This window comes from Balaenoptera acutorostrata, chromosome 3 (assembly GCF_949987535.1).
Source record: "Balaenoptera acutorostrata chromosome 3, mBalAcu1.1, whole genome shotgun sequence".
Lineage (NCBI taxonomy): Eukaryota > Metazoa > Chordata > Mammalia > Artiodactyla > Balaenopteridae > Balaenoptera > Balaenoptera acutorostrata.
Genome location: NC_080066.1, coordinates 75,853,597 through 75,925,685, shown reverse-complemented (window position 1 = coordinate 75,925,685; position 72,089 = coordinate 75,853,597). Strand labels below are relative to the sequence as shown.

At 44.0% G+C, this 72,089-nt stretch overlaps 1 protein-coding gene across 1 annotated transcript; it reads right to left on the bottom strand.

Annotated features, from left to right (window-relative positions):
• Positions 1-23,270: 23,270 nt before the first annotated feature.
• On the bottom strand, positions 23,271-70,420 carry LOC130707556 (nuclear receptor ROR-alpha-like). Its single transcript, XM_057542679.1, has 3 exons — positions 70,255-70,420; positions 49,575-49,634; positions 23,271-23,443 (listed from the first exon to the last, which is right to left on the bottom strand). Exons 1-3 carry the CDS (start codon positions 70,418-70,420, stop codon positions 23,430-23,432), a joined length of 240 nt encoding a protein of 79 aa, XP_057398662.1. The 3' UTR covers positions 23,271-23,429.
• Between the last annotated feature and the right edge of the window lie 1,669 nt (positions 70,421-72,089).

Sequence of the window (72,089 nt, the reverse complement as noted above, 5' to 3'; positions counted from 1 at the left end):
AAGCAAACAGGAAGCCTGAGACCCTAGGAGGTAGAGGCAGTTTGGGAAGGAGAAAAATGTTGGTAACTATGGCATTCTAAAAGCCATCCTCTAGGTTAGGGCCATGAAATACAGCCAAGGCTTGGAACTACACAGACCCTTGGAACTGGAGACTCCTCCAGACCCCTCCATTTTACAGATCATGTGAAAGCTGAGTGAGAAGAGGTCAAAAAACTTGTTCAAGATCACACTTCTGTGACTTAGTAGTAGCCCCTAATGAGGCTTTGCCTTTTAAAAGGATCTTCCAGAATGTAAACGATAGCCTATGCAGATTCAGCTCAACACCATCTATCTTCTATAACGAATGGGAAGAAGGATGTTCTTATTGAAGAACCTGGGGACTGCCAGAGCCCCGAGACCCTTCTCAATCACCCAAGCAATAATATGATTAATACATTAATACAGTAGAAATTAACACAACATTGTAAATCAACTATACTTCAGTAAAGTCAATTAAAAAAATTTTTTCAAGGTAGAATATAATTGATTCTTTTCCCACCTTCAGAAAACTGAAAAACCCCACATGGTCCATGGAGTAAATCTTAAACACAATACTTAAGTTAGCTCCTGGCCCGTGGTAGGTACTCAGTATGTTTGTGGGATTAATAGATGACCAAAACCAAGTACTTTGGCCAAACGAGAGCAGATGATATCACTGGAAGCATTAGGTTTTACCACCTCTGGGGGGTGAGGGGTGGGAATAGCCCTTTAGCATGACACAAGCGATGCCATGAATACAAAAATTGGCTTCAAACCAGACACAGTTCATGCTGGGCACAGAAACCAACACTGTCCGATGTTGGGGAGCTAAATTAGCTCCTCTGTGTTTCATCTACCAAGGAAAGAAAAACACCTTTTAATTTTCAAGAGTTATTTATGTAAAGCAAGGGATATAGTGAATATGAAATCAAATTGTAAAGTTAAATACTGGACAGAATCAGGTATTTGTGCTACACAAATACCATTTATTTGGTTCTCAGAGCACCTTGCATTCAGCTTGCTTATAACACTTATCCTATTGTTCTCGAATAGCCAAGATTTAAGGGACACACCCACCACCGTGAGCCGGGCGCTATGAAAAGTACTTGGCCTGCGCAGATGAAATAAAAATCCTTGTGATGGATTTTACGTAGATCTGTCCCACTAGTGTTTATAGTGACTAGCCCTAGACTAGGGACCGCCCCACACTAGGCCATTATTACATGACTGCTGAATAAATGGATGGATAAACGCACACGTGGAAGAATGAATGGATGAAAATGAAAGCAGCACCAGGCAATCACTGCATGCCTCAGACCTACATCAGGGTCTGAAAGAGAAACAACGTCGGGCCTCGGAGGCATGTGTATGTTCCTTGGTTGCAGCCAAATCCCACACCCTGGAGGGCATGAGAGCCACAGTTCAAACCATGGGAAAACATGCCAAAGCCCAATCCCAGCTGCACACTGATGCATAGGAAAACTCACCAAATTTCCTTCCAAGAGAGTCTGCAGGACCACTGTCCCAAACAGAGCGCTGATCACATGTCAGACTTGGAGACCAAGCCCTTATCCACAGAGTGTGGGATGAGCAATTCCATCCTGACAGATGTGATCTCCAGAGCGCCTGCAGTGACAGCGTGGAGTTTTCCATTCCTCCAGACAACAGGGAAATACGTGCTGATCTGCCTTGGCTTACAGGAAGGTCTGACAGTCTCCTCCCTGGAGGGGTCATCTCTACTGGAAGTCAGCCAGGATGTTTTTCTAAGTCCTGCGTTCTCAACTTTCTAGAACTGGTGGGGGATGGGCAATCTGGAACATGAATTGGACATTAACCTTCCATTCCTGCCCCAGGGTAGTTAATATTGCTCACAGGCACATTATTTTGACCTCCTCTACGTCTAAATAGGTAGGAAGCTCATTACTTTCCGGGGAGCAGTCAGTCTTTACCTTTATTGATTGAATCAACACTCTTTGAGCCCTTGCTATGTACTAACCACCTTTCTAGTGCTTTACAAGTATCCACTCATTCACTTCTCATGCAGTCCTTTGAGGTAGGTACCATTATCCCCCCTCCCCGCAGTTTGCAGATGTAGTAACTGAGGCCCCAAAGAAACAGCTCGTCATCCGGGTGGTTGCAAGAGCTGTCATGTTGGGTAAAACAATATTTGATGAAAGACTTGAGAATAAAAGAGCGCCATTCCTTTTTAGCGGTGAGTCATTCTGAAGCAAAGTCTCTCGCATTTAAAGGATGGTGGCATGGATGGAGTGGGGAGGACCGCAAGAAGAAAGTACATCGTTAATGTTGCACTCACATTTTTATCAGCACCTGTAGCTAAGGACAGAGGCCACAAAGGGGAAGCACATGACCCAAATGTCTGTAGGCTTTTCCCTTGGATTCAGCCTCAGTCATTTGAGGACTAGACTGCAGTAAACGGCAAGCATAGAGTAACTCACATATAAATATACAGACAGGAGAGATATATATAAATAGATATAAATAAATCACGGCCTCTGAGTAAATATATTAAGAACAACCTCCTATCCTTTGCTAATTAGAAAATTACCAGCTCTGGCAAGTTCTCCTACATGGAATGCGAGGGGGTAACTTAGCCCACATAAGAGAGTTTCAGTTATTAGCCTTTTTGAAGGAAAAGCCACACCCTTTGAGACACTTCTCATTAAGAAATGGCTTTGCCTTTCCTATGTATCCATCTACTCTGGCAAAACATCATTAAAACATTACGCCATCATCTAACCAAGGCGACAAAATTTAATTCTGAAGATCTACTCCCCATTTTTCTCTTACCATGTTATCACCTACAGCTATCCCTTTCTTCCATCATAAGTCCTTGTCAAAAACTGATGGTTTTGTTGTTGTTTCCGTTTGTTTTTTTTAACATCTTTATTGGAGTATAATTGCTTTACAATGGTGGGTTAGTTTCTGCTGTATAACAAAGTGAATCAGCTATACATAAACATATATCCCCATATCTCCTCCCTCTTGCGTCTGCCTCCCATCCTCCCCATCCCACCCCTCTAGGTGGACACAAAGCACCGAGCTGATCTCCCTGTGCTATGTGGCTGCTTCCCACTAGCTATCTATTTTATATTTGGTAAAAAACTGGTTTTTGCATGCTAATTTCACCACAAATACCTGATCTGAATTCAAAGTAATTAGCAAATCGGGTAACCTGTGAGATGCTGATCTTTTTTTGTAACCACAAAAAAGCTTTTCACTAAGGATATTTTAGTTCAAGGACATTTCCAATCAGGAAACCTCACATCATGTTCCAAAATACCAAATACCCCCTCCATGTTGCATTCATACATTCAGGCAACATACTGACTGAGGGTAATAATGTACCTTCACATCAATCACACTGCATTTTGAATGGGCAATGGTAACGAGGTGTATATTATGTATGTTTCACTAGTTTGGGCAGCTGTCCATAAAGAGTACCAGCTATTGCCAAATTCATTTCTTGACGTTCAGTTTTCTACTGTGAATGAAAAGCATTTGTTCATTTAAGTAGGAATATTTGTTTACTGAGATTTTCATTTGTGAGGCTCTGGGGATGAGTACACCCAAATGATAAAAAACACCATTCCTACCCAGTTCTGAAAAATATGGTGTAGTGGAATCTGGGAAAATGATTCGTTCCATTCCCTTCTCTGTTGATCACCAGCTAGGTGACCTCAGTTTCCTTGTCTATGAAGTGGGAACACTAATATGTACATACATCACAGGCTGTTGTGAAGAATTTTTTAAATGGGAGAGTGTTATACAAACTTAAAGCACTATACCACATAAGCTCTCACGGTACTGACAGGAATCACTAATCCAAGAATTGACAAGACGAAGTTCAAACAAACAAAAAATAGCAAAGTAGCATGAACCTGCCTCCAATTACTGATACTAGTAAAAAACCATTCCCTGTTTATAGGCATTAACTTGCTAGGTCTTTAGCCTAAGGTAACATATGTAAAGTAACTGAGGTGAGAAAGATAATTTTTTTTTTTTTTGTAATTTACAAGTTCATGTTACATTAAATTTATTTTCACAGCATTGTTATTTTAATGTTGAAACACATTTCACACTATAGCATCTTATTATTGAGCTTTAATATTCACTATATTAAGTAAGTACTAATAAGTAAGTAAGTTTATGCTTATTAGTACTTTCAATAAAGGTAGAAAATCCTTGAAAAGCTGCGTTCTACAAATGGTAAGAAAGGGACAGTGGTGAGGAGGCAGTAAGGCTCCGGGCCTGGTCCTGAGCTGGTCTTTAGTATCTGCTTGATGAATAAATGGATGAGTGAATACACTGCAGAGGTGATAAGAAACAGTGGCGAGTGAAGAATTTCAGAACTGCATGCTATTTTAGAGCTATCATAATTGATCATAGCAAAGACAGACAATTCTCTGAGCGGGAACTCTTAGGGGGTTATGAAGAGAACTGTCTTTATAAATGAAGACACAAAAGTCACAAATGCAGAGTTAGTACAAAGAAAAAAATTTTTTCACTGAGTCTCAAGCACTAATCTGTTCAATGAAGGAAGAGTTCCATTAGAAATCTGGGGAGGACGTTTCAGGCGGATGTACCACTCTAACATGCCCACTTTGTGCTGAGGGGAGCAAAGACCTGCTTCAAGCCAAGTTCCCATGAAAAGCCAATCGCATTCCTGTCCAACGCTCGGGCAGGAATTTTGCTACTCTGAGGAGGGGCTGCAAAAATGGAGGGAAACATCTCACTCAGAAGCCCAGTCTGTAATACTAGGAGAAGCTAGGTTGCTCTGGTTGAAGTTAAACGAGGGTAGATGCTGGAAACTGAGCATCAACTTGGATCCCACGTGAACCCCAACCTCCCAGGCCCGAGTAGCTCCAAGGAGCCAAGAATCCTCAAGAGCAGTGGCTGTCTTTCTGAATTTCTCCTACAGATTTATAGTGATGTGGGGCAGGGAAGCAGGTAGCAACTACCTTAAGCCAGGCTTTAATTGTATTTAGGCAGACTGGTAAAATATAGGAGGATTTGGGATTTTGGACTTGACAGACCTGGGTTCAAACGCTGGTTCTGCCATTTTCCAGCGGGATAAACCTGGGCCAGTGCAAAACCTCTCTGAGCTCAGTTTTGTCTTCTTTGAAATAAGGTACCATTTATCTCACTGCCTGGTCGTGAGAACAGAATGAGATAATATATGTGCATCCACATAGCCTGTGTTCCATAAATGTCTTCATCCCTTCCTATCTTTTCTGCATGTTTTATTGTTTTCACTGTTTTTATCTCTACTGTAGGGTTTAGTCACACTTAAGTATAAAAATAGAATCTCCAAAAGAAGTCCTTATGTATTATTTGAATTTTTAAACATTAAGCATCTTAGATTGTGGCTAGAAATTTTAAGATGTTAACTTAAGATGTTTCTTCTCCCAATTAACATAAACTTCAAATCTGTTAGTCTGAAGACCTATTTGTCTTCCTACCTACAAAGGCCACTTCAAAACGACCAAAAAGCTCACCAGGTCTAAATAAAAAAACACTGATACATTGTGGCAAAGATTAAATGAATTATGGTACAGCCATTATGGACTATACGCAGCCACTGAAAATTATGTTTTTGAACTACTTTTAATCACATAGGAAATGGATAAGCTCTAATATTTGACACAAGAGGCTGAACACATATATAAAATAGAAATGTATCTATATATACACAAATATGCTAAAAAGTGGTCATTTCTGGGATATTTTATTGTTTTCTATTCCAAAATAAGCAAATATTTTGCCTATAATCAGAAAGAAATTAAGGATGGCTTTCAAAAATATTCCACAGTTTAATAATAGGCTTCTGTAACTTGAATGAACTTGCTCTGAAACATACATGTAGCTTTCCCGTCATATGTATGTCATATGTACACATGTCAACGTGCCCTGAGTCATCAGCAGCCCCAGAGAAAGATGTGTTTAGTGACCACCTGGTGGAGTCTTTGATTCTAGGTCACATTACAATGGTGATAACTTCTAACAGCTAATTTTGCTCTTCATATCACAAAAAGTGAAAAAATGGTAAAGCAAAAAGAAACATCTTTGTAAGTGTGTATTTTTAAAGAAACCAGTCTTGGCAAAAGCCCTGTCAGGCCACACCCAGGAGACCAGCCACATGCTGTGGACTGTTCATGAAGCAGGTGCTGCCCAAGGAGGCGTTTCTGCTTCCACACCAGGCTCACAAGCAATGGTCTTGGTGAGGGGATCTACCAACTCTGAGTAATGTTAAGGGATAAGGTGAGAGCAATCCAGGGCTCTTTTAGCCCTGACATTTCAAATTAATTTCTGTAAATTAATAGAATTCAAGAGCTGGCTCACCTAGATCAGCTGCCTCATCGTATAGCTAAAGAAGCCAAAGTCCAAGACGAAAGTTAAGTGTTTTATCCACAGTCGCAGTTAGTCAAGAGCCGAGACCACAAACAAGGTCTCCAGACACACAATCCAGTCCTCCTTCAGCTGTATACAAGCTACTTTGTGAAGCAGGTTTCTGGGCTTTCTGTGACAGGTTCCAGCTACTCAATCCTCATCACAATTCTTCAACGTAAAACCAGACAAAAGCCCACGATCACTGGGGAATTTGGCAGAACGTAGAATTGTCTTATGCTCGATTTAATAGGGTCGGAACAGGTCTTCCAATCTGTGTGTCCCTCACTGCACTCAGAAGAATAGCTCATAAGGTGCACAGACCTGATACAGGCCCGGTAACTCAATGCATCAACGAATCAATGTCAATGGCTGCAGGCAGCCCAAGAATCACATTCAACGTAGTTACACATGATGACTTCTTTCCATCTATTCCAGGGGGGTTTACCAAATTCTATTTACTGTTCTCCAGTTATCTATTTCTCCATTTATTTGTGTGTCTATGTTTGTACACATCAGTTGCTTCAGTGGCAGTTTACCAAAGCACAGAAGGTTACATGGGAATTAAGCAGACAAGGGTCCTAGGTCCTGGAGGAGATACCAAGGGCATTCGTGTTCCAGTTCACACCCAGGTTAAGTCCAAGTCCACAGATCAGTGCCATAATGGGTCAGGGCATCTATGACTATCTGTTCATGGGCAAGTCATCATTCCAAAAACCAGAAAGACCTCAGAGGGCAGGGCACGTAGAAGTTTCTAGAAACTGACAAATTAGACAAGGCAAGAAAGCACCAGCGACCAACACTCAGACATGAGCCTAACCTTCAAGTAAGAACAATTCATGCTCAGTACTTCCTCCTGGAGGAGGGGGGATGTGGAGGGAAGTGAGAAAATTGAGACGGGATGTGTGGAGATCTGGGTACACAGGTGAGCCAGAAAGTCAGTGGTAGTTGGTTAGGGAGGAGAGAAATCACAACTGTGGGTTTGCTCTGGAGCATAGATGACTTACACAGAGTTCTCCCAGGAAATCTGGTGTCATCTTCTCATCCAAACCAATGCACAGCCTGTCTACCATCATACCTATCATTCTCCAGAGCACCTTTTACAGGCAAAGGATGGCACTGAGCTCTTTATTGTTTCTTTCCAAAAAGAGGCTATTATCTCCATAATTCACATGCAGAAGCTAAGGCTTGGCTGAAATCCTGTGACTTGCCCAAGGTAACACAGACTAATTTGATCTAAATTAGTCAGATTACTGAGGCTGGGCTCAATAGACTTCTAGATAATTTAATCACCTGTATGCTAAAAATAAACAACAATGGAAAACCCAGACAAGCTCTTACAATTGGAAACTTCATCTCTTGTGGGAGTGAGCCTATCACTGGAACAGCCAATGTGTTAGCCAGGTGGCTCAGTGACCTCTCAGATCAAAAACATGTGGGGAGGGCTTCCCTGGTGGCGCAGTGGTTGAGAATCTGCCTGCCAATGCAGGGCACACGGGTTCGAGCCCTGGTCTGGGAAGATCCCACATACCACGGAGCAACTGGGCCCGTGAGCCACAATTACTGAGCCTGCGCGTCTGGAGCCTGTGCTCCGCAACAAGAGAGGCTGTGATAGTGAGAAGCCCGCGCACCGCGATGAAGAGATGGCCCCCACTTGCCACAACTAGAGAAAGCCCTCGCACAGAAACGAAGACCCAACACAGCCATAAATAAATAAATAAATAAATAAAGACTTTCTATTTAAAAAAAAAAAAAAAAAACATGTGGGGAGTGCATTCTTAATTATGTATTAATGTGTGCTTTTTTCTGACTTTGAGGATAAGGTTTCATCAGCACTTTAAATGTATTTCCCATATTTGTTGTCTTTCTGCAGTCCCCAAACCCAAAAATGGCCAGCACTTGCTGGCAGGCTGATAATTTTCCTATGTGGTAAAGCCGCTCTCTTTCAGACTAATTAGGGAGAAGGGGGGATGGAGGATCATGAGAATTAAAGGAAAAAAGTTGGCTTTTTCCTGAACAATCAGGTGTCATTCTTTTTATCAAGAAGAGCAACAGAAGCGTAGATAACACAACCTTACTTTGAGAGGTCTGCTTTAATGAAAAGGCAAGGAGGATTTGTAATTAAGACATCACGTGGCACTCTCTTAAATACCTACCAGCACCTTGTTCCCATGAACTTGCTCTGGACAGCCCTTTCCTCCTGAGCAGAGCTAGGCCCACTTTTGCTCTACCTCTGACACAGCGATCACAAATTCTGAATCCATCAAGCCTAAATGAACACTTATTTTTCTGTACTAGATCTGCAGATTATAAAGAGGGTTCCTTTGTAAGGGCTCAAGAGATCTGGAAGCTGCAAATTTGATTTTTTTAATTATTAAAAGAAAGGTATGGAAGTATAACAGAAAAATAAGACTGTTGCAAGTAATTAGAGTACGTTTCAAGGAAGCCCCACTCAATTCCGAGTGCCCAGCCCCACTCAATTCCGAGTGCCCGTGTATACTAAAGAATACAGTGCTATTTTATAACAGAGAATCTTTCCCAAGCCAGACTAGGAGCCCTGCCCCCAGTCACCCTGCCTCCAGTACTACCTACTCCAGTGGAAGCTCCTACTTAGAGGTACACATCCTGTTTCTCTTCCCAGGCCCTCCTCTCAAACCCAAAGAATCAACTGCTATCATTGTGAACACAGCATCTGTGTCTTGTAGGAAGAATGCAGTTTCATTCTTTTTTTTTAAATTTATTTTTATTTATTTGGTTGAGCTGGGTCTTAGTTGTGGCATGCATGTGAGATCTAGTTCCCTGGCCAGGGATCAAACGCCCTCTGCATTGAGAGTGTGGAGTCTTAACCACTGCGCCACCAGGCAAGTCCCCAAAGTTTCATTCTTTTCACCTTCCTGCTGCTCCAACCTGGGGAGGAGCATCCCCAGGTCAATACCACACCAAGCACCCAGTGACAGAAGTCAGTTCTTCGCCAGCTTTAGGAAAATGCCATCAATTGAACAACTGATTGCACATGCAACTCCAGCTGTCATCCTTTGGGGTTATTTCTTACTGGAATGATAGCCCCATCTTCAACAGTTCAAAAGCAGCTACATCTATCTAGGTCTACTCTTTATTCCCAGAGCATTTCTATCATTTTATAGCTGTTCCACCTCTTCGGAGTCTTCTCCTTTATCTAACTCTTTTCTTTTGATCCAACGTCTTTATCCTAGACCAAGGCCAACACTGGCGTTTTCAAACTTTTTTCCAAAGAATCTTTACCCCAAAGAAATCCCATTCCAGTATGTAAGACAGATGGAAGGCAGGCTGCCTGATTAGAGCTGAGTGGGGCCTGGGGTCCCACCAACCTTTTTAAAGAACTGTTTCCTTAAGAAGTTACTGAGGAATCTAATGGAAAGAGACAAGATTGATACTGGCAGTATTCAGGACCTGTTAAACTGGCCATTTTTTACTGGATACCCACCACATGGTCAAGCACTGGTAGGTAACAGACGAATAAGCCAACCTGGAATGCCAGAATAATTTCCCCCTGTCCACCTTCTGAATCTGACTAGAGAAAATGGCCAGAGATAGGAATAAGAACAGACACAGATGGGAGCAGGAACAGTACAAAGGGAGAGGAATGGGGAGGGAATTAGATGTAAACTTTACACAGCATTTGGGCTTTTCATAGAAATTGCACATCCACTGATTAACTATTATATCACCTTATATTTACTCAGAGCTGTTTGACTGAATCTCACAGCACCACTATACTGTAGAAGGGGCAGATAAAAAACCAAGCTTTACAGCTAAGGAACATGTGGCCTCAGGTCATCTTACCCAAAGTCATAGAGCAAATTAGGGGCGGAGCCAGGTCTAGCACCCAGACCTCAGGACTCTTTACAAAGTGCTCATCCCAACACACACAGGGCTCCATGGGAAGCAGACAGATCCTGTATGTGTTTATCCATAGCTACTCTGCCTGCTAAAAGCTAACACAGTTTAAAAAAAAAAAAAAAAAAAAAAAGGACTCTTTTCCTCACTACATCTCCTTGATCATAGTTATTCCTCCCCAAGCACCTTCCCCAACATCCTTACCAAGGAACCATTATCTGAGCCCAGCTGTGCTCACTTCTTCAGCCCAGCCCTCCTTAGAATTACAACAGAGAATGAAAAAGTCCTGGTTGCCAGAAGATGGCTCAAATCAGTTGCAGTGATACAAAAAAAAAAAAAAAAAAAAAAATCACAGAATCGGCTACATCCTCAACTCTTCCTCCGTTCAAAATCCAGTCCTTGTTGTAATGACATCTAATCAGGCAGTGGAATCAGCTGAAATGAGGGCTTCCGTAAAAATCACTGCTCATTTGGTACTCAGTTAAGTCTCTTAAATGCCAACCTGGTAGGAATTAAAGTTTTTCCTTCTTCATTACAAGTCTCAAAACTATTGAGTGCTCTCAACTTCTAGCTGAACCCAGATACTCATATATTCCAGAGGATATAAATGTTCTTTTTCTATCTGCTGGGTGTGAACAATTTTGAGTTACTTGAAAAGTGTCCACACCAAAGATGCCCAGGTTAACACTAAAATATTCCTTTCCTTATACAGATATTTATAAACCTTTGGAAGTCTTTGGAGATGTAGATACCTTGACCAGGATTTTTGTCTTTGATGCAGTTTTTCTACAACCCAGGACTGTAAGACCACTAGCCCTACAATTTGGCTGTGTAACCGCTAGTTGGTGATCCTGTGCCACAACCCAGAACCAGCAGTGCTGGGATCAGGGGACTTTCCCCAGGTTTTCTCTATCAAAAAAGCAACCTCAGAAACAAAGCCCCCACTTAATGCCCCGCCACATTTCAACTGCTACTTTTAACAAAGCATTTCAACCACCACCTCTGGATTAGGTCCCTCATAACATGTTGAACTCTGCACCAAATCTTAACCTGGCATTCCAGGCCCTCCAAGGTGGCAACAGCTCCACAACCCATGCTCACCCCCTCTACTGTCCTACACGATCCTCGTATTGAATCCTTGTTTCCTGCACGTTCACAGGGACGCAAAAACAGTCAAAACATTTCCTGCTCCTACACATTTGCTCTTGCTCTTCTGATGTGTTTGGAAACCCCCCAATGGCACCCACTCTTTCAGGCACCTCTAAAATACTTGGAAATCTCTGCTCAGACCAAACTCTTCCAAATGGGTTTAGAAGCCCAGAGTTCTGTTAGCATTTATCAATATATTAAGTGTTGTTCCCTGTAGAAAATCTGTAAAATAGCAAGAAGAATTTTAACCAATCACCCCCAACTTCAACACTCTGAGTTAGCCACTTGATTTCATTAGGGCATTAGGGTGTATTATATATGCATCTTGATCTTTTAGGATAAATGTGTGTTAATAAGAGCTGGATCACATAACCTGCTTTATCCACTTAGCTGTATTTCTTGAACATCTTTCCACGTTATTAAACAACTCAGGAGGCATTTTATGATTCCCCCCAGGAGTCAACACAGTGTGACCGGGCTTGAAACCAAAACCAAGTTTCACTCCTGGTTCTGGCCTGGACTCGCTGTGTTTGGGCAAGTTATTTAACCTCTCTGAGCCTCATTCTACAAAACAGTGTAACGTTCACCTCAGCATCTCTGACTGCCTAAATGAGAGAATTTATGTGAATATGTCTAGCATGGAACCTGCCTCAGAGCGACCCTCCGTAACTAGTCCCTTCTCTCCCTTCTACCTCAGGCACTGATTTCTTTCTCCTCCCAACACCCACTATTCTCTGTGCCTCCCTGTGGCTCTATCCTCCTGTTTCTTACCTTAGAGCAATTTGTGCAAATGCTGTCTTCTTCCTACCAGGGCTTAAGGCCCTTGGAGGTAGAGCTGGCCTGACTTCTCCAACCAGCCCCTGTAGCTGCCAGCACAGTGCTGGCCCCCAGGTGTTCACTGCATTGGGCCTCCTTTTGCCTTAACCAGGGACATTCTGGCCCTTTCCCTCTTGCATCCCTGCACACAGCTTCAAACGAAGTCTGAGCTTCTTTCGAACCCTGGCCTGACTTTGATATTAAAAACATTCAGTCTGGAGCTTGGCTCTTGGGGGGATCCTGATGATATCGCTGTGCTTGGCATCCCCACCCCCCTGGAGTTCTCTCCGGGTGGGCAGTTTTGCTGCCTCTTCTCTAGGCTCCTAGACTCTTTGATCCCAGAGGATAAACTTCCTAAATAAGTGGAAATGCAGCCTCTCACCTCCAAGCCTCCTCCACGTGGGAAATGAACAACACACTTCAGCTGGGAGCTGGGCCACGCAGACTTTCTCCAGCCTTACAAGGCTTTCTTCACCCCGGTGTTTCTTAGTTGCTTAATTGTTCTCCCCCGTTTTCATGAGAAAGCACTTTGGGGGGCTCTGTTTTGAATCAGCTGACGGAGCTGCACTGGATGCTAAAGCCACTTCCTGTTTTCCTCTCATCACCACCCCCAGAAACTGCCTTCCTTACAAAATGCCTTAGAAAAGAGAGACGGCTCACATTAATGGTACAAAACCCTTGGGAAGAAAAACTCATCTCATTTCACCCCAGAGCTGAGTCTGCTGTCGACCTTCCTGCCGACTCTGCTAGGCAAGTAAAATAGAAAAGGGGGCCCAGAACTCAAGTCATACTATGCCAGACACCTTCTCCCGCAGAGGCAGGGTGTATCATGAGAGTTCCAAGTGTGGCTCTGGAGCTGGGTTTGGGCATGATTCCCTGTTGTACCACTTCCCGGCTGAGTGACCCAGGGGGAGCTGCCTTGTCTTTCTGATCCCCAGTTTCCTCATCTGTCAAATGGGGACAGTTGTAAGACTTCCTATATTATTTTCTTATGGCTGCTGGAACAAACTACCACAAGCTCAGTGGCTTAAATAACGGAAATGTATTACTTACAGTTCTGGAGGTCAGAAGTCCTCAAAGCAAGGTGTTGACAGGCTGTGTTCCTTCTGGAAGCACTGGGGAGAATTCGTTTATCTTCCCCTTTCCAGCTTCTAAGAGGCCACCTGCAGCGTGTGACTCATAGCCCCCCTTCCATCTTCCAAGCCAACAGCATAGCATCTTCCAACTTCTCTCCCTCCCTCCCTCCCTCCCTCCCTCCCTCCCTCTCCCGCGTGCAGGCATGCTCTCTCTCCTCACCCCTCTCCTCTACCTCTGACTTTCCGCCTCCCTCTTATAAGATCCCCGTGATCACACTGGGCCCACCCACATCATCTAGGAGAATTCCCCGGTCAAGGTCCTTAACTTACCACATCTGTGAAGTAATGTACTCACAGGTTCCAGGAACTGGGATGTGAACATCCTTAGGGGGTCATTATTGTGCCTCCCACCCTTCCCTACAGGATCATTATTTAAATGTGAGAAGAGAATACATGTCTAGTCCCCTGCACACTGCCTGGCCCCCTGAAAGGACTCCCAGGATGTCAGCCACGGTTACAGCAATAAAGCAATGCAAGCATCACAGGAGTGAGGGAATTGGTTGTTGGTGCTTCCTTAGGTAAAGTGGGGCCACGTGGTCAAATTTTAATGCGAGCCGCAGGAAGTGCTATTGTGGCCCAGAGACATCCCTTTAGTTTCATAGCCTCACCCTTCATTTTTTGTAAAAAAATGTTTCTTGGGCACCCACTAGACACCACTACTTCCCACTCCTCATAGTAAGACTTAGGCTACACAGTTTGTTTAGGTTATTCAGCTAGTGTCTGGCAAGGACAGGATTTGAACCCTCTTTTGTTCGACTCAAGAGCCCATTCTCTTTCCAGGCACCAGGATTGGCTCACACGCACTCTGGTCATCAGAACGATGCCAGGCTGGCCCCGCCGGCAGCCAGCACACTCTTTCAGGGCAGAAGGCAGGTCTGTGCTTCTCTCGTGTCCTCTCAGCCCTCCACCCATCGATGGACACAAGGGGATGTGGGCCACGACGCCCTGGTTATGTTTTGAGGAGCAGGAGATTCCGATGAGATGGATAAATGACTCTCAACTGGGAGCAGGCATCACAATCAGCTGCAGGGCCTGAGAAACCAGATCATAGGCCCCACCCCCAGACTTCAATAGGCCTTAATTTGCATTTCAAACAAACACCCAGGTGATGCTGCTGGTGGTGCTGGCTGACGCTTTGAGAAACACTGTTCTGGAGTGATCTGGGGATAAATTCATTAGAGGAGAATAAATGGCTCAGGTCTGTGGGATCCATGCTCCCTGGTCCCCACCCACTCTTTCCACTTTTTGATTTCCACAGAGCTGCTAGGGCAACCTGACTAATATATCCAGCAGAGGGGACGGGACCTACAGCACACTGCTCACTCCACCCCCCCGCCTCCCGACCCCGACTCCTCCAGGTGGCGCTTATTGGAAGCCTTAGCCTTGTATCGTCTTCAGAAGGAGGCCGGGGTCACAGGTCCTCCCAGTCTCTGCAGCTGGGCCAAACAATGAAATACAACGTAAGACACCAAACATCCTCTTTGGGAATGAGGCAGCAGGGCAGCGGGGTGATGCCTTTAAAAGGGCAAAGGTTCTTGGGTCCACGGATCCTCAACACCTCATCCACAGCTCAAGGTCATGAGCTTGCCAGGGTTCAAGGAATTCGGGAGCCAAGTTCTCCAGTGTGCTCCGTGGTGGTATTTATTTATTTATTTAAAAAAATTTTTTTAATGTTTATTGGAATATAGTTGCTTTACAATGTTGTTAGTTTCTGCTGTACAGCAAAGTGAATCAGTCATACATCTACATATATCCCCTCTTTTTTGGATTGCCTTCCCATTTAGGTCACCGCAGAGGACTGAGTAGAGTTTCCTGTGCTATGCAGTAGTTCTCATTAGTTACCTATTTTATACATAGTGGTGTATATATGTCCCATCCCAATCTCCCAATTCATCTCACTCCCTCCCCCCTCCTCAGTATTCATACGTCCCGTTCTCTACGTCTGTGTCTCTATTTCTGCTTTGAAAATACATGGTGGTATTTAGATGTGACCCTCCAGCCTGAAGGTCATGCACATCAGCCTATTTTGGAATAACTGTTGATGAAGATTTTTTTACACTTTGCTCAGGGGACCAGTTGCAAGGAGGAGCTTTTTATGAGAGCAATATATATTATAGACATCTGAATATATTTCCATGAGAAAATAAGGATGAAGGAAACAAAAAGATGGTGTAACGTTCTTACATGGCAGATGAATATTTAATACGCTGGGGCTTATCTTTAAGAGAAAAAAAAAGACCCTTTGCAATTTGACATGCTTCCTACAACAGCAATCCATATACAAAACGACAAACACCACAGCCACCCATATAAATACCATGTATTTCATTATTCCCTTATTACGGTGGCACAAAGACCAGCTGCTACATGAAGTATCATGAAAACATAAATTACTGGTTATAAATAGAGTATTTAAAGCATGAGGCCATCCAAAACGGGTTGGTTTAACATAGGCTGCTGAGAACAAGTCTGAGGAATTGATAGGACAGGCAGGGAAACTCGGGCAGGGTATGCAGATGGCAGGAGATCAGCCAACAGAAGCTGCAAGAGGGGTTCTCGAAACAGACTTAGAGGGGGATAGAGTGGAGCTCTCAGGGGCCCAGGGGAACAATTCTGCTTTCAGTTGACCCTTGCCACCCCAAGAGGGACCAATTCACAGACTGCTTATCACCACTATTTTTAACTTCCTGGCAGGCTAACCCAGTGCAATGGGAAAATCGCCCAAAGTAAATACACACTCTCCCTTGATTCTTCTCCTGGCAAGTAATCTTCTATTATTTTCCGTTAGAACCATTTCCAGGATAGATCACATTCCAGAGGCAGAGCTTAAGTGTGAGGGTCCTCTAAGGAGCATCCATCCTAGACCGGGGAGCTAAGAAAAGCCATGTCTTTGCTCTCCGCTCTAGAGGCTGTTTCCAAACAAGCCCTTTAAGAAGCTTCCCAGGCTCTTCACCTTCAAGCCTCCTTTGTTATTTTTATTTCCTCGGAGTTTTGCTACCAGACAAATTACACATAGTCATGTATGATTATTTTTCCATGAGACAGGTTAATATGAATAACGGGTTTTGAGCGTTTCTTCATGCCAGGCCCTGCACATGCATTCTCTCATGGAATCCTCTCCACAACTCTCTGAGCTGGGTACTACTGTTATCCCCATTTTACATACAGGAGCTACAGTCACACAGGTGAAGTAACTTGCTTGAGATCCTGCAGCTGGAAGGCGGTGGAACATGTCTGAAACTCAGATCTGTCTCCAAAATCTGTGCTTTTAACCACTGTACAGTGCTGCCTTACCTTACAAGTTGCCACACCATGTTAATACACTTCCAGACCAAAGAAAGGACTAGTTAAACTAGTTACAAACTTAGGAAGGATGAACACATAACTTGCATTAGATTTTTCAAAACAATTAACATAGCTTGAAGATCCCCAGTGAAGTCTCTGTGGAGCCCTAGCTCTCCCAGATCTCCCATGAGGAGCCCCTAACCTAGAACTACCGGAGTATCATTTGCAATGAGCATCTTCTAGGTCTGCACAAAAAGAGCTAGTTAAAAATACTGTCTGATGCCCTGGGATCTAAGGTCAAATCAAATCTAAACTCTGAATGACATTCAAGGCTCTTCTTAACTTGGCCCTCACTATCTCTTCAAATCCATCTTTCAGAACTGTGTTATGCACAGAGTCTGGAACAAGAGGTGAGAGGACTGAGAATCTGTAGCAGGCTCCCCAGGAGACCTTTATAGGCAGGTAAGATTGGGCAACATTTCCATCCTGACCATGACTCTTCACAGACATGGTAACTCTAATCTCCCAGGGCAACTCACCACGTAATAGGCACACTGCCTGCTCTCTCAGCTTTGTGCTTTGCTCTGGACCATTCCCCAGGCTGTCCTACCCTTTCCTCCCAGGCCCAGCTCCCAGGCCTCCTCTGGGAACCTTGCCTGCTGTCTCCTGTTAGCAGTTGTCAGGTCCCACCCGCCCCCACAGCACCCTGCTTACATTCTGCCTTCTATCATGGAGAGCTGTCCCTAGTCTGACCCAGTAGACAGTTAGCTCTTTAAGCATAGGACCGGTTCTCACTAACCTTCTTTGCTCCCCCTGCTCTCAGCACAGGCACTGGCCAAAGAAGGTTCTTAATAAGGATTAGCACGTCTAATTTGTCACCGGAGACCAGGAGTAGCTACTGTACTAGAAACAGGAGGGAGAGGGAAAGGGAAGGGAAGGGAGAGGGGCTCATACAGCAATTAAACAAAGAGAAAAAAAATGATGGTTCATTTTTTCCCTTAAGAATGTGATCCAGGATTAATAATGCACAAATGGTTCTCAGGAACTAGTATTTCACTGTGATCAAAACTTCCTGTAATAAACTGACATAAAGTTTTAATGTTTGCATTTGTCATCATTATCAACCACCTCATTCACACACAAAATAGAACAAATGTCTCCTGAGCCTGACTGCACCTTCCCAGACCCCAGGAAGCCTCAGCCATCCAACTCCACATTTTCACTTGGCATCTGTTCCCTGGGGGAACAGAATTTACTGATTACCAGCTAATGTTTATTGAGCACCTACTGTGTTCCAGGAACTGAAGCCTCTGTTTATATGCATGATATCTAATCCTCACCAGAGCCCTCTGGGATACTAGGATCACCATTTTCTAGATGAGAAAACTGAACTCAGGAGGTTGACTAACTTGCCCACAGCTGCACAGTTAGCAATGCTGAAAGTTGAACTCCAATCTGCCTGACTGCAAAGCCCATGTTCTTAACTACTCTGCTAATTTTTAAATAAGAACATCCTTATGATTTTCCAGAGTATAAGTAGTGACATCAAAATATCAGTGGAAGAAGAAAAGGCTCTAGATCGAGGCTGGAAAACACTCTTTCAAAGGACACAGCTTCATCACGGGAGCTCACCGGCCAGGGGCACAGAGCTCATCAGGCAAAGGTTCGAGCCTGCCCAGGGGCACCTCTAACTAAAGATGCCACAAGGGCTGTGCCCTTCAGTCCTGAGAACCCTGGGCTCAAGGGGACCTGGCACCTTGCCAGCACTGCGTCTCACAAAGTTTCACAAACGCAAGGGCTAGGGAGACTCCGGACATCCCCAGTCTCATCTTCTCATTTTGAAGATGGGAAACTGAGGCCCAGGGAAGTTTGGTGTTTGCCAAGGTCATACAGCTAATAAGCCCCTAAGCTAAGGCCCTAACCCATGTTTCTTGCTGTGAGTCAGACTTGTCTTTTTTTCCTTAATAATTTTTTTTTTTTTAATCACAAAGAAAATAGGATCACTGTAGCAGCAGAACAGGAAGAGCTGACATGAAGAAAAAAGCGTTCCCCGTCTCACTCTAACCCCAGGCTCCTACCTTCCAGAGATCAATAGCTTGATATGTACAAGTCATATACTGTCATACTATTTCCTAGACTCACGCTAACAAAAATGTAACACACACACACATCTATTCATTTCTGAACCTTAATCACTTAACGTATGTTGACTATATTCCCAGGTCAACTAGATCTAGTTCCTTCTTACTCAGTGCTGCACATCACTCAACAGCAAGGAGGGTGTACAGTGCATTCAAACAGCCTCTTACTTGTGGACAGTCCGATCGTGGGGTGCACCTTCTGCAGGCCACCCTACTGCCGTTTAAGTAATGAATCCCGCCAGTATGGGGTCGGGGGCGGGGGGGGGTGGTTCTAACGCATTTAGTTTCATGTGGATCAAAATGAAAACCTGGTGTCCTAAATGGAGTCTCTGGCCAATCTTGCCTAAATGGAGTGACTAGGGGAACCCTTAGTTTTCAGAGAGGTCCCGTTTCCTGGCACATCTGATGGCCAGCCCTTCAGTAAACCAGTCTACGAAAATACAATATTTTTACTGACTGCTTTAAAACTTACTTCCTAAGTGGCATGAACTTGGATGAGCCGATGTTTCTCCATCTGCAAAATGGGAAAATAATAGTACTTAGCTTAAAGAAGTTGTGCAATTCAAAATCAAATGAGATAATACATATAAAGTGCCCAACACGATGCCTGGCATACAATAAGCATTTAACAAAAATGGTTACCGCTCTTACGGTTGTTATTGAACTTCAGGCAGGCCTTCACACATGATCAAAAGAGGGACAAAGGTTATGATATGAATGTTCATGCTTTCTATGTCTTGACCTCTTATTAACATGTTATCGTGTGTTTGTGGAATGCCTGTTCCCATAGGTGGGGGGAAGCAGATGGTGAAAAAGAAGGGAGGAGGGTGGGTCGGCCTGAGATGGATGTTGGTGGTTGAAGATATCAAAGACACTGAAGAGATAATCCAATAATCCCCATACAGCCATTCAGTGTGTATAACAGGCCTGCCATGAAATGATAGAAGGAGCTCTCATGTTTAAGTCTAGAACATTTCAGCACCCACAAATAATGCTACCTCTAGCAGAAAGGAAGAGGATTCGCTGCTTTGGGTTAAGGTTAGAGAATCCAAGCGAGCACAGGGATTGAGGGGATGAGTGGGGACTTGTGTTTCCAGAAATCTGTTTTTAAAAATACTAATAGGCTTGGGTATTTCACTCTGGACATTTTACATCTTTGAAAATGTTTGTAATTTGTGTGGTCTGCACACTCCAGATTTCGTTTTGAAAGGGGAAATTTATAAATCACTGCATTTTTACTACAAATAATTGAACCAAAGACTAATTTGTGGTTGCACACATGTTCACAACCATGTGAAAAATACTGCTGTCAGCACCAGGGCCCAGTTTCCATCACATCGCTGTTTTTTACAATTTAATGGACCTCTGAATGTTGCAAATCTGAGGGAGAAAGAATAAAGAAATGTTTTTAAAGCAAAAACGAGGAAGAAAGAAGAAAGTGAAGAAAAAAGTGAAGAGGAAGGAAAGAGCAAGGGAGGGAAAAAAGTCTTCCTTCCATTTCTTTATTCTTAGCCTTAAGGAAAACTTCCAAGAGCTCCACCGGAAAGTGTGTTGGAATACTCTGATTCTCTGTTAATGGTATTAAAAAAAAAAAGAGCAATGGACCTAATGTGTGTTTTTCAAAATCCTTTGATTCTAAATCCATTCAACTATAAATCTGGGTTATTACTTCAAAAGCTAGATACATCCTGACTTTCCTAAAGTGACACAAAATATTCAATCCCAGGCCAAGAAAAATCCCAAACCAACCAACAGAAGTCAAGGAAAATTGAATACAGAAGCTTTCAACTTGAATTATTCAGATCCAAGGAAATTAAAAAGTCTTTCATCTTTTCTCCCTAGTTAACTTTTAAAACATTTTAAATACCCGGCACTAAATACTTCAAAATATAATCCAAAAGTGATCAAATTCCATTATGTGAGCTGAAGAGTACAGATAAATATATCAATTTTATCTAGAATATGCATACCCATTTCTTTCAAGGGTACTGAAAAATACTCATAGTACTGTGTCTATTAAAAATGCTTTTACAGTCGCATTGGAAAGCTTTTTGATATTTTGATTAATTTAACTCTAAAATAAACCATCACCCCAAAATGTTCCTTAAAGATGCCACCAGAAAACTACTAGAGCTAATCAATGAATTTGGTAAAGTTGCAGGATACAGAATTAATGCACAGAAATAAATCTCTTGCATTCTTATACACTAATGATGAAAAATCTGAAAGAGAAATTAAGGAAATACTCCCATTTACCATTGCAACAAAAAGAATAAAATACCTAGGAATAAACCTTCCTAGGGAGACAAAAGACCTTATGCAGAAAACTATAAGACACTGATGAAAGAAATTAAAGATGATACCAACAGATGGAGAGATATACCATGTTCTTGGATTGGAAGAATCAATATTGTGAAAATGACTATACTACTCAAAGCAATCTACAGATTCAATGCAATCCCTATCAAATTACCAATGGCATTTTTTACAGAACTAGAAGAAAAAATCTTAAAATTTGTATGGAGACACAAAAGACCCCGAATAGCCAAAGTGGTCTTGAGGGAAAAAAACAGAGCTGGAGGAATCAGACTCCCTGACTTCAGACTATACTACAAAGCTACAGTAATCAAGACAATATGGTACTGGCACAAAAACAGAAATATAGATCAATGGAACAGGATAGAAAGCCCAGAGATAAACCCACGCACCTATGGTCAACTAATCTATGACAAAGGAGGTAAGGATATATAATAGAGAAAAGACAGTCTCTTCAATAAGTGGTGCTGGGAAAACTGGACAGGTACATGTAAAAGAATGAAATTAGAACACTCCCTAATACCATTCACAAAAATAAGCTCAAAATGGATTCGAGACCTAAATGTAAGACTGGACACTATAAAACTCTTAGAGGAAAACATAGGAAGAACACTCTTTGACATAAATCACAGCAAGATCTTTTTTGATCCACCTCCTAGAGTAATGGAAATAAAAACAAAAATAAACAAATGGGACCTAATGAAACTTAAAAGCTTTTGCAAAGCAAAGGAAACTACAAACAAGACGAAAAGACAACCCTCAGAATGGGAGAAAATATTTGCAAACGAATCAACGGACAAAGGATTAATCTCCAAAATATATAAACAGCTCATGCAGCTCAATATTAAAAAAACAAACAACCCAATCAAAAAATGGGCAGAAGACCTAAGTAGACATTTCTCGAAAGAAGACACACAGATGGCCAAGAAGCACATGAAAAGCTGCTCAACATCACTAATTATTAGAGAAATGCAAATCAAAACTACAATGAGGTATCACCTCACACCAGTTAGAATGGGCATCATCAGAAAATCTACAAACAACAAATGCTGGAGAGGGTGTGGAGAAAAGGGAACCCTCTTGCACTGTTGGTGGGAATGTAAATTGATATAGCCACTATGGAGAACAGTATGGCGGTTCCTTAAAAAACTAAAAATAGAATTACCATATGACCCAGCAATCCCACTACTGGGCATATACCCAGAGAAAACCATAATTCAAAAAGACACATGCACCCCAATGTTCACTGCAGCACTATTTACAATAGCCAGGACGGGGAAGCAACCTCAATGCCCATGGACAGATGAATGGATAAAGAAGATGTGGTACATATATACAATGGAATATTACTCAGCCATAAAATGGAACGAAATTGGGTCATTTGTAGAGACGTGGATGGATCTAGAGACTGTCATACAGAGTGAAGTAAGTCAGAAAGAGAAAAACAATATTGTATATTAACGCATATATGAGGAACCTAGAAAAATGGTACAGATGAACTGGTTTGCACGGCAGAAATAGAGACACAGATGTAGAGAACAAACGTATGGACACCAAGGGGGGAAAGTGGCAGTGGGGGGGGGTGGTCGTGGTGTGATGAATTGGGAGATTGGGATTGACATGTATACACTAATATGTATAAAATGTATAACTAATAAGAACCTGCTGTATAAAAAAATAAATTAAATTAAATTAAAAAATTAAAAAAAATGCTTTTACAGTAGCATTGGAAAGCTTTTTGATATTTTGATTAATTTAACTCTAAAATAAACCATCACCCCAAAATGTTCCTTAAAGATATAAGATACTCTCTAAGAAGAAACTACCAATGATGACACCCCTTTTACCAATACGCACACACCACCAGACAGGAGAAAATGGTTTATGAGTTAGTTTAAACGGAAAACAACCCCACATACAACTGACAAACAGAAAACTGCCAAGAGACATCTGATAAACAGAAACATCACACCAATGGCACAGTCTTGAATAGCTAACTGCATAGAATACATGCAACTTCTGAAATATCTTTTGATGGGATGAAAACATTTTCGTATATCTGGTCTGGTCCATTATTTAATGTTTTTCCATGACCCTCCCTCATCCATATACTTTGGCACAAAGAAAACCTAAATACAGGAGGTCTCTTTTCTTTCGTGGACTTAAACCCAGAGAAACACAGTCTCCTGAAATATCCGTGGACTCCTCTTTTGACGTGTAGCGTAGGCTGGAGGCCACCAGTCTGCAGTCAGCTTCCTCTGGTTCCTTTCAAGCCACCTCCAGTGTTTCAGCATCTCCACTCTAGGCAGAGTAAGGGCATCATTTAGCACAGCAGTTCCCACAGATGTGGTCCTTGGACCCCTGAAGGTCCCCAAGACTGTTTCAAGGAAACCGATGAGGTCAAAACTGTTTTCATAATAATACTTATCACAAGAAGTAGAGTTTTCCAGAGGCTACATGATGTGTATGGCAACAGGTTGAATGCAGAGGCAGAGTTGAGAATCCAGCTATCTTCTGCTAAGCCAGACATAAAAGAGATTATTTACAAGAATACAAAAGAACGCCATTCTTCTGTTTTCGTTTTGGAAAATAGTTATTTTTATTATAATATGTTATTTATGGTAGGATGCAATGGGTTTGTTACTATTTTTAAATAAATATATTTTTAAAACTCTCTCTATTTTCAGTTCTAATATGGCAAATATCATTCACATAAACAAAAGCTCTTGAAGGTCCTCAATAATTTTTAAGAGTGTAAATGGATCCTGAAACCAAACAGTTTGACAACCAGTTATTAGCACAGTTCTTGACTTACAGTAAATGCTCAATACACAAATGTTTGGCAAATTGACTGATTAAAGGGCATTAATTATTTTTAAATGTACAAGAGACTCCAGAGTTCAATATATGGATATGGCCAGTAAAGACCCTGGGATGACCATGTTCAGGCCTCTGTACCCGCTCACAACATGATTTTTTTAAAAGATGGTAAGAACACAAAAGTGTAGAGCCAAAACAAAGACAGAAGATGCCTGGTAAGTACAGGCTAAAGACAGGTAAAGGCAAGTAAAGGAGGGTAGGTATTGGTGGCAATGGGTTCTCATTATCAGTGGATTTCCTTTATCCATCCTATCACCACGTTATTTTTCATTTCAGAGAAACAGTATGTTCTCTGAATTCAGAGAGCATGTCCTTCCAAAGGGGTTTATGAGGACTTTATACAAAGGCTAATTAAATTATGTAACATCCTGAATGATTCAAGTGCTAAGAAGACCACGAAGTCATAGGGTCATCTGTGTGGACCAATTAGTTAACTTTCTTGGGTTCCATGGTGTTCATGTGCTTCTTCCAATCTTTCTTCCTGGAAATGTCTTCTTTATCTTGTAAAATCCATTTTGGACAATACATCCTCCAAAAAGCTTTCCTTGCCTTCTTTCCCAGAAAAAATTAAAAATTCCTTCTTCTGACTTACCTCTGTACCTTGTACATATGTCTGTGGCAGCATGAAGCACATGCTATTGAAATTCTTCACTTCCACTATCTCCTTAGTAGACCCTGAGCCACTTGCAGGCAGGGCCCACGCACTGCCTACCTTTGTGTTCCAGTACCTATCAGCGCCAAAACACTGTAGACATTTTAAAAACCCACACAAACTCTAGTCAGTCACCTTACAGACGCATAAGACAACTACCAGAATTAAGTACAATGCAAAAGAATAATAAGGAAGTTTACTACTTGAAATTCTACTTGCTTCCAGCTGGCTAGAAATCCAGCATGTGTGTCTTAGTGATGATGAGTTAGTCTTGCCATGTTTGAGAATGAAGAGCAGCCCACTGAAAGAGAGCCATCTCCTAAAAACATATCTCCTGGAAGAAGCTTTAGCTTTTCATCCTTCTGAAAGGATACAAATTGCAAATGGTAGAGGCAAGTATTGCAAATGATAAATCAAACCAAGGTAAGAACTTCACAAGGCAAAAAACTGTAGTGAAGTGACAAACAGTCTATTAGCAGAAAAGGACTGGAGAAGAGGGAAAATCTAACTATCTGAATGCTTATATGACATCAAAGAAGGCTGGAAAGTCATGCTCTAAGATCAATCAGGCTTTGTTGCCACCTTTCAAGTGACATGCCCATCAGCAAAGAACACACATTTTCATTAGTACAGCAAAGGAAGAATTTGTATGCCTAGGGTTAGTGTTGGCAAAGAAATGGGTAAAGTAGGTCGTTTCCATGTTTACCTTTAAGAATGTGGCCATATGGTAAGAATTAAGATGCTGCCCAGAATCTAATATGGAAGAGATGTCCACATGCCTCCAAAAGATGACAGCAATACCAGTAGCACTCAAGTGGAAATTTGAGATTGGGTAACTAAAGGCCATCTAATCTTATGAAAAGCTACAGAGAGCATAGGTCTTGAAGCATAAAAGAGGTTTTCCATCCTCACAACCACCCTGTATAATTGGATGTGTATCCTTTTGTTAGACTTTGAAAATAGCAATTTATTTCTCATTCATTAGTCTGATTTCAAACCACCCTTATTGGATGTCTCAATTATCAGAGACTCCAAGGTCAACTAACACCCAGGCACGGTCCATATCTCTTTTCTTTACTCCATTATAACTCAGTTTTCCTCGTTAGAGCTAGAGTCTTAGCCCAGGGGGAAATCTCATTGCGGAACCACAGAGTGTTAAGAGGTGAAAGTCACCCCAGGAAGTGACTAATTTAACCCCATCCACTTTAGGAAAACTGAGGCCCAGAGAACTCAAATCCCTTACCTGGGGTCACACAGCTAAGGACTGTCAGAAACAGTCCTTTCCTGCAATACAGTGCTATTTCCATCATACCAAAGCAAAGAAGTACAGATACTCGTTTGGAAATGTGTGTTTGGACAAATCGCTAGCCCTGAGCACCACTTCCTCCCTACATAAATAAAAGCAATGCTTTCCACCTGCCACCGCTACCCTGGGAACATCCATAGCATGTGTGTTTATTCCCTCGAGCTGACTGAGGGATGATGGAAGACAGACTATCACCGTGAAGCAGCAGAGCTGATCCTACAAGGAGGCAGCAAGAGGGAGCTCAGGCCCAGGCTTGAGGAGCGGCCCACACTTCTGTATGTTTGAGAAGATGGGCCGTTTGCCTAGCCTCAAAGTGTCTCCCTGAAGTGTTCGTTGATTTCAAAGGGAAAGAGTGACTTTGCAGTGGAGAAGCCTATTACACACCACCTTCACTAAGGGATGGAGGTCTACATCTCCCAAAATGGGAAACAGTGGGGTCCTGTTCCCCTGACATGGTGTGCTGGGAAGGGCAGTGCACCACTGTGGGCTTCCCCAGCAGCCCTGGCCTCTACTTAGCCATGAGGAAACACCAGATCACCCAACCTGGGGGACATTCTAGAAGGTACCTGACTAAAGCTCTTCACAAGGCTCAATTGTGAAAAACAAGGAAAAACCAAGGAATTGTCCTTGTTGCGGGAGACTAAGGAGGCAAGACAACTCAATGCAATGTGGGATCCTGGATTAGATTTTGCAACAGAAAAAGGACACTGGTGGAAAGCCAGTGTGAAATCCAAATAAGGTCTGTAGTTTCGATGGCGGCGTCTTGCTAAGGCTCATTTCTCGGTTTTGGTAACTGCAGCGTGGGGATGCTGTGGAGAATGCTAACTCTGGGTGGGCTGGTTGAGGAGCGGGCAGGAGTTCTTTGTGCTATCTTTGCAACCGTTCTGCATATCTAACATTATTTCAAATTTTAAAAAAAGCCTCTCCTCCATCCTGAGGCAGGGTCTCAAATCCCAGCCTCTGTCATCTCTTGCTTAGTCTGGGACAAGGGCCTCACTGGTTTCCCTACAGACCAACCCGACCTTAGGCACAACAAAAATCTCAGCTCCTCCCATGGCTCTGGTGGCCCCACCAGAAGACGGTCTGCAGTCACCTTCTCCCTCTGGTCTCTTACCACACAAGCTCCGTGAAACGCCCAGAGACTGAGACCTGCTCTGCTACCCCTCGCCTTTCCTGGGATGCTCCACTCTCTTTCTCTAAGTAAAAAGCTCCTATACATCCTTCGCTGCCCAGCTCTAAAGTGCTCTGGTTAACCTTCGCCCCAGGGAAGACACAAACACACTGAATTACTCAGTACCCCATACTAAAGCTCTCTCTGTGGCCGGACCCACCACACTGTGAAGAATGGCGCGTCTATGAATTGTCTACAGAATACAATTTGTCTGTTGCATTTAATTGCTTAACTCTTTGTCACTGATGTTTTCATGTGCGTATGTGCTGTGTCTCTAACTAGACGGTGAGCTCCTCCCTCCCTCATATCTCCCAGCACAGCACTCAGCCTACGTGGGTCATTTAAAAAGATGTGTTGGGGCAGTGAGTGACTGAAAAACCATCCTGTACCAGGAGATGAAAGAATCTGGGATTATACCTGTGGTCCTCAGCCCCTGTGTGCATCAGAAGCATCCAGGAAGCTTGTTAAAAATGCAAATGCTTTAGCACAGCCTCTGCAGATTCTGACTCAGAGGACTGGGGAGGGTTCTAGAAATCGGTATTTTCCACTGGGTTCTCCACTCCTGCTAGTTGACTGTGCTGCTCCCCAAACATGAGAACCACTCACTCTTTCACAGTGTGGGTTTGATGAGCTCAGGTCACCCGCTTGCCCTTCAAACTCCCTCCCCCTGGGGTCCGAGGTCAGAGGTGAAGTCAGAAGGAGTCACCAGAGGAGAGAAAGTTCAGGGCCCTCCCGTGCCTGCTTCCCTCAGGAACTGGCTCCCCATCTCGGAGGCAGCCGAGAGGTGATTGTATCTAGAGAGCACACAAACTACTTCTCTGCTCTCTCCGAAATGCCAGCGAGTTTGAAAGGCACTTTGTCCAATTAGAAGTGTGGAGAAATATTCATCCTGTCCATGACAGAGATGAAGTGCTTCTTTCAAAAGCAGCGGTGGCAGCCTGCCAGGTTTAAGAAGTCCAACTCTTCCACACTGAGCCAGCAGTTATTAATTAGTTTTATTAGTGGCAGGTCTTTAATGCAAAATGACAGAGGGAGAGCACGAAGATCCCCGTTGCTACTAAAATACAAATTGTCCGGATTTAGGTTGTGTTGTTCCCCAACATGTATAGGCGGCCAGCCAGGCCCAAGTGGGGAATGGAGGATGCAGCCAAATGCCTTTCTGCAGAGTTCCGGACTATTAATGGCATGACAAAGAGGCTCAGATGCTTACCTCAGGTAGCTCTCTCGGGGAAAATCCACCCCTTTTAACGATCAAGGAGGAAGAGCCTCCTAGGAGAGGGTAGGGGCATCTGAGGGGAAAACCAGGAGCAGGAGGAGGGGACGGGGTGGGGACGGGCCGGGGGCCTGCGTCATCCACGCTGCTCAATGTGCCCCTGTAAGAAATGAGCATTTCCAGAGAACAGTGCGGGGAGACTTAGCGGAGAATTAGACTTACACTGTCAACCTGTTTTTTATGACCATTAATCACATTTGTATTTATAAGCGCTAAGACAGGATAATCAAATCTCATGCTTCAAAGCATATGTTTATCACCACAGGCATAAAAAGGAAGGAGAAAGAGTTTACAAGCCTGCACTGTTGGCAAGAGCTGCTGTTTATCTGGTCGCTTCCCCAGAAGCCCCCTGGGGGGCTCTGGAGAACATTCTGTGAGGGAGAAGACGGAAATGCCCAGTGTCTCGCTTTGTCAGTGTTTCTACTTCCCTCTGCGCTGGTCCTAAGGCAGGAATTTAAAGGCAGTCCCCTAACATCCTCTCCGGTGATTGATGCTCCCCTAATACAGCCCTGAGCTCTTTGCCTCAGGACTTCCAGACCTTCCTCCTTTGCCCCATGAGAGGGAGGGTCCTGACAGGCTCTGGGCAGTGCCCTTCTCTGCCACACCTTTTCTTTTAACGTCTTGTACATTCCCTGTGGTCCCCCCAACTACCCTCTAACCCAGCCTCGAGCTGCCTATGCTTTGAAGAGGTTTCACATACCACCTACCTCAGTAGCCTTCCTTTAGACCAGGCCAGAGATGGGAGAACTTTTTCTGTCAAGGGCCAGATAGTAAATATTTTAGTCTTTTTTTTTTTTTTTTAATTTAAGAAAGACATATATATATATATATATATATATATATATATATATATATATATATTTTTAAAGAAAGATTTTTTTTTTTTTTTTTATGGCTGTGTTGGGTCTTCGTTTCTGTGTGAGGGCTTTCTCTAGTTGTGGCAAGCGGGGGCCACTCTTCATCGCAGTGCGCGGGCCTCTCACTATCGCGGCCTCTGTTATTGCGGAGCACAGGCTCCAGACGCGCAGGCTCAGTAATTGTGGCTCACGGGCCCAGTTGCTCCGCGGCATGTGGGATCTTCCCAGACCAGGGCTCGAACCCGAGTCCCCTGCATTGGCAGGCAGATTCTCAACCACTGCACCACCAGGGAAGCCCAAGAAAGATATATTTTTTAAAATTTTATTGGAGTATAGTTGATTTACAATGTTGTGTGAGTTTCAGGTGTACAGCAAAGTGATTAAGTTATACATATACATATATTCGTTCTTTTTCAGATTCTTTGCCCATATAGATTATTGCAGAATACTGAGTAGAGTTCCCTGTGTAATACAGTAGGTCCTTGTTGGTTATCTATCTTATATATAGTAGTGGGGGCATGTTAATCCCAAGCTCCTAATTTATCCCTCCCCGCCAATATTTCAGTCTTTGCAGGCCCTACAGTGTCTGTGGCAACTACTCAACTTTGCCCTTGTAGTCTGAGAGCACACCCAGATGATATATATATAAATGGGTATGGCTATGTGCCAATAAAACTTTATTGCACAACTGAGCAGTACGTGGGCCGGGTTTGATCTGTGGATTGTAAGTTGGCTGGCTCTTACTCTAGAGCAGCAGTGCCCGATCCAGGGATCCAGGTGCTAATGAGTTATGCAAAACTGGATGGAATAGTTCCAAAATTCTGACAGAAAAGGTGTACCTGCGTTTGCAATACTAGCACAGACTAACCCAGATCTCCCGGCTGGAACTGTATTAGCTACTTACTTTGACAATACATGCCTCCCATTGTCTGACTAACGAAAATTGGGAAATAACCATTAAATAGTTAGGTGATCAAAATCTTTCAAAGCATGAGGTCCATGATTGGAAGAGGGCAGGTAATAAAAGTGGTCCTACTGCTTATACACAAACGGGGCATCTCAAAAGCATCTAAAGCCACATGTTTCTCTAGGAGATTCCCTCAGGTAGCTCAAAACACTTTTAATGAAGGAGGACATAGTCTCCTAACACATGAATAACACAAGTCAGTGTGAAAAAGCCTTACCACCGTTATCAATATTAAGAAAGAATATCTGGAGGACTCACTGAGAAAGGAAACATTTTACAAGCCTGTCAGAACCAAAGGCACTACAAACCCAGGCCCAGATTTTCTAGAACTGAATGGAAAATGAAAAAATACACAGCCCTGGGGAAAGAAAACAAGAGTAAAGAGACCTTGCTTCTCTTGATGACCTGGCTGGGTGATAAGTAGCAACTCACTGAGGATAAAAACCACGTCTTCATCTTTGACTCTTCAGTGTTAACACAGTACGTAAATGTTTCTTGAATGAATGAATTTTTACATCCATGCTTGATGTTATAAAAGATTCAGAACTGAATATGAGATGACCTTTGACTTCCCAAGGTTAATGGTCTAATAACAGAGAACATGAAAGGATGAAGACAATAAATAATACACAGCATCCATATGTAGGCACTGTGTTTGCAGGTTCCTACTCAGCATCCTTGGGCTCTTGTCTTAGAAAAGATCTACTAGCCTTCTTACCTAGCTTCCCAGCTCCTAGTAGATCCAGAGTAGATGATTTAAAAGATGGCAGAAGAAGGAGCCATATGAGGCCAGTACAATATCAATGTCCCAGCAAGAAGGAGAGCTACAGCCTAAAAGGGGCCCCAGATGCTAAAGATAGAACGAATATCTGTACTTATTCCAGCATTGTGTGAAATGAAAAAAAAAGAAAAAAAACAAAACAAAACCCACTGCAAACAATATACATATTCATCAACAGGGATGAATAAATTAACACGTGTCTACACTATGGGAAATTTTGCAATTCTTAATAAAAGGAATAAATTAGATTTATATACATTGACTTGAAGTCCACGATACATTTTGAAGTTTATCTGTTCCTCACTCCAAAAGCCTGTTGAAGCAAATTCTCATGTATATAAATAAGTTATTTTCTCCATCAGTTAGTACGTTGGCCAGAAAAAAAAAAATCAGTGCGTCCTGCATTAAGAAGATCAGTGTGCTCAGACCTAAAATGAGGAAACACACACAAAAAAGCTGTAACTCCTCAGTTTACAAAGGGTGGCCACTAACAAAAGGGACTCCAACAGGTTCCCTAAAATTGAGTATTTTACAGGGTGCATGGAAAGCATGATGTCTCGTGAAAATTAAACTGACTAAACTTTACAAAGACATCTTCTACATAAGGTAAAGCCTACCTTTAAATATCAGAAGATGCTTTTGCTAAAAAATAAAGCCATGAAAAATAGGTTACATAAAGAATTCAAGGAAGAACCTATATATCACCCACTGGATATATTAAAGAATGCTTGCGTATATGTATATGTGTATATATATATGTATAATTTCATACATTTTTCACATAAAGCATAAATACTTTTGTTTATATATAAGAATTCTATTTTCCTACTGGCTTCCTTTAAAAATAACAAACACCCAATTGATCTTCAACAGTTCATAACAGCATAGTTTTGAGATTCCTAGCCTTTCAGCTGAGAAATTAATGGTCTATAAACAAAGACTAAATGCATCAGGGAGATATTTTGTATATTTGGGTTTTCACTGGGGAAGCAGTGTTGTGTAGTAGAAGGAACATAATCTTTAGAGTCGAAGAGACCTTTGTCGAAAGGCTGGCCCCACTGCTGTGGCTTTGGGCAAAGCTCTGAACCTCTGTTTCCTCATCTAAAAATAGGAACAGCAGCCCTTCCCTTGCACTATCATCATGCAGGATGGAAGCACTACAAACGAAGCCTCTGGTACCACTCCCGGCCGAGAGCACGCACTCCGTAACTGTTACCTACATTATTATTTCACAAATTGCTATTTGTGGTATCATCATCAGAAAAAAAAAGAGAAATCCACTCTGATCAGGGCACACCTAACAGGTGAGAGTGAAAAGTGAAATGGGAAGTTGACACCACCACTCAGACCCTTTCAAGTTCATGTTGATGTGCACCAGGACACCAAAAGGCTGGCTACTGGGTTTCTCAGGCTGTGTCCAAACCACTTTAGTCAAAACCGGAGCTTTGCAGATGAACACACTGTCAAGCTTTAAAATATTCATCTTCCCCTTCTACCCTTCCTTCCAGTGGAATGGAGAGAGTGACTGCTGATCTAGGCTCTCTCTCTCTAAACAATAAACACAATAAAGTGGCACTCAGGCAACCACGACCCACGCACTAACCCAAGGACACACCCTCATAACCCCAAGTACAGTTCTGTCCATCAAGGCACCTTCAGCAAGACCCAAGCTGCCAATGGGCTCATCCGTGAATTCTGCTTCCCCGCATTCTGTAGTCTGGCTTCTGTTCTGAAAACCTGGTGGCAACAGGAATATTTAAAAATCAGGTCTGCAGAGTGCTATAAGGTCTGAATGCCAACGACTATTGCCATTCAAGCTTCACTTCTCACAGAAAAGGCTGCCTGGAATGAAGATGACAACTGCAGGCCAGGCTCAATCTCAACCTTGTTTAATGGTGCACAAGGTACTTAGGTGGACAGCCAAGGGAGATACGCAGCTTTTGGGGGGTAGCTCTCCATAAAGCATGTTGTGTGCAAACAGAGGTCATGTCGACACCAGGCGTCCCTAACCAACACATGGCTATTTAAGTTAAGTGCTAACCTGTGGTTTCGGCCATTGTGATTTATTGAGGAGGATGGTGTGAATAATGCAGAGGACTTGACCGTTGGCCCTTAATTTCCCTCATTTAGGCAGGCTGCTCTTCACCATAAAATAGTCATCCTGTAAATTAATGTGTTTTATTTCAAAAGTGACATGTTGTACTGGCTTGTGCTTCAAAGCAAATTACTCTGGATTGCCGGTTTTGCAACCAGGCTACAAGGGTTCCAGCCCACTCGACCCCCGGTCCAAGAGAAAATCTAAATGGGAGGGAAAGGATGACAGATCTACCATTCCTACCAGAGGCCTACAGACACTTCATTCACCAGCAAAGGCAGATGTGCTACAAAATATGGGGAGCCGTGCTCAGTAACCGGGCCTCATCTGCAGCTCTGTGCTGGGCCCAGTCTCAGCTACCTGGAAGCATCCCAAATACAGGAGCCTGCAGGACCCAAGGTGGCTCTTCACTTCGCTAAGACTCAAAGCCAGTTGGGCAGTGAGTCAATCTATTGCTTTTCCTTGCTTAGCACTCAACAGTGAGTCAGGGAATGAATGAATGATTGACACACGCGGCTCCCAGTTCACTTCCAAACGCACTGTGTCCCTCACCCGGCATATGTGATTTGGTGAGCAGAGCACCTCCCAGCTCTGAGCCTCTGGCTCTCAGAGAGCTCTAGCAAGTCCCTTAATATCTCAGAGTACTTACTTTCTCATCCGTAAAAGAAACCTAACACCTGCCTCCCAGGGCTGCTGTGAGGTCCAACAGACAAGGTATCTATGGCAGTGACTGGTAAATGCAGAAGTGTCTGCAAATATTAGTTGTTGCTATTACTATTATAACTCTTTAGTGTTGAAACCTTCAGCAACTCTCTTTCACCAAGAGAATAACAAAAACCCCAGCAGTCAAGACCCACTGCAGCCCATATTCCCTCTCCCACCTTACATCTCCCTCCCTTCCAGAATAAACCATCTATTCCAAACATAACGTCTTTTGATTAATCCTGCAACACATGATGTCAATTCCCATCCCTTTTACTTTTGTTCGTATCATCCTGAAATACTCCTGTCTTTCTCTCAGCTCAGCCTAGCTAAATTCTATCCTTTCATCAAACAATAATATATTTGTAGAATCCACTGTGCTCTCCACAAGGCCAGGCAAAAGATTTAGCGTGGCCGTGGAGGGTCATACAGGCCCCACTAGAGGTGGTTAAGGGTGCAGGGTGGGGTCACATGACCCAGCCTGAGCCAATGAGTATGTTTTTAAGGATTCACATAGCCCCAGGGAGAGAAGACAATTGTACTTTTTCCCTTGGATCTCTTACTGGAGAAGAAATGCCTGAGAACAGAGAAAGGCCAACTCAGAAACTCTTTGGCTGTCCTGGCCTTCCCCTTAAACTTTCTAGTTACGTGAGCCCGTTAATTTCCTCTTTTGGCTAGTCTGAGTTTGGTTTTTCTCATTTGAACTCAGAAGAATTGTGACCAATACCAATATCAATAGTAGCTCCATCTGAATGTGAAAAACGTTATGTAAGTTGCTTTACATGTATGATATCTTTTTAATTCTCCACTTTTACAGTGGTAGATCTGCTGAGAACCAGAGAGGTTTGATAATTTCCCCAAGATCACACAGTAGTGCCAGTATCAAAGGCCAAGACTCCCGGCTTAATGCTCCATTACCACCATAAGCCACCGGAGGCACTAACCTAAGTGGATGGCTCTGAGGCATAGGAAGGGTTACTGGTCTTCTAAGGCCCCATTTTCAAGAACTGCCCTAGTTGAAAGGGGCTCCATAGTGATTCTCTACAGCCCCGAGGAGGGCACTGTTACAAAGCTCACCTCCTGCTGCCCTTCACTCACCCTTGCAGCCAGGCCAGACTCATAATGAATGGCCAGTGAGAAGTACACTGAAGTCCAACATGAATCAATAAGCGCACTAATGAAATTGCTTCAAGTTCTAGAGCAGAAGGTAAGTTGAATGCCTTTCAGAGATGTACGACCCTGTGCCCTTCCAAGTTCCCAGAGAAGAAAAGAAATTGCACACGGTGGGGGCAGGGGGAATAGGCACAAAGCAACACATACTTCTTACCTTGACTTAAAATGTGTGATACTCTCTCAGACCATATTGTTGGAGAAAGCAACAGAACTGATTTCATAGATAACAGAAACTCAGTTTAGTTTTTCACTGTTCGTATTTTTGAATGAAACACTGGACATTTCAGTGTGCTATTAAAAGAGTTTCCTGAATATTATTTTAAAATGACTAAAGGTTTGGAGGTTATTAGGAAGTAGAGAGTCTTTGTTAAAAGCATAGGTAGAGCCTCACTGCCTGGGTTTGTATCCTAGTTATACAATTTTCCAACTGTTGTGACCTTGGGCAAGTTAATTAACCTCTCTAAGCTCCATTTTCCACATCTGTAACACAAGGATAATAACAGGACCATTCTCATTTAAGTGCCGTGAGAATTAAATAAGTAAAATGCTTAGCACTGTGCCAGTAAAAAGAAAATTAGCCCTTTTTTTGTCATTATAAGTAACATTGTTAAGGTTGTTATTTTATGTCATCAATTATTATTTTTTTGTAAAGCAGTGGTTTCTTTAGGATCAACAGTGGTACACAGGTGGGTTTGTGCCATCCCTAAATGATCCCAGGCTGTTTTATAATTTTTTTCTCTGCTTTCTGTAGTTCTTTTGACACTGTGAGATTTCAGACTGTGAGCCATTACTGCTGTCAGCCTGGAAATTATTTACATTCTGCTTCTAATTTACAATATAGCCAAGCTTGTGAAAATTACGCGTGAAGCAAGATTCGTATCGTTAGACTTTGCAGTAACTCTCTCAGCCACTAGAGGTCTACTCGCCATCCCCTGGTTCACTGCCCTGTTGGGCTTCCCAGAGGTCTGCTGGTCTATCCTGAGTTCCATGGTTAAACAAGCCAAACCACATTAGATAATGAAATGATTTCCTTGGTATTCAGAGCTCTCCACAGTGGGGTTCAGATCTACATTTCTTACCTCCTACTCCACTATTTACCATATACAAACCATCACTCCCAGACAAAGCATATTCTACTGTTTCCCATATCGACCTTGGGCCTCTTCATCTCTGTGCATTTTCACACACTATTTGCCCCTGCTGATAAGCAACTGAAACCCCCTACACACACACACACACACACACACACACACACACACAATCCCCAGTGAGCTTTCCATCTACCTAAATTCTTTTCGTCCCTCAAAGACTCATCAAGGGACACCTGCACTTCAACTTACTAGTGATCTAGCCCCTCCTTTAGGTGAACTTTAGGTCTATACCAATCCCTAGCCAATGAGTCCCAGACTATTTGTGATGGATCTCAAACGATTACTTTGAACCTTGATTTAACTCAGTACACATTGATGCTTTGCCTCTCCAATGAGACTATAATCTCCTGAGGCCACAGATGTCTTTCTATTCCACATGAGTGTCCAAGAGCAATAAAAGGAAGGTCTGAGCATTTAGTGAGCATCTCATATGCGCCAAGCACATTGCTGGCCGTTTTATAATCTTGATCGGTATGCTATTAGATGGATATTTCTATTGCCTTTGTAGAAACTGAGCCTTAAGGACATAAAATTACTTGTCCAAGGCCACACTGTAGGTAAGCCAAAAGCCAGAATTCAAAGCCAGATCTGACCCCGAAAGCCATGTATTTTTGCCCCATTAAATCATGTCTATTTACCATCATGAGCAGTACCTCCTCAATAAATATTTAGGGCTTGCTTGAATAGCTAAGGAGCAGCTTGTGCTGAATACCTGGCAGGATTAGACCATCAACCAACCAGTAACATGTGTCACCAGTCCTCAGACCCCCTGGGCCTCTGTGTGACAACTCAAGCAGCTCAGCAGTCCCCCAACAAGCCAAGGCTGCTTCAAGATGGAAAAGCCTCCTTTTCCGGCTGCAGCAGCTCTTAAGACACTATGCCTGGCCCACCAGCCCACTACAGGTTGCAAGGGATCTAATGATCTTCTCAGAGGAAAACTGGGGAGGTGAGAGCCACAGAGAAGTAACACAACAGCACACAAGGCTATGATCAAAGAGTACACGGGGGCTCACATGCACATTTTCCCTGCGAGGAGCTTTACAATTCCAGCAGCACTCCTATTCAGTTAGCCATAATATTATGAAAGACGCTGCAAACAACTGGATTTCATTTCAAACAGCATAAATTAACAAATTGCACATGTGCACACAGCATCTGCTAACCTAATAATTAAGATATTTTAAAAAGTCACCTAACGGCACCCGAGTCAGGATAATGGGATAATTGTTACAGTGTTTAAAAAAATTCAAAGACGTATAAGCCAGTCACCCATGGAGCGCACCAAACGGAAGCTTGCGTTTTCATGGTCTCTTTGAGCCCCATGTTTGGATTAGCACGATGTGAAAGGCAGCAACTGCTGTTATGTAACTAAACCCTGCATATACAGTTGTCAGTCGGGGTAAATTTAACTCTGCAGGTTTAAGGCAGAGCTGGCTTGCCAGAGCAGAACTCAGGAAACAACAAAAATTTAAAGCCACACTGCCCTGTGGACCCCAGGGGGCTGGTTCAGGAGCTGCTGGAGAAGGCCAGCCCGGCCAGCCTGTGCCATGCTAGGGCACTAGCCCCCTGTAATAGCTGCTTGGAAGACACCGAGGGCCGACAAGAGCACGGCTGTTCAACTACCAAGCTGTCTGCATTTTCTCTCTCCCCACATGGCAATAAAGGCACTTAGGGGGCCTAATGTAGTCCGGAAGGAAAGGCACTGAAACCTAGAATCAGGGCAAGGCTTTAATAACCAGCTGCTTTCCAGCGAGAACAAAGTGGATCCCCATCCCCAGGCGAGGGCTCCACCGTGGCCACGGCGTGGCGAAGGCCACCCAGGGAGGAATTGTGGGCTGGGTGCTAGGCCTGGCCCTGCACTGCCAGCCGCGGGGCTAAGGAGGAGCCCCATCACCTCCCTGTGCCTCAGGTTTGGCAACTGCAAAGTAAGGACGAGGGCTAACTCTCCAGGAGGCCCTTCCAAATCTATCATTTCTCCCTCTGGTTTTATTGGCAGATCTTTGTTCATTTCCGACAAGGAATAACTCTGCAGGGAACCTCTCATTCTAAACTGGGTTATGTCAGGTGAGGCCAAGAGAAGGACATTCACTGTCAAGATGTCAAAAGAGATAAATCCACTGGACCATGTTGCCAATCCTCTTCACTCCCCAGCAGAACTCATGATGAAGTGGGTTTGTCCTGGACCCCATCCAAAGAGCCTTGGTGAACTCAATCTCGACAAAGAGATGTCCACTGATAAGATGTTCTCCCCCTGCATATCTCAAAACCTGATGGGGAGGGGGGGTGGCCAGGAAAGAAGCCATCACCACTAGAGACCCCCAGGGAGTTCACGGAGGCTGGAGAGCTGTGTTGGTTTAGTTGTTGTTTGTTTCGTGTGGTGTGAGGGGCATATTTCACAAGGACAGAGCAGACTGGAAGAGATGCTGAAAAAAATTCACAGCATGGAGAAGATTTTCCACTCTGTTTTGTAAACTCAACGGGGCCAGACTAAGCAAGCAAGCGAGATACCTCAGGCACAAAATTTAAAGGGGACCAAAAAACTCAGCGATCAAGATAAATAAATATTTTAATACAACACTTTAAAAGTTAACATTCATGAAAAAAAATCATGGTGAGTAAAATAACACAATCTTGAACAGAAAGAGGAGCAGTCCAGGAATGACCAGACAGCCAGATTCTTCTAAAAGAGTAAGTCTAGTTTGTGTGAAATAAACCATCATAACGTCTTCCCATCCCGCTTTAAATTTAGATCTAAGAAAATAACCAGGGGAAATTACCGCTGATGACTGATCCACATTCTCATCCTTGTCACATCCACATCTGCATTTGCTAAACATTCTGATCATGGATATTTGGGAATGAGTACTATTCTGCAGAATCACGCTGGTGGGATATGCCAATGAGGGGGATCCAGCTTCTATGTGCTAAGACCAGACTGTGCAGAAATTCTCAAGGATGACTCCCAGGAAAGTTTGTGTCCTGGAAGGAAATATTCTCCAAAAAAGGTTTATTCTAGAATGACAGTTCTTTAAAATAATTACTATTCAAGCATTGCTAAAGCTTTGGCCTGCATTATATTTTCCTCTAAAAGGAAAAGACAACTCTGTATGCAGCTGTTATGTTTACTTTGCTGGAAGCATAATTCGGATGATGCCACCCCTCGCTCAAAAACCTTCCATGGCTCCCAAGTGCCCACAGACTTAAATTCAAACTCCAAAGCCCAAAGTAATCAAGAACCTTACTCTCTATGCTAATTCCCATGACTCAGCTTTATTCCCCCTTCCTCCACCCACATACCAAGAGGCCTGTCCCTTTCCCCACCCTGGCTTTCCAGCTTTCCTGCCTTTGCTGAGGGTGTGGCCCCCTAGAAGCAGAAACACCCTTCTCTCACCTGCCCAACCATCTGTCCTTCTCTAAATCTTATTCATTCTTCTAATCTCAATTCTACAACTACCTTCTCCATGAAGCCTTAGAGCTCTTCTGGGTGCTAAATTGTAGGACAAATTAATGTTAGTAAGAAAGAGTTCCAAGTAGCTTCTGTATTTCAGTTTAACCCAAAATTAACCAGAACACTTAACTGACCAAAAATGCCCCATTGTCAAAGCATACTGATTCCTCCTTCTTTGCCCTCAGGAGCAGTACCGCTGGTGGGGAGGGGAGAAAAGAAAAAGAAAAAAATGGAAAAAATAAAGCTCCTTTTCCTCATTGTTCCTCCTGGAACAAAAAAAAAAAAACCAAACACATCCAACTTCTATGAAAGATGAAGTATGGAAAAGAGGTCTGTCCAGTGGTCCCAGATACAGATACAACATGAATGTTCTCTGGATGCTGAAGAACACACGCACAGAAACACACACCACTGTTGGACCAAGCAGGGGAGGAAAGGAAAATTCCATTTCGAGTCCTGAAGCTTAACAGAAGCCCCCAGCTATCCCAGGCCTGTGCCGCCTGCCCCAGGTGATTTGCTTCTGCAGCTAAGGGCCTGGTGCTCGAAGCCTGATTTTCCCTGAGCAGAGCAATTCAAAACCATCTTAGTCACACAGATAGAAGGTGAAAGTATATTCCAAGCAAACTACTGGACTGAGGTTGAGTTTATCAAACCAATTACACCGAGACGTTATGGGAAGGGGGGCGGAATGTAATCACATATGACAGGGATGATCAAAACTGCTTACACAGTAAATCAGGAAACTGATAATGGGCTGACAACGGCATATACCTGACTGAGGAATTTCAGGCTCAGATTCCCCAGGCTTGTAAAACAGAAATAACAACACTGAACCAGCTGTGCGGCACTGCTGGGCACCTGGGCACCTCTGGGGTGAAGGATGGAGGGTGAGGAAGGCCTGGTACTGGGGGTGGGGATGGGCAAAGGAGGCCCTCTGATAGGCCCACCTCCAAGACCGTGGTTTGCAGGAAGCAATTTCTCGTTGCCCTGCTCAAAAACATCTTAATGGGTCCTGACCTTGGACACCACAGAAACACAGCACTAAGTCAGGGGACTCTTTGGGGAGCGGAAAGAGACAGAAAGAAGTCAAAGTTGTCCATTGCGGTGAGGACTGGAGACTGCCGAGCGCCACCCGGCAGAAGTCAGGGAGAAGAATCGCTCTGCACAGTTTCTGGCCTAAGCTGACTTGCTGAGGAATGGCCTAGAAAGCTATGTGGGCCTTCTCGACGATGTAAGGAAGCACCCCACCCGCTGGGAAGGTCTCTCTCCTTTTGGGACCCTGCCTCTCAGGTGTTTAGAGAGCCATCCAGGGTAGGCAGGGCATGGAGAGTGGGGTCATTGTGTATCCCAAATAAAATAGTAATAAATTAACTTTGGGGAACACAGAGTCACTGCAGGATCTGCGGGGCCCAGAGCAAAAGCCAACTGCAGGAGATACCTAATGAATCACTGACAGACAGGACACCAAAATAGAGGCCCTAAATAAAGCAACTGACCTGGAAAAGGAAATAAATACCTGCATTTTAAAGGAGGGGCCTCATATTCCTCTGTACATCACTGAGCTTTGCTTTCCGTTCACAACGTGGTGCCTTGAAACACCCTAACAAGTTTGGCTGACTCAGGGCACGGGCTTAAACTTGATCAACGCCTGCAACAGTCGTGATCTGCATCAAGTTCAATGCTGTCCTTTTGGCAGTTGTTGCACATAATTGAGTGAAAAAAGCTGTCAGTCTAAAGCCCCAATCCCAAGGTAAATTCACTCTGAACTAACCATCTGCCAGGGCTTCTCCCACGGTAGTCAACACGTATGATCCAGAGGACTGGATTCACTTCCTCATAATTAGATCATTCCTGAATTAAATTGACGGTCCCAGGGGAAACAAAAAAAAATGCAAAGTGTGTTTTGAGACCAGAAAGCAGAAGCCGGCTGGTTTTAACAAATGCAAGAAGCTACATATTTTTTCACAGCGATAGAGCAGCACAATAAACGATTTTTCTAAATCAGTCTTCATAACAATTATTATCTTCCATGCCACCCTCGTAATTTACATCTGGGTTTTTGATTTGGAAGTTGAGGCATTTCTTGGAGGTACCACGCACAAACCCAAAGGATGGGTAGCTATTGTTTTCAGACCCAGGTGCCCAAGCAAGGTTAGACCAGGTTGACCAATCTTATTAAATGCTGTGAATGTCAAAGTCTCTGTGAATTTGTTGCCACACCCATGAACCTGCTGCTTCTTCAAAATAAAGGGAAAGAATTACAGGCGGTTTCTTATATCACACAGTAGCCATGGGGGCTGGTAAGAGAGGCGGGTAGAATAACCCACTAAGAAATAAATCTGGAATCAGGTCTCCAAAACAATGCAATCATGCTGCGAGCCAAAAAAAAATGGTGAAGAGATGAAACACGGGCAGGTGGGATTCTGAAGGTTTCTCTGTAAACATGATTTCATTCCCTGCCAGTAATTGGGTGATTTGCCTCTAGTCAGATTCAGTCCTGTGGGTACTTAACTGCACAAGTATCTTCAAACCCTGCATATTAACTCAAATTTTTCCAGGAAATATTTCTGAATTAACTAAAGTATTTAGTAATTCTATTGTTCTTCAGAAGTTTGCACACCACTGGGTTATCATGACATTTCTGATGAGACAGAGACAGAAAATAGTAAACCACTGTCTCACAGGGCCTCCTCCAGCCATGGGCCAGGGAAGATTAATGTAACTCAAAATAGAATGAGACCAACTCATTTTTGCCTGAATATCCAGATTAGACATTTCAATGCCCACTTTTGTAGGGATGTGATATGAGAGGTAAGATAAAGGAGAATGGACAGAAATAGAGAAAGAAACATTAGGTCCTCGTAACATCACAGACTAAACAGAACCTAAGAGATTACCATATGTAACATGTCTCACACTTGCCTGATTTTAATAGCCACCTGGGGCATTTCCTAAACACACAGGGTTTTTACGTCCTCCTTCTAAAGATCTGGATTCAGGAGATCTGGGTGGGCCTCCATAATGTATTCTGTTATACAAGCTTACCAGAAGCAAAACTTAGGATGAAACACAGAGGCCAGAAACAAAGCAAAAATGTTAGAGCCAGAAAAGTAATGACGTCATGATGCAGTGATGGCCTGGGTTGGGGGCAGGGGGGACACATCCCTATATGTACACACACTGGGGAGGGCACATAGGGGCCGGGGTCCTAACACCCTCACAGTGATGGGAGACGTGACCTTGTACCCTTGCGAGGCCAAAAGCTAGAACTGAGATCTCTACTAAAACAGAGATCCATAAAAAATTTCCCCCTTCATGAAAGAAACACTACAAAAACTCTACCTCTGACCAAAGGAAGCGAAAAAGAAACTCGCCACCTACTGAGAATTCCAGGTGGGTAATAAAAAAAAAATCTCCTATAAGAAGTTGAAATCCTAATCCAATGTAATATGCAACTGTATCCAGGTTCTGAATTTATACTACCCTTGTGCTGTAAGATAGGAACACTTCTACAGCTCCATATATACAAGACTCCCTGATGAAAAATTCTGATTGAAGATGAATCCGCAATCAAAAACTACATAAGGAAAAGATCTGTTATACATCAGATACAAATAAAAAAATTAGCACCATAAGAACTTGATATAATAGAATATTATGGTAGGTTCTATAGAATAAGCTACTCTGAAATTATTAAAGAGGTTAAAAAAAAAGAAAGAGGATAAATAGTGAAGCGACAGAACACTATTGCAAAAAATAGACAAATTTGAAAAAAAATTTCTAGAAAGGACAAATATTAGTCATTTAAAATTAAGAACTCAAATAACGTGACACAAAAGAATATGTTTGGTATGTTTCCACTCATACGAAACTCAATACAAGCAAAACTAATCTATGACAATGGAAGTCGAAAGAACGTTTAGCTTTGGGAACGGGCAATGTCCTCTATCTTGATCTGGGTGACGATTACAGAAGAGTATTCACAGGTAATGCCATGATTATTTCTTTGTATGTATATTAAACAACCATGTAAAAAATTCAATGGGCAGTTTAGATGCAAATTAGACATAGAAGGTTAGTGAACTCAAAGAAAAAAGCAAGGAGATTGCCCAGAATGTTGAACAGAGAGAAACAGAGATAAAAGATATGAAAGAGAAGAGAAACAGAAGATGAAATGAGATCTCACATATATCTAAAAGGAGTTTCAGAAAGAGAGAGAAAAGAGACAAGGTCTGAGAATTTTCCAGAAGGAAAGCATTATCAGAATGAATAAGCACACCAAATCCTGAGCAGAATGAACACATAAATCCACACATAAACATATCATAGCGACCCTGCAGAACAGCAAAGACAGAGAAAATGTTAAAAGCAACCAGGAAGACAAATTACCTATAAAGAAGCAACAATTTGACTGACAGCCAACACATCATCTGCACAATTGGTTCCTCCTATTGGTCACTAAAGGCCACTGCCAAGTTGTTGACAACGTGGAGAACGCATTTTGTTTGAAATGACTGCAGGGAGAACATTTTTCTCACTAAGAGCCTTCCATGTTAAATGCATCCTTCATTCACTTCTTCAACAGGTTTTTACTGAGCACTTTTACTATGTGCCACCCTGGTCAAGGAACTTCCCCGCTCTCAAAGAGCTCAAAACTCTGGATTCAGATACTTTGACAGTAGAAATACAGGTGATCTAAAAGGCCAAGGAAATATATCTAACCCAGAGGAGAGAGGTCAGGGAAAGCTTCCAGGAACAAGCAAATCCAAGCTGAGATCCATCAGATGAACAGGATTAGCAAGGGAGGACTTCAATCTGTGAGAGCAAGGGAAGACTGTCTGCACTGCTGTATCCCTAGGATTCAGAACAGTACCTGGCACCGGGGAGGTGCTCTGTAATTGCCTACTGAATGAATGAGTGATGGGCAAATCAGTGGAGTGGCTAGAACACAGGTATAAGAGAAAGCAGGTGAAGGCGAGAAAGTATTGCATGTTTGAGCACCAAAGTTCAGTACGGCTAGAGAACAGAGTATGTATGTGAGTGTGGGGAAGATGGGGTGATGAGGAGACAGGTGCAGGATGAGGCTTGAAAGCTAGACAGGGACCAATTTAGGCTATGTTAAAGGGTGTGGATTTTATTTTAAGAGCAGTAGGAATTCAATGAAGGGTTTTAAGCAAGGGAGAGGTATATTAGATTTGCATTTGCAAAAATCACTTGGGTCCTAGTGTCAATGTCAGGGAAGTTAGCACTGTTCTATAAGGAGAAAGAATACTTCCTCACCAGTAACATGAGGAGTAGCTTTCAGATTTCACCCAAAAGAGCTTGAGAGAGAAGATGGGAGGGAGGGAGAGAAAGAGAAGAGGGAAGCAGGGGGAGAGGGGCCGCAGGGTGGAGGAGGGAGGGAAGGAGAGAGACCGAGAGACCGTGCATGAGCAGGTCTAAGAAATAAACATAAAATCCTGGCTATCCACATCCTGCGGCGGGTGTGTTTTCCAATCAGCCCCAAGGCTTATGGCAGAGATAAAATAGGAAAGGAATATGTCCCCAGCTCCAGCTGAACATTCTGTTCAGGCTTTTCAATCTAAAAACTTCAGTGTGTTTGTCAGCACCGTTGCTGTTCTCATGTTGTTTGCCCTGCACCAGGCCAAACCCTGCCTCGAAATACCAACGTGTCACATGTGGGCCCAAGCAAGTCTCACTAACTTTATGAAGTTTGGGTTTCCCCCCTTCTTGCGAAAGCAGTGAACCAGAGAAGGGTCCATGGTAATAATTATGACTTTTCTTGTACGGACGGCTTCCATACCAGGGGCGGCAAGCCCACAAGAGTCTGGCTGAATAAAACCGTGCCCCAGCCAATGCCAAGTTCAGCAGCTTCTCTGCTGGCAGCTCCTGTTAGGGCTGCAAAGCGCTGAAGGAGCTGGGGGAGGTTCTGAGGATATGTTCACGGGCCCTGGCACGTGGGAAACTCGGCATCTTTAACAGGCACAGTCGACGGCACATGCAGCTGCCAAGCCGCAATCACAGGTTGCTCTGAACAGTCGGTTAAAGTTACTTGTCAGGACTGCATGCAGGAATTCCTCCAGCAAGATCGGGGTTTCGCTTTGTCTAGTCAGCCGGAAGTCGGCCAGGGCAGTGAGGAAGAGTTAAATCTCTAGGAGTTCTCTGGCAGGACCACCTCCAGCCCGGGAAGGGCAACAGGATACCTAAGGAATGAAAGGAAAACCTGCAACCAGAATGATGAAGAAGCTGCCACAGGAACAGCCAGAGGGCAAGAGAGAGTAAAGAACCATCTCTAGGGGCGGCTGTGGTCAGCTGACTTGGCTGAACCCTGCACAACTCCAAGGGGCTCCACCCACCGAGACTGCAACCTCCCACCTCTGCAGATGGAGAGGAGCATAAACAGAGACAAAAAGGCCCCCGGGGCCCCAGGGCTGCTGTCTAGACACCCTTATCACAGTCAGGGGAAGGGGACGTGAGCTGTGGTAGGGGAGGTCCATGTCCTGGGCTCTGACTAAGCCACTCGCGAGAGGCCTCAGTCTTCTCATCTGCAAGATGGGGATCATAATACTTGCCTCATAGGGAGGTAGAGAGAATTTTAAGAGCTGAGCTCAGTGTGCTCAGAGCCTGGAGCAGAGTAAGTGACCAATAAGTAGGAGCTCGTAACTATTAGGAACTCTTATCAAATCACATATCAAGGTAACTGTTCTGGCAAACTCACTAAAGATACAGATAATATTTTATTTCATATCTGTAACCTAAATGCCTAGTACAGGGTAATATTTTATTTCATATCTATAACCTAAATGCCTAGTACAGGGCCTGGTAAGCATAGGAACTGAATACATGGTTGTGGAAGGAAGGAGAGAGGAGGAGGCAGGGAGGTGGAGAGGGAGAGAGCCGGGGACTGGGTCCTTTATTTCTCTATCTTTGGCTCCCAGCAACAGTAGCAGGCCCTACAGTGAATGCTAACATTGTCACAGATATCGTTTGTTGTATGGAAAGTATCTACTCATCATCTACTTATTCACAAAACGATAGTTGAGTGCCTGCTGTATGCAAAGCCCTGTGTTGGGATCACTGGAAAACACAGAGGTAACTCTACTGCATCCCTTTCCTCAAGGATCTCATGATATAGGCAGAGACTCATACATAAATACTTCTAGTAATGATCAACTGTGATAATACTGTAACATGGGTCCAAATAAGACAGGCCACCGGCCTTCCCTCCCTCGCCCCACCCACAAAGTGACATGACACTTTTCTCCTAACTGGTTCCTTCCTGCGTGAGAGGAGGAAATTTTTTCCCTCTTTAAAGCCATGGGAGAGAAGGGTAAGAATGTGATCATCCTTAGGAAGGCCTGGAAGCACCCAGCCCTGGGCAGGCTTCTCTGCCCACAGCTACCATAGCTCAGGCTCGGCACAAAGGAGGGTCTGAGGTTTCCTAAAGAATGTCCTGGTTTATCTTTCTCTACAGTAACCTACCATATGGATTCAACCAAGGCAAAGCTTTCCCAGGATCCAAGAGGCAGGGTGTGATGCTCTAAACATCACTTCCACCACTGGGAATAGTAAACAGTCTAACATCTAAATTCCAAAAGATATTACTGATGCTGTTTATAATTAGCATGCTAAATAAAACAGAGTCAAGCTGCTGGCTTTCAGAGGCCTAGCCGTATTATGCAGTTGGAAGAATATACATGTGTGTGAATCTATGTGTGTATATATACGTATGTACATACACACACATACACACATGCACGTGCACGCACACACATACACACACACTACTTGTGGGTCCAGTTTCTGAGATTTAGACTAGAGCATGGCTACAAAACATATTGACCCCATGGAGGTGAGAAAGGCAAAGGGAGTAGTCTTTCTCCTTCATCCTCCATGACACACTAGCCAAGAAAATTGAATGGACCTGGGAATAGATGAAGATAGAAACATATTGCAGATTAGCCACATTTCAAAAGGTAAACTTCAAACTGGAGAACCATTTGAGAAGCATCAAGAGTACTGAATTGCTACCCTCCATTAGCTAAGAGCCTACCAAATGGGCCTACACATCTCATTTTCACTCACAACACAAAAAGAACACCAAATATCGAAATCCCTAGAGTCTAGCCTATGGCATCTCTTTCAAGAAATCAACGGCCCGAATACTTAACTCAAGCTTCTCTCATTCTATCCACCTTTTCTTCACAATTATATTCAGTGGTCTTTGTGATTCATAGCTGAAAAATGAAGCATGAATTTCTCTGCAAGTATTTCCCTCTCTGGATTTGTTGTTGCTCATAATAATTCTGATGACTTTCAGAGGAAAATGCTGAAAAGTAACATTATTACGTCAGAGTAATGGCCAGTATCCTTAACACTTGCTTCCAAGTATTTCATCACCCAATGTGCAAAACAACAAGCAGGCTGTCATTGGGCAAGCTTTTGAGTCAAGTTCATTTATGGGGAAACCTCACATTTACATTAATTGCATATCATGGAGAAGGGTCCACAGCTAGTGTTTTCCCATTTACTGATAGTTACTACATGGTTGTTTGATCACATTTTCAATGACCCAGACAGCTCAGTCCACTAACTTGGAAGATTTTAAGTGGTTTAAAACACAAAATTCTGGCCTCTTCTACTAAAGAAGATATGAGATAAAGAATTAGCATTTCTCTAAGAGAGATCTGTTCTTTCCCCATATGGAGTAGGCTACAGTGAGAATAAGTGCCCCACAGGACAAAAAAGGAAGAAAAAGGAAACTATCAACTAATGAATGGATAAAGCAAATGCGGTATGTCCATACAATGGAATAGTATTCAGCAATAAAAAGGACCCAGATACCAATACCTGCTACAACATAGATGAACTCCAAAACCATGACACTAAGTAAAATAGGTCACACACAAAAGACCACATATTATATGATTACATTTAAATAAACATCCAGAAAAGGCAAATCTCCAGGGACAGAAAGTAGATGAATGACTCTTAGACTGGGCCATAGGAGGGTGTAGTGACAACAAATGGGCATGAGGGATCCTTTGGGGGTGACAGAAGGTGTTCTACAACTGGATCGTGGTGGTGGTTATACAACTGTATAAATTTACTAAAAATCATTAACTTGTATATTCAGAAGGGTGAATTTTATGATATGTAAATTATGCCTCTTTTTTTTAAAAAAGGGAGAAAAAAATAAGGAATGTATATTCATTGTTGCATTTAAAACTTGGGTCTTAGTCACGAGGTCACAGAACGTTAGAGCTGGCAGAACTTGTAGTTTAGTGCCTCCATAAGCTACACCTGGGACTCACCTGAAGAAGGTGGGGCTGGGGGGCTGGGGGAGGGTGGGAGGAGGTGGTGGTGGTGAAAGCCAGTTGCTCAAAGCCACTTCCATGATTAATGGTCAAGCTGGGATGAGAACCCAGGTCTCTTGATTACTGGTCTAGTGCACTACTCACAACTTATCTTTATTATTTTGCTTCATGCAAACTCCCAAGGCATTAACCATACAGATAACCATTCACAAACAGATGTGCTTGAGTCAAAGGTCAACGTTTTGGGGAATATAGAACATACTGGATAACCTATGAATTAGTTATTCTCTGCTTGCATTAGTGCTTGTATATTTCATTTTCTTGTCTTCTCAATATTTGTTTTTATGTGAAACCTATGCCTGTTTATGACCTTTAGATTGAAAACTCTTTCCTTACCCAAAAGAGTCACAGATGCGTTTTTTTTAGAAGCTGAATCAACTCTAAAAGGCTCACTGCTTCAGTACCACCAACAGCAAACATCCAAATTCAGACCTAGTCACAGGGGCTTGTCTTTCTAATAGAAATGTAAAATAGATCTTTATTTGCCACAAAATTAACATGTGATCCAATTATGCAGAATAGGAAGGAATTTGTCGTTGAATTACATTAAAAATATCACCCACACTAATTTAAAACAATGATACCACAGCCTTAATTACCTTGGGCTTTACTACTGTAGCTTTCAAACAGTACAGGAATATGATGAGACACAGCCATGCCTACGATAAAACATACACAGAAAAATCGGATTCTGTTTAAACAAACAAATGAGCAAGTTAAGAATTTTAATCAACTTTTTGGAGACAAATCGACCACCCTGAAAATTATTAGAAAGCGTTAAGTGTCCACCAACATTATAGACTATATGTATGTGTCCCTGCCCCCTCCCAAATTCATATGTTGAAGCCATAACCGCTGCCCCCTGTAATGATATTAGGAGGTGAGATCTTTGGGAGGTAAACAGGTTAAGATGAGGTCATGAGGGTGGGGTCCCCATTGGGAATAGTGCCCTTATAAGAAAAGGAAGAGACACCAGAACTTCTCTCCATCATGTGAGGATACAGTAAAAAGACGTCCATCTGTAAGCCAGGAAGAGGGCCCTCGTTAAGAACCAAATCTGCCAGCACCTGGGTCTGAACTTCCCAGGCTCCAGAACCATGAGAAAATAAACGTGGTTTAAGCCACCCAGTCTATGGTATTTTGTCACTGCAGCCTAAGCTAAGACAACCAAATACTTCCATTACAGTTGTGCAGACCGCTGTACAATTCATTACAGTGAACAAGGTTAAGTGGTTATACAACATCCCTTTCTCAGGAACTCAATCAGAGGTTAGTTATACATGTGCATTAAAGTATGTGAGAAAATATTTAGCCTTCCTAAATCTGCATTTTGCAAGGGGCTATTCTTGCAGTGACTTACTTATACATTTATAGCCTATCTACCAATGCTTTCGCCTTGGCATAAAGTGAAAATTAAAATAGAACTGCATATTTAGCTCAACTTCCCTGTCACAGAACCAGTCCTTAACTTTCTGAAATATATGACTTGAGCTTTAAAACAATGCCCATCTCCAAACCGCTTCACTTTTCAGTTGTCTGTATACACAGGGGCCAGCTGGATGGACACTCCCAGGATGCTGGGGTTCCCCAGACAGGCAGGTGTCTCCTCCTCTGGAAACACAGAGGAAAATATATAGTTAATGAGGAGGGACAGAGCTTCACTGACCAGTACGAGTGGAAGCTCAGAATTTAAATATACCAATGACCTCATGCTCAAGAAGGTTCCAAACTGCCCCGAGGGATCAAACTTGTCTAGCCAGTCTTTCTCTAACAAAGCCCAAAACTCTTCCCCTATTCCACTTGATTGACCCATGCGATACCTAAAGTGGAAAGAAAAATTCCAAAACTGAAGGCAGTACTTGTGCAATGAGGTCTGTGAGCCCTAAACCAGAGGATCTTTGGGGCAGGAATAAAGATTCTGTTTCAAATCACAGAGCCTAACCTCATACCTGTTATAACAGAAGCAAATAAAACAACCTCAAACTGCACAACCTCTAAACTATCAAATCCTATACATGGCCTAATTTTCTCAAATGACTTAGTTTACCTAATTTGTGAAAGAAAAAGGCAGAACTGGGAATAATAGAAATATGTGAGGTGGGCTAAAGCTATGGATACTTCTTTCTTTGAAAAAAAAAAAAGTAAGTAAATGGAATAAAATGAACTCACTGAAAGCTTGAGCGATAAAGGGAAAAAACTGCACCACTCTAAGACAACTAAGCTAATGATCATAAATATCTACTCCGAGCTATTTCCTCTCAGGATCCTTATAGAGCCTCAACCGTCTGCAAGCCGACACTGGACCCTTTAAAACATAACCCAACCTATGCTTCTTCACTAGGAGCCGGAACTCTCTTCCTGCATCTCTGCACAGAAAGGCCGTGACCCTCAGCTTTCCCTGGCTCTTGGGATGGTGGCCAAAGCAAGAAGTCAGGCTGGAGAACTCCCCAAGGTGGTTCTCAGGTAACCAGCTGGTTAGATTTCATCTTGTGTGGGTTAGCTTAGCCTCGCTAAGCAAAGGAGACATTTGGCCTGGGCTGAGAATGATTTCTGTTTAGATTTCTTCAGGCCTTGATTCTAAACAGCCCAAAGAAAGGCTCCGCTGTCCTAAAGGGCACCTTTCAAGAGCAACAAAAATAGGACGCTCACTGAACAAAAGGGGACTGTTTGGCCACCAATGTCCTGAACAGGGTCTGACCGTACAACTGGAAGGGCTTTCTGCAAAGTTAAAAAGACCGAGAAGAAAACAGCAGCAAGAAAAGAATCATCACAGAATCACCCACTCCAAACCTTCCTTCCCCTTCTCAGAAGTGCCAACGGATAAAATTTAAACCTCTTTGAAGAAAACTCCAGCCGGAGCTCAGCTTTCGGGTCTTAGAAGACACTGGCGTCCCAAGGCCTCCCCACTGTCAGATCAAACACACACAAAACTGTTCCCTGATATGTGCCTGGTTTCCCCCATACCACACAAAACAGGCTTTCGTGTTAATCTGCGTATCGCACTGTGGGGAGAGGCCTCTAAGTCACAGCACGGAGATAACACAAATAATTCATGTGACATATTAGCGGCGTACCTGCGGGGGAAGTGTTTAGTCAGGGTCCACTGAAAACAATAGGAGCTCGGCCACCACGTCAGAAGGCAAAGAGAGGGCCCTTCCAACAGGCTAAGCCCCTCCTGTCACACTCACTGGAGTTGTTTCAAGTCAACAGGTCTCCCTAATTACACAACACTTCTTTATTCTTTAGTCGCTCTGTGGCCTCCGACATTATCAACTTCCTTCCAGGGCCTCCAGAGGCTACTGAATACTGGAGAGCTCCTTGCAAACAGTAAGTGCTGCAAACATGCAGAATAGCGATCCCACTAGAATCATTATCAACATTATCACCACCAGCCCACCAACAAACACTTGTGCATTTCTTTGTCTCTTCCTGGTCAACTTAAAAAAAAAGTTTTTTCCCTTTAGTTTCCCATGGCTAGACCCATCCTTTGAAGATCTCACACCCTTTCTCAAGACCCTCTTTCAACCTTCTCTCCCACAAAGCCTTTCTCCCAGGGCAATGTGGCTCTCCACAGCTACTATGCATTCCACTTCTCCCAACCCTGAGGTTCTATCAAGTGTGAGGCAGATTCCCTTTATAGACAGGATAAATCAAAGCTGGACTGTGTAGAAAGTTTTTTAAAAAAGGGCAACAACTCTACAATCATCAATTAGACATGTTGGGAACAAGACCACCATCCAAGCAGATAAAACTCAAATGCAATCCGAAGCAGCAAAGTGCATTAAAACCTCACTCTGAATTTAAAGACATTCTTGGTTTGTTCTGTGTGTGTGTGTGTGTGTGTGTGCCTCTAGTAAATGTAAGATTTCCAGGTCCAAAGCCAGTTTTCCGAGATACTTTTCTCTGTCACTGCACCAATCCATCCTCTTAACTTTCTTAGCCACACCCACCTGGACCTTAGGCTTATTTTCTCCTGGTTTCACTTCAAAATCCAGGAACATGTCCTGTGTAAAAATTTCACCTGCCAGTCCCCTGTCATAAATGCTACTTCGTAATATCTCCAGCCCGGCGGTCCCTCCTGAGCTCCAGGCCCTGGTTAAAAGACTGGTTTTCCTAATCCCAAAGGTGCCACACCGTCACACGCTCCCTGCCAGACCTCCATTTCCAGATACTTCCCCGGCACCTCCAACTCAGCCCATCCAAAATGGAACCCCTGCCGTCTCCCCTCTTCATGTCACACCCCAAACCGTCCCAGCCAATAATTCCACCCAACTCTGGGACTGACTCCTGTCAGAACTTCTACCATGCACCTCCAATTCCGCCCCCTGGGAAATGCTCCCTCAGAGCCCACCTCCTCACAGCATTCCAGTCCCAGCCTACAGTAAGGCTCTCCAGAAGCACCCCAGAGATCTCCTAACTTGGCTCCTTATCACCGTCAATCCTCCACCCCAACCTCAACATACTTAGGCTTAAGTACTTTGCCAAAAAGAAATCAGATAGTTTTCACTTGCTCAAAATTTTGCCCTAGGAAAAGGTCCAAAATGCTTAGCCTGGCCCCTGTCTTCTTTCTCCAGCTTCATCTCCTAGTCCTGCCCACATAGTCTATGCTTAGGCCAGGCTCCACCTCGTTCACCCTACCTGAATGTGCCATGAACTTGCACTTCATGAACCCTGGCCCAGAATGCCCTCTCACTTTTTGCCCTCTAAGCAAACCACTCCCCAATTTTCCAAAAATTAGGCAGAGATACCCACTCAGTGAGCTTTCCCTGACTCCTCGTGAAATGTTTCCTCCCTCTTCTGTGCACTATACATTTTGTAAATATCTCTATTATAGCACGCTCCATATTTTTTTTTTTGAAATTTACTAGTTAATGTGTCTTTCCTGCCTATCAATTCTTCCCTTAATTTAACTCTGTACCTCCACTGACCAACAGGGGATGTGGCACATAGTAAGTGCTCAATTAATACCTAATGTATCAATGAAAGGAGGCAATATATTGCATCACCTTTAAACATCTGAAGCTTTCGAAGAATATTAGATTTTCTTGCCTCATCCCAGTTTTCCCTCAGCTGGCTCATCTTTCACATATTGATTCTAAACTGTACCGTCACTGGCATCCTGAGGGCATTCACTGAAGGACAAAGTAAGAGGCAGAGATGTGGGACAGAAAACTCAAGACAATCTACAACGCTGCCCTCCAGGAACTGAGACCAATAAGAAGATAAACAGAGCTGAAGCAGCAAAATGTGACTTCAATAAAGACTATAACTAATGAGTGATAAAACCAGAGTGTGTTTGCTACTAAGAAATAATAATGGACAAGACCAATTAATACCAGGATGTTGTCAAACACCATGGTAATTTTCATTATAATGTTTTATTGGGCACAATGTGATATTGATATTTTTTCATCGAGGTTTGCAATAAAATTTCTCCACTAAATATATTCTTAATCCAGATGCCAGGCATGGATGCTGTGTACTCTTTCCTCAAATGCTCACGGAGTTTAAAACATCAACACTGTTGACCTGAGATACAGAAAGCGCACAGTTGTTTATGAAGAAAATTTGCTTTTGATATTCTGGTCATCGGAGCCAGCATTGTATATATATGAAAATTAGATATATTCTAAAGTACATAAAATCTCAACTCTTTGGACGAGGTCTTTCTGGGGTTTCAGATTATCAGGTGGTGGTAATGACTGACAATGCTGCAGAAGCAAGATCCTGGAGTGAGGGCAGGTGAGAGGTGGAGACGACCAACAAAATCCCTTCCAGATGGCCTCTGCACGGAAACATGGAGAGGAGGTCTTGGAGGCGGCAATCCAGCCTGGAGATTAACCAGGTAAGTCTTCAGGACCTCCCCGGAAATGGCTGCAAATCCATGCACATTTACTGCCAAACTATCCCACTGATGCCAATTCTCCTGAAGGTTCAGGGATAAAGTCACTGGAACCAAAGCAAAGTGTAATGCATCCTGGGACTTTTTAGTTCACGTGCCCCACTGGGAGCAGCCACACCTGATGCCGCCTTCTCAGATCCTGTTTCTGCTCTAGGGTTAGCTTATGACTTAAGGCGTAAAAATACGCCTCTCTCTTTCTGCTGTGGTAGAAGTTGTTTGGCCAATGTCCTTCCTTGGGAGACAAATGACAAAATAAAATGACCACAGTTCCTGGGCCATTAATGCTTCTTTCCCAACTTGAGACATGTCAATTAATAGAGGCGCCCAGACATAATAAGGATGAAAAGGTTGAAACAAATACACGAAGCCTTGTTTTCAAACCCTACCCTTGATACTATTATTGACTTGGCCTGCCGTAACTGATACCTGTCCCCAGGCGGGCCAGCCAATTTGTTAAAAAGGCAACACAGGCAAGCACTTTAATGCTAGTCATATATCTTCTTCTTGATCTGCCTGACTGGTACAATATTTGTGTGCCTGTGTGTGTTTGTACTTGTATATATGTGTGTATACATATATACATTTATATTTAAATACATAAAAATTCACTTTTTCACTGAACAACGGTTTATTTTCATTCACTGACTGTTCAATATTATAGGATTGGGGCTTCTCAGCTAGAGTCTGTTTCTTAAAGACCAGCTACTCTAAGTCTGCGTGTGTGTGTATCACTCACACCATCACAATACAAGTTAGACATAATAGATGTTTAATGGTGTAATTCACTTTACAATGGCACTATTATTACAGCATTACTCTATTTTCATTACTACTGCATATTAGGCTCGGCTTCCAACATGTTTGAGTGAAGAAATAAAACAACCTAATCACAGTGCCAATTAATTCTGTAAAAGTCATACAGTATATCAAAACGAAAACATTTTCACAGCATCCCAGGAAGATGGGATTCCACGCCTAGCTCACTTCCTCTAGCTTCCTATGCTTCTATCCCTACAATACGTTGACCGAGCCTGGTCCAATTACAAGCCAAAAATCAATCAAAGACCCTTAGCAAGCTTAAATGATTCTCTAAGGAAGGATATTATAATCCATCGGCACACCCTCACCTTGTGCTAACATTATTTACCCAGATTTACCCAATACCATTGTAGTACCAATAACTACTCTTTCTCGTGCTGCTCTCTCATCAGCTCAAATACTGTAACAGCAGAGTGATTTCAAGCAGGTTGTGAGTCTCTGAGAGTATTGCTTGCAAAGTGCATGTAAATTATTAGATTACATTACAAGTGAAAGACTCAGCGGTGGGTCACCATAGTGGAGCATTAATGTAGAGCAAGTTGAATGGAACCCTCGAAGACAAGCTTCTCCACTGTGATTTTTTTTGGCAGGGAGGAGAAAGTGACTAAGGGGGGGGAGAGGGCAAGCAAAGATGGGTTGCTGAGAAATGAGGCATGAGAGAGCACCCAGCAGAGTGGGAAGGAGGGCACTCCCCCAGCCTAGATGGCTGGAGGGGGCAGCCAGCGGTACTACAGGAATAGTGAGGGCGGGGGAAGGGAGCCGGCAGACATGAGGCCCTCCTCTGGTTCAGTTGAAGGTGTGGGGTGTAACCTCAGGGAAGCCCAACAAGGGGCTGATGGGGTTGAACTTAAGTGATTCGCCTGCACTTGGCAGGATCTAGCCTGTGGCAGCGGAGCTGAGGGACTGGGATAGGATCCAGTTCAGGAAAGAGAACTGGTGGTTAAACGGAAAGACTCAGATGCCCTAGGACTCCTGCTTATTTCACAGAGCAACCAGTCAGAACCAGGGAGGAATGCTGGAAGCAAAGGGAGCTGCAGACCTGAAGAGGCCACAGGGGAGAAGTGGCCAGAGGGCCCCCTGCTCCTGGGCGTGCTCCGCCGTCACCACCAACGCTCGAGCGACACCGAATGTGTGCTGGGCATCCCGCCAGCTGCTGCACAGGCATCCTCGCAGGTGAGCTTCTCAAGTACCGTGGGAAGCCGGCATCATAAACATCCCCGGTTTTCAGGTGACGTAAGAAACAGACTGAGTGGTGAATGAACTTACCTAAGGTCACACAGCTAGCACACGGCACACCTGGGCCTCACTCCCAGCAGGCTTGTACCAGCCACGTATGCTGTTTCCCAACACGTCTAGCCTTGGTCTGAGTTGCTCAAGACTGGAGCAGGCCTGAACCTGCTACGGAGCGGAGGATTGGTGGATCCAAGAGAGACAGAAGTGGGACAAACAAGGGTGGCTGGGTCCAAACCCAAGGCCCAGTTGGAAGTAGAAGCAACTAGAAGCTGCACTTGCAGAGTTGGGAGGTGCAGAGCTGAATCTTTTGAGACAGCTAACAGCTCTGCAGGGCAACGTGGGAGAGACGATCTGCACAGTTAATGAGCACCAACTTTTTGCAAGGCGCTGTGCAGGGGTGAAAGAATAAACCACGGAGCTCGTCTTCTTGCAGGGACTAGGCTCCTGCCCAGGAAATAACACTAGAAGATAGTGTAAGGGAACCTGGCGAAGGAAGAGGCCACATGCTGATTGAATGAGTAAGGCCCATGTGACTGACCACTGTAAAAGACACGGGGCTTGAGAACTGCAGGAAGGACGGGATGAGTCTTATCTGAAGCTAAAACGATGGTAGGATCTCAAGAAGCAAAGAGACTGAACATAAGATGGGAGATTGGATGGGGAAAAAGAGAAGGGGAAGGGGCAGGGTCCATACAAGGAATAGAGGTAAAAAGAGGCTAAGTTCAAGACACATGTGGAGAAGAACCCTCAGGAGTGTCTGGTCAAAGGCGACCCAGACAACGGGCTACACTGAGATGCCACCATGAGAATGTAGGATGCAGGAAGTCAGGGATCTGACTTCTCTTGTCTGCTGCTTTATCCCCAGAGCCTAGCACAGTGCCCAGCACAGAGAAGGTGCTCAGTAAATATTTGTTGACTGAAACAATGCCACCCTTGTGCCTGTACACAGTGATGACAGCTCCAAGCAAAGGGGATCCCGGAATTTACATGCTAAGCCAAACTAGGCAGATGCATGTCTAAATGGAACAGGATATTAATGAGCATGTGCTATAAGTGGCATAAAGACACCGAATGATTACAAATAATAAGCATTTACCTTATTCTCCCTCCCCCAACTCTTCCTTGAAACTATAATGAGTAACACCTGGAGTCCGACATGAGTTACTGTGGAAACCCTCCCTCCCTCCCTCCCTCCTTCCCTCCTGCTCTCCCTCCTCTCCTCCCACCTCCAGGCCACAGCCCACAGAAAGGCTGCTTCTACCTCATGCCCAGGACAGTGGTTTTCAACTTCGAGGAGCAGCCCATAAATAGATCATGAAACCAATTTGGTGGCTCATGACTTGTATTTTGTCTTTAAATAATAGAGCAAAAATAACAGTGCATTGCAGGTAATGGATACTTAATGTGAAAAGTTTACTGTGTGTGTGTACACTGGCTTACAATATATTATGTTTTTCTCATAATAAACCCTTGAAAGACACTGCACTAGAGGGAAAAGAAATTCCAATATTAGGACACTTGTTTTCATATCCAAGCTGAATGACCCTTGTTTTCCTGGCTAAATATCACTGTCAAAGGTACTGCTCTTTGGGCCAGTAAACTTGGCCCATCCTGAAACATCAAGAAATTCTGTGTAACATACTAAGTTCAGATCAGTTCCTTCAAAGTGGCCTCAGTTTCACAACACACAAACAATCTCTTTCGGAAAAAAAAAAAAAAAGATTTATTTTTTCGAGTTATAAAAATAATACATGCATAATGCAGGAAACTCAGAAAATACAGAAGGGCACAGAGAAAGAGAAACTCATAGATAATCCCATCATCCAGAGTTGACCACTTTATCATTTCATCATTTAGGTACACGTGGGCCCATGTTAATATATACATACACATGCACACACACACACTATAGTTTTTATAAAAATGATCCCATTCCGTGCACACTACTATGAAAGCCATGACTTTTCACTAAGTGGTAGAGCCCAAGCATCTTCCACTACAACATGATTTTTACTGGCTACATACTATTCCATTCACTGACTTGCTCAGGAGCATCCCTAGAAAAGACAGAGCCTTAAACCCTCCGCCTTGATGAAAGAGGACAGCTGCTGAGAGATAACCCTCCCCCCCTGCACAGCTAGAGCTGGCTGCCTCTAGCTCCAGCAAACATAAGGGCTCCAAGTACTGGATGCCCCACCCTATGTCCTGTATTTTACTTTCTACCAAGTCAGAGCGGGAGACACAGGCACAATTTTCACTATTCTTTTGAATGGCTTTACTGGCAGAGCCGCAAGCTCACCGGCTAATTTTTTTTTTAATTAATTTATTTATTTTATTTATGGCTGTGTTGGGTCTTCGTTTCTGTGCGAGGGCTTTCTCTAGTTGTGGCAAGCGGGGGCCACTCTTCATCGCGGTGCACGGGCCTCTCACTATCGCGGCCTCTCTTGTTGTGGAGCACAGGCTCCAGACACGCAGGCTCAGTAGCTGTGGCTCACGGGCCCAGTTGCTCCGCGGCATGTGGGATCTTCCCAGACCAGGGCTCGAACCCGTGTCCCCTGCATTGGCAGGCAGATTCTCAACCACTGCGCCACCAGGGAAGCCCCTAATTTTTAATGAATAATAAAAATGCCCAGTGGGATTAAAATATAGTAATACTGATAATGTTCTACTGTTGATGCACAGCCAAAACGAAGTTACTTTCATACATATCTACCACCTAAGGCTGGGTTAACCTTCGTACATAACGTAATAGCCTCAGGGTGGGGCGGGGGCGCGTCTCCTGGTGGACAAGAACTTGCTGGAACTTCTGAGCATCCTGACATAGCACACAAGTGGAAGGAACATTGTTAGGGAGGGAGAAGACCTGTGTTCTGGTCACAGCCTTGCTACCTACTAGGAATGGGACCTCAGGCACATTCTGATCTCTGTGGGTACCAGTCCAAATGGGGGGTGGGGTGTAGGCTAGATGGTTCTTAAGGCCTCTTCTGGCTCTAACAGGCTTTAGTCTAATAAAACATGACCCATGGCAGCCTCATGAGTGAGCCCTACATATCTAATGTACACCCCCAAGCTCAAGTTGAGAGAGCGAGCTTTTGCATTTTCTAGAGCCCTTTCAAGGGTACATTCAGTTCTCCTACTGATTCTTCTGGGGGGCCTCGAGAAAGTTCAGCAGCTCACCACGCTTCATGCACTTTCTGTAGCAATGTGCTCATCCAAAGTGGGTCACAGTGCCAGAAACGGTAAAATACAACTCCAGCAATTTCATCCTTCTCATCATCAGTCAACTAATACAATCACTAGAAGAAGCATCGTCTTTGATTATCAAAGTATTTCATTTGCCTTTGCTTTCCCCCTGCTTCATTACCTTCACAATTGAGAGTTATGGGCAGTTCACCCTAGCAGGTGCTCTGTACTTCCAGATATAATATCCCTAGCACACAAACGTTCCTGGGAGTACATGCTCTATTGTTACCGTGGCCTTTTTACCATCCACCGGCTTTATAAGTGTACAGTGAAAATGAAAAGCAATGCAGTTTATTGAAGAGAATTGCAAAATGTACCCGTTTCTTCTGTGATTTGTCTGTTGAAAATCCATTAACTTCTAAGCAATCACTCTTCCCCATGACTGGCGTCGATCATATGGGATGATATAGGCCTCTTTGCTTCTGGAAGGGCAGAATCATATCGGGTTGTCTTTTCTCCGTCTTTGTCCATTTCTTCGGGTTTCTTTAAAACTAATTGGAAGAGTCAATAAACACGCCCGCCAATTCCCTTAACACACTAGGCAGCAGATCCGCCTGCCCTTCAGACCTGTTCTTCTTCTGTTTCTCCAAATATTCCCTTACCTGCCTTTGTCAATTGGCATTCTCAACAAGTTTGTCATAACTTCTCAAAGTGTCAACTTTTCCTCTGTTCATCGTCCTTGTTAAAGATAATTTAAAATTAGAAAGGCACAGTCCCAGCCATTTCAGAGTCAATGCTAATTTCATCCTCTTTTGCATGGAAATCTCCTTCCCTCTAGAGATTCCCTTCCTTCACTCACAGCCCCCACTCCCCAGCCCCCCACAGGCAGCATCCTTAATCTCTGTATGCACGACCCCCTTCCCCTATTTCACCACTCTTATCTTTCCCCCCAAATACTTCACCCAATGAAACACACTTTAGCATGTGGCTCTCCTTCCTTCACTCCACTTCTGAGAGAAATGTCTGTGTCTGGAGATTGTAAAGTCACCTTCAGGAAAGAGGCATACAGTTGGCTGTCAATTAATCAGGATAAGACAGAAAAAATTACGTGTGCAGCTCTGCTTCTCAGCACATGCCTTTATGCTTTGGGGATCAAGAGGATTTCTCCCACACAACCTAAAATTCATAGTGATGTCTTTTGTTTGGCTATAACGAATTCTCTACCTAGCAGCACAGCTGTTAATAGTCTGGATTATTTAAAACAGTGATTACCATACCTCATTATAAATTCAAGTGTTGGTCCCTCCTGTTTTCCCCCCATTCCGTTTCACCTCTCTTCTTTGCAACCTGCCTGTTTATCCTTGGTAGCAGTCTTCGCTTATAAAATAAGTCAAATGACTCTATATGCTGTAATTTTTAGTCCCACATTGAGAGTCTGACATATAGATTTTAAGCCAGTTGACTCTCCCCCATTAGGCACAGACCCGAACGTCACCATTCTTGTCACGTATACAAGTCCATCAAGTTTCAGAGTGTCATTTATACACCATTTTATTGCTTTTTACTTCTTTCACACACGCCTACCACTTACGTACAGCAACTTCACAACATTCATATTTCATAAACTTCATCAGTATTCAGCCAAATCCTCCCCCGAAGTAAGCTAGGTATTTTTAACAGTGCACTGTCTCCTTCACAGGCGTGAGAATCCTGTACCAAGTGGTACCCTTCCTGGTACCCAGGAAGAGTTTCATCTATTATGGTCTGTTCACAGATGTAGGAACTTCCTAATTGTTTCAAAAAACTTTACGATAGTTCATGATCAAAACTCAAATGCCCAACCACACTGTTAGAGATCATTGGAGGCTGGGTGACCGTAAATCCTCTACACCTTGATTATTCCTCTCCGTTTCCAGCCTCTGATTGAGCTCCAGGGAAAGCAGCAAGGGTGTAGAAACTACCTGGGACAGCCTGGAGGCCTCCAGCACCTTCCAGGGTGTGGGAAAACCTGTCCCCTCCACTGTGGTGGGTCCTGCAGACAGGGCCACGAAGGGCACATTCTGTGGACAAGACAATCACTGGAAAACCACAGGGCCGTGCCATTGTCAACGTGCCACAGCATGTAATGTGATAAGACAGTTTGTAATAATGATGTGTCAGTGGAGGCCATAAACATGTTAGGAAAAAAAAGATTGTTCTTCCACCATCACAAGGGAATTGTTACCTGTAATTCCTTTTCACATTAGCATGTAAAAGCCAGAGCCGAAATGGAGCCTGCCTAACCCACCGGCTATGGTACGTTTATTCCTCATCATGCCCTACTCCACTCTTCTAAGGATTTCTTTAGACAATCTCCTTTATGTCTTTACTCCAAAAGTAAAATAATGATGATGATAATAATAATAATAAGGCTGTCACAAAAGAACACCAAGACTCCCAAGTTGAATTTCCAACACTAGGATATCAAAGATATCATAAGATAACTCAGTTGAGTTATTTGTAGTGAGGTGGATGGACCTAGAGTCTGTCATACAGAGTGAAGTAAGTCAGAAAGAGAAAAACACATAACCGTACGCTAACACACATATATGGAGTCTAAAAAAAAAATGGTTCTGAAGAACCTAGGGGCAGGACAAGAATAAAGACGCAGATGTAGAGAATAGACTTGAGGACACAGGGAGGGGGAAGGGTAAGCTGGGACGAAGGGAGAGAGTGGCATGGACATATATACACTACCAAATGTAAAACAGATAGCTAGTGGGAAGCAGCCGCATAGCACAGGGAGATCAGCTCCGTGCTTTGTGACCACCTAGAGGGGTGAGATAGGGAGGGTGGGAGGGAGATGCAAGAGCGAGGAGATATGGGGATATATGTATATGTATAGCTGATTCACTTTGTTATACAGCAGAAACTAACACACCATTGTAAAGCAATTATACTCCAATAAAGATGTTAAAAAAAAAAAAGATATCGTAAGATAACCGCAGACTACCATTAAATCAGGTAGGATGGTCTTGAGAAAGTCAGCCTCTGATTGTAGTACCTGGGATGCTTTCCACACTGGTCCAGCGAACAAGGGCCTAAGCTTGGAGAGAGAGTCTCCTCTGGAGAAATCTAACTGTTCTTTATTGACATCCTTGTAAGTCTTCCTTCTAACCCTAGAATTTCCTAACTTTCAGGATTGATGAAACCCCTTCAACTCATCTAAAGGAGAGGCAAAAATAGCTGACATTTCTATCTACCACTACACAGGGGAGAAGTTACATAATGCTACGGTAATACAGCACGCAACTTATCTGTAAATACAATAGCCTTCCTAAATTCTTAAGGATGATTTTACATCCTCTACACCACTAGAGAAAGAATTAAGGTCTAGACTCAGGTCGAAATTTTCCTCTAAAGTAAAAATATCAACTAATCAGAATCAACTAACTGATGTGAATTTCTATTCTGCAACTTGCAACTCAGAGAACAAAGGAGGCAAGTAACAAAACATACTGATATTGAAGATTTAACCAAAAACAGAAAACAATTTCCAAGCAGGGATCAGGACAGATTAGCCCAATTTCTGATACTGTCTCCATTTACAGTTGTATAACGTACAATCAGAATTCATCCTCAGAACAGTGACCCTGTGGTACCCTAAGATCCTTGAACCTCCAAGAAAGATTCAATTACATCCTCAATGTTCTTTCCAGGGCAGGAAAGGGGACCAGCACACTTTAAAAACACATTCAGGGGCTTCCCTGGTGGCGCAGTGGTTAGTCTGCCTGCCAATACAGGGGACATGGGTTCGAGTCCTGGTCTGGGAAGATCCCACATGCCGCGGAGCAACTAGGCCCGTGAGCCACAGCTACTGAGCCTGCGTGTCTGGAGCCTGTGCTCTGCAACAAGAGAGGCCGCGATAGTGAGAGGCCCGTGCACGGCGATTAAGAGTGGCCCCCACTTGCCGCAATTAGAGAAAGCCCTCGCACAGAAACGAAGACCCAACACAGCCATAAATAAATAAATAAATAAATAAAATAAAATAAAATAAATTAATAAAAAAAAAAACACATTCAGTAAGGAAAAGACAAAAAATATTTCTGCTCAATCTCCTGTTAGCCAGAAAAACTAATTCATCAGTGACACCTTGGTAGTACTCTTATAGAAAAATCATGGTTTATTGTATATTAATCAATGCTCCAACACTGTCTACCTGTAGAGTTTTGGGGAGGTGTTAATTCACAATACTCAATTGTATTTTTCTTAATGTACAGCTTAATAAGATGGATGAACATTTTAACAGCTCATTTCAAACCAACACTTTCCATTCTGAATGAGATACCAAAAAAAAAAACACCCTCGTAAAAAAAATTTTTTTTAAATGATGGAAGAGAGAACACCTCAGAGAGGCAGAGAAAGAAGTAGATAGGAGGCTGTTCTTAAATTCTCAGCGAGGAAGACGGTCTTCATTTTCAGAAAGGTATTGCACATTCTAGGTTGGTGCTCACTCTGGCACCTCAAGGCCTTTCAAAGCAGACTCTTCGGGGCTTCCCTGGTGGCGCAGTGGTTGAGAATCTGCCTGCTAATGCAGGGGACACGGGTTCGAGCCCTGGTCTGGGAAGATCCCACATGCCACGGAGCAGCTGGGCCCGTGAGCCACAACTACTGAGCCTGCGCATCTGGAGCCTGTGCCCCGCAACGGGAGGGGCTGCGATAGTGAGAGGCCCGCGCACCGCGATGAAGAGCGGTCCCCGCACCGCGATGAGAGTGGCCCCCGCTTGCCGTAACCAGAGAAAGCCCTTGCACGAACCAAAGACCCAACACAGCCAAAAATAAATAAATAAATAAATAAAGTAGCTATAAAAAATTAAAAAAAAAAAAGAAAAGCAGACTCTTCTTGCTCTGGAAGAACCTATTACTAGTCTGGGATGAATGGGTCAGGAATCTCCTTGAGGAGGGGAAGGATGATGTCCACCTCAGAGTCCCAGCACACTAGCTCGTGAAAGACAAAGAGGGCAAGCAGCAGGATACGTCATTTGAGGAGAGTGGCGTTCTCTGTAAAAAATTTTGTGCGTGGGGCAATCACATTACAACTCTTTCCCCAGACACCTGAAATGTAGTTAAGTATTTTGCTTCTACAGACACAGAAATACATAGGTAAGCTTAGAAGCACCATTCATCAAGGAGACCAGGAAGATGCGAGGGGCGGGAGGGGACACCCTCAGAAAAAGTGGCACGTGCTGTTAGGGACCACACCACACCAACGGAATTCTTAGTGACACCCAACTCAGTCTGCCCTTCCAACATCACACCACAACTTCCTAAAGGCAAGAATGGGAGAATCGGGAGAAAAATGTGAATCTTAACTCAGAACTGACAAGAGTATGGCCCATGGAGAAGAACCCCTGGGCTTGTGTCACTCACATTCCAAAGGTTAGCTTTGGACAGGGATCAGTTTGCTTCCAAAAGTGATTCAGCTGTCACCAAAGACCCCAGAACATTTGCATCCGGAGGCAACAACTATTGCGATTAACATTCCTACACCTCCCTACATCCCACTTAGGAGTCTGATGTGGAACCAGCAGTTCGTGCTTGTACCCCCCGGACCTCTGCTACCTGGAAAACACAAGCTTAAGGTCTCCTGGTGAGGGGTCTGGTCCATGCAGGCTCCAGATTTCAGTTTTGGAAACAGAGACATTTTCTAAAGCCAAGGGCTCCTCTTAACACCGGTAGGTTTTGGAAAATTCCAGCAGGTGACTAACATAAAAAAAAGAGTCTGTTGTAAATGTTTTTAGCCACTCAGGATTTGACTTCTGGATTAATATAATTCAATTCTTTTTAAGAAAGAAGGAGGAAGCAACAGAAAAGGTTATCATAATCATCATCAAATGCATTTTCTAAAATTATTCTATTACATTTTTAAAGGGTATAATTATAAATGTTTTTATGAGCAATTTACTGGAAAATGAAAGTCCCTTAGTTTAGAAAATAATTATTCTATCCCTCCGGCAAAGAATTTTATCCCAGCCAGTAGCTCCTTCAAACTATGGGGCATCATTTGTTCACTGGGGAGAGCCAGGTCCACATAAGAAAAGCTGATGCAAGAATCAATCTCTAGAAAGTGCTCGAAATTGCCAGGCAAGAAAGCAGACCAGAAAGTGAATCAGCCAAGACGGAGGAGGGGAATGGTGGCAAAGCACTTTGAAAGGCAAAGATGTCTGTGGGTCTAGAAGTCCTCAGGGCTCCATATAACCTACAGGCCTTCTTAACTGATTTTAAGTCAATCTAAACTGAGCTTCCAGGGGGTTCGATCTCAACCCAACTGAGCTTTTCAGTGTTAATCCCATCTTGTGGCTTCGATTTTTCCCTTAGGTCAGCCTGGCCTAAAAGCCTTCCACCTTCAGCACTGGTGTTCCAGACCAGCTGCGTGGCACACAGCTCCGTGAGGTTAACTTTAGGGAGGTAGAATATGTAAGCTCTGGCATGCGTAGAATAACGAGATTCTGAAAGAGGGTTTTTTGGGGGGTGTTTTTTGAATTTTTAAATTTTATTTTATTTATTTATTATACAGCACGTTCTTATTAGTTATCTATTTTATACATATTAGTGTATACATGTCAATCCCAATCTCCCAGTTCCTCCCACCCCCCCCCACCCCCCTTGGTGTCCATACGTTTGTTCTCTACATCTGTGTCTCTATTTCCGCCTTGCAAACCGGTTCATCTGTATCATTTTTCTAGATTCCACATATATGCATTAATATACGATATTTGTTTTTCTCTTTCTGACTTACTTGAAAGAGGGTTTTTAACAACAGTTATGTTACAATGCTCATGGCTCCCTTAAGTCCCTGAAAGCCTTGTTAAATTAAATATTCGCTGTAGTTTTTCCGCTTCATTCTTACTTCCCATGTTGCCTCTTGCCTTTCTTTCTTCCCTTTCATTGGGCTGAAAAGATGGAACTGAATGACACCAGCCATCATTAATAGCACCCAGAAAACGGAACAGTTCCACTGAAACTGCTAACATTCCCTGCCCAGTTTTCAGAAGAAGGGGAGGCCGTCCTTCAGATTATAAAGTCACACATTTCATTTTGGAAGCTCAGGCACTCATGGTGCATGGCCCATTCACTGGTAGATTCCCAGGAGTTCAGAATCCAGCAACAGCTTCAAGTCTACCTAAGTAATGTCTCATGAGGTCGCCTCAATGTCATGAGAATCCTGACCACAATCTCTGTGGACTGCAAACACTGGCTGCCTGGAAGCTAACCCAGCTACCTCTCTGGAAAGCGTCTTCCGAATCAGAAAGCATCCCACTTCACCCAATGCCAAGGACTCCACTCAACCCTCCTTGAGGCTGAAAATGCTAATTTTAAGGTGATGATGTTTGCTTTTCCTTTTGAGTTGTGTGCCTTTATGTTTTAAGTATTAAAAAGGCGTAATCACCTAGTGTGTAGGTTAATTTCTTTCCGATATTGTAATTTATGCAACATTAATACTGGATGCCAGCTCCAATTTTCTTGCTGCTTACACTCTGGGAGCCGACTTGCATATTCTGCCAACTCCATTACATCATCTGAAAACCCAAACATTTCCCATTTTCAAATCACTCTCATCTACCAAGCATACTTACACATTCTCTCTTTCTCTCCCTAGCTCTCACGTTCAAAGATTGGTACCCCTCAGGAGCAGACAGTACATCTGAGGTTAAAGTCTGCAAATGCACATAATTTCTGGAAGCTATTACTACTGCTGTGTTAGCTAAAGGATGCCTCCATCTCTGACCTTCCTTTTTCCATTCAGACTGTTATATAACCTAGTGCCTGCGTGCAGGATGTGAGTTGAGTGTTTGGGCCTTACCTCCTCTCCCTCCCCCCATTAAATCTCTGGAAGGATGGACAAGAGATTGGTTCAAAGAAGAGAGAGTGGGGGGTGGCCCTCTAGGGGGCAAGGGGATGTGGGTCAGCAGGTCAGCTGTGCAAGATGCATCCTACCCCTACTCTGTCCCTCTCCCCTTGTTGCTGAGCCTAGGGGGCTGGTGGTACTGAAAGCCCCATCGTTATATAATTTGCAAGAACAGCAAGTTACGGATTTGCTAGTCGGTTCTGCAGCCTGCCATCCCGATCTCTTGCAAGAACACCTTCTGGCAAGAATGACACCTGAAGATGCTAATAACACAAGGGAGGGGGATGCCTAAGACGGAGGGGGGTGGCAGCACAAACCAGAAATTACTGTGGCTTCCTACATACTATGTCCCCCACCCTTCCAAAAAAGAAAAAAGGCTCAGAAACACATGAAGGGGATTTTCTCCAGTGTTTCTGATTAACCCTGTTACATAACCCGCTCGCATTCCAAATCCACCGTCTCAGGTCTAAATATACTCTGTGCAGCCAAAAGCTCGCCACACACAAACTCCCCGAGCTAGCTGCAGGTCCCGGCCCCCAGCCCCGATCCCCCTCCCTGTACTCCCGACCCTCGCTGCCCCCTCCCTCCCGCTCAAACCGCAGTTCAATGTGTTCACTCTTTCGAAATCGCCTTTAATTAAATGTTTTTCGCGTGTGTCATCCTGATGGCTTTTACTGTACTCGAATTCCGTGAATGGGAAAGCGCCTGGACAGGGGGTGTGGCTAAGGTGTGTGTGTAGGGGGGGAATACTGTAAAACAGCTAGCACATGATCAGCCATATTCCTACCTCCAACTCTAACATCGAGAAGAAGGGAGCGGCTCCCGGGGGCCCGCACTCGCCTCTCCCGCCCTCCCCAATCGCCGCCAGAAGCCGAGTGGCAAGAGGAGGGGGCCCGCTGGGCCAGTGTCCAAGCCAGGGCTGGAGATCCTCTCTGCCCCCCAGCCCTGGGCGGCTCGCGCTAGCCTGCTTCCTCTAGAGTGACAGGGATGATTTATACATTATTAACAACAGTAATTAAAGCCGTAGCTTCCTCCTGTTCTTTGCAAACTCCAGGCACATTCAAATAAATAATCCCCCATCCCCAAGAAAAAACCCCACATCAGGTGCCGATACCTTTAAGAAAGAAGGAAGAGAGTGAGCTTTCCCCAACACTCCACTTTAGCTAGAAAAAAAGCAAGGAGGCGGCAATGGAGCCCCCCCAAACAAACACATACACACGCACACACATTCTACAAAATGAAGTGTGTAAATATCGCCCGGGGAGGGGGGAACATCGATCGCACTATTCAACCAGCATTCAACTCGCACTGACCATTCCCAGGTTCTTGCAGAAACGCTTGGAGAGGGAAGGATTTCCCAGGTCAGAAATAAGTTTGGGTGCCTTGGCGATCTTTCTTTTTCTGCTTGTTTGCTTTTGCAGACGCTCACTCCGAATGCGCGTGGAGCGCCCCACAGGACCGCCGCCCCGGGCGAGTTGACGCGCACACGCCCCCCGCCAGGCTGGGCGTCCGGCTGCGAACCCCGGGTCTGCAAACTTGCGCATCTCCCCTCGCCGCGCCCTCCAGACAACTTGGCGAGCACCTCGCGCGCCCGCACCCTGCTTCCTCCAGCCCAATCTCCAAATCCCAAACCCACCGCCGTGCTCCAGAGAAGGTGCCCACGTCGCCTCCCAAGTCCAGGAGCGCCCCCTCTCCACCCCCGGGGCTGCCCTGGTCACTCACTCCTAACGCCCCCCTCAGCTCTGCTGGGGGCCGAAAACCCACCCCGTCTCGGGCTGCCGGGGCCGAGACTGTCAAGAGGAGAAAAGGTAAAGGGGGAAGAGGGTGGTCATAAACAGAATTTTTTTTTCCTTCCTTTCCTTTTTAAAGGACACTGCCGCTTTAAAAGTTTCTTTCCCGGGCCCCCACTCTCCGGTTCTCCGTATTTTGGGGAGCGTATTTAATTTCGGCAACGCGGCTTTCCTCCTCTCTTTGCAGAAAAATCAAAGCCAGGGGGTGAACCCGCCGGCTGTCAAGCCTCCTGCCGCCTCCCCCGCCCCCCTCTCCTCCCGCAACCCGAGAACGGGCTGCAAAAGTTTGCAACATTTCTGGGGGGCGGAGGGGGGAGGGGAAGGGGGTGCTCCGAGCTCGGGGCGCCGGCGCAGGCTCGCCCGCGGCCCCCGACCCCGCGCCCCGGGCGCCCGCTCCCGGCCGCCCCCAGCTCCGCGCCGGGGCTCCCGCCGCCCCCTCCTCAGCCCCTCTCGCAGCCTCCTACCTCTGCTGGTGCTGGAATAGCTCTGTCTGCGCACCGGGGCGGGCGGCTCGCTCTTGCGGGCGGATTCCTGGTTCAGCGGGGTCTCCCTGGAGCCGGCGGCCGCGTCCGCGCCGCTGCTGCCCGGCTCGCAGGCGGCGGGGTCGGGGGCTGCCGGAGCTGACTCCATGTTTTTTCCCAATGTAGAGATCGCTGGAGATGGCGAGCTCCGAGACTCCCTCTATCTTCTGTTTTCGGAGCAACTCTATGGTACCAAAAAAAAAAAAAAAAAGGAGAAGGAGACCGGGGAGAGCAAGAAGGAGAGAGCAGGCGGCGGCGGGCGGGCGGGCGGGCGAGCGAGAGCGCAAGGGAGCGCGCGAAGTGTGTCTGGGTGGACGTGTGTGTGCGCCGGAGAGGGGATGGGAGGCGGGTCTGGCCACAGGCAGCGCTAGCGAGAGCTTCTCCAGCCGGTCCCCACACCCACATTCCCCACCCTCCAGACCCCAGACCGAGAGCCACGGACTGGCTGCCAATTTTGGGAGGTGGGGAAAAGAGTGGAGGAGGAGGGGAGAGCCTCACGTGCCCCCCTAGCCCAGGGACGGAAATTAAGATTGGCGACAATGATTCTGTACCTACTTCTGAGACTCCCGGGAGCAGAACTTGTCCCCATCCGCAGCCAACCTGGGAAGAAACAAATCCGGTTATCCACGTTGGGGAATCGCAGGTAGCTCCCTGCCAGCCCAGACCAGGACTGAGGAGAAACTAAAAAGGAATTAGACCTGGGCTTACACCCCAAGCAAGGCAGAGGATGGGAGGACGGAGGACGTGGCACTTCTTACTTTGCGATGGGACGTCCAGTGGGTTTCCAGTATTGGTTTGATAGATGTGTCTAAAACACAATTTGTGAGTCTAGAATTGCCATGGATAGCCAATTTTTGGTATGGTTGAAAGAGGTCGCTTTCAGCTCCTTTGCTGTTTCCTCCGAGAAGGATCCAGAAACCACTTGGCAGGGCAATTTCTACTAAAGAAAACTTTGGCTTGTTTGGTCGAGGACTATCTAAGCTGGATGAAATATGCCACACTGCATCTAGTTAATGCATGGCTGCTAATTGTCAATTCCCACTGGTACTATTGCTATAAAATGTACAGTCTCATCCATAAAAGATATACTGGAGGGGTGTTAACATCTGGATGATAAAATTCAGGTAATTAACAGCTTTTAATAAGTCACATCATTGTAGGCATCATTCTGCTCTCCCCCCTTCCACTGAAACACACCCATCACATAGTAGGTGCTTAATGAAACCCAAGGGTAGTGAAGAATTGCATCAGTGTTACTTTGATCCCGAACTCCACTATGAAGGAAAAATACAAATTGGATGAGTGGAAAATATTCAGGTGGTAGTAGCCTGATTTCCCTGCCTCAATACTCAATCCACCATTTCCTCTTGCCTGCCGAGACACTGATGAAATCAGTACACTTTTAACACACACGCCCACCTTCCTTTCAGAAGACTTGCAAATTTTGACAACAAAAAATATTGTTATATACCAGAAGGTGGCATAAATATGAGTATTTAGGGGGTGGGGAGGGAACTGGGGAACATTTTGCTTTTGCTAACTTCCTGGTTTGGAAAAATGCTTTTGAAAAATAAGAGGAAAAAAACCTAGTTAGATAATAGCTTAAGAGGAACCTCCATATGCCAAACTTCACACATGGTTTGTGTTACTGTTACTGATCTTGGTCTGATTTCAAATACACAATGCTATTTGCCATGGTCTGTGTGTTAATCAGCAAAACCTGTGGTCCACTCTTCGGAGTGATGCAAATGAGATGTGAACAGTTCTGATACCTTAAT

Excerpts from the sequence above, each read along its gene's own strand:
- LOC130707556 (XM_057542679.1), bottom strand. The coding sequence starts at position 70,420 with ATGGAGTCAGCTCCGGCAGCCCCCGACCCCGCCGCCTGCGAGCCGGGC. Across the intron at positions 49,635-70,254 it reads CTATTCCAGCACCAGCAGAG|GCATGGCTGTGTCTCATCAT; the intron begins GTAGGAGGCTGC and ends GTTTTATCGTAG.